This window comes from Nerophis lumbriciformis, linkage group LG32 (assembly GCF_033978685.3).
Source record: "Nerophis lumbriciformis linkage group LG32, RoL_Nlum_v2.1, whole genome shotgun sequence".
NCBI lineage: Eukaryota > Metazoa > Chordata > Actinopteri > Syngnathiformes > Syngnathidae > Nerophis > Nerophis lumbriciformis.
The window spans coordinates 23,461,152-23,533,240 of NC_084579.2; the positions used below are offsets into that span (position 1 = coordinate 23,461,152).

At 40.4% G+C, this 72,089-nt stretch overlaps 1 protein-coding gene across 2 annotated transcripts; it reads right to left on the minus strand.

Annotated features, from left to right (window-relative positions):
* Positions 1 to 13,070: 13,070 nt before the first annotated feature.
* LOC133574661 (sorting nexin-18-like) lies at positions 13,071 to 58,776 on the minus strand. Of its 2 annotated transcripts, XM_061926864.1 has the most exons (5): positions 58,605 to 58,776; positions 49,614 to 50,095; positions 44,880 to 45,173; positions 44,156 to 44,538; positions 13,071 to 17,847 (listed from the first exon to the last, which is right to left on the minus strand). In XM_061926864.1, exons 1-5 carry the CDS (start codon positions 58,641 to 58,643, stop codon positions 17,621 to 17,623), a joined length of 1,425 nt encoding a protein of 474 aa, XP_061782848.1. In that variant the 5' UTR covers positions 58,644 to 58,776; the 3' UTR covers positions 13,071 to 17,620. The 2 variants fall into 2 exon arrangements, with proteins under 2 accessions (XP_061782848.1, XP_061782847.1); XM_061926863.2 differs by lacking the exon at positions 58,605 to 58,776 and having other exon boundaries at positions 49,614 to 51,946.
* Between the last annotated feature and the right edge of the window lie 13,313 nt (positions 58,777 to 72,089).

Below are 72,089 nucleotides of genomic sequence, written 5' to 3' on the forward strand. Positions count from 1 at the left end.
GTTTTTGTTTGAGCTAATTTCATAGTGCTCTGTTTTCTTTTTTTCCTCCTTGGAGCGCTTTAATTTGTAGATTTGTCTGCTCTCTATAGAGTAGTTTCTGTTTGTAGCTTTTTGTCTCTTCCTCTTCGTGACCGATTTTCCTTTTGTGTAGCTTATCATAGATTGTTTTTGTTATTAGATCAGTGTAAATTTTGCTATTGCCTTTTTTCCTCCCTCCTGGAGTGATTTTCTGTTTATTGTTTTACGCCCTGTGCCACGTTTCCTTTTTACTCTCGTGTATCAAGTATAGAGTTTGTAGCCATTTGGTTGACTCTGTCTGAAGAGAGTTCATAGAAAACAGCAGAGTAAAAGCCTGCATCAATCGTTTCCCATCTGCAACTGAGTCATCATTCTTGCCAAGTCCTAACATTTACATTATTTCAGGCATTAGTAGCCATTTTGTATCTTTGGTTTAGGAATTATGTTTAAATTACAAAAGAGCATTTTTCTAGTAAAACTACCAAAGATATGATATTCCAGGCATTTGTAGATATTTGGCATGTTTGGTTTATAGCAGTGACGTGCGGTGAGGTTCATGGCTGGTGAGGCACTGACTTCATCACAGTCAGATTTACAAACATATGAACTCGAAAGAGTATCTTATTCACCATTTGATTGGCAGCAGTTAACGGGTTATGTTTAAAAGCTCATACCAGCATTCTCCCCTGCTTGGCACTCATGAAGGGTTGGAATTGGGGGTTAAATCACCAAAAATGATTCCCGGGTGCAGTGCCGCTGCTGCCCACTGCTCCCCTCACCTCCCAGGGGGTGATCAAGGGGATGGGTCAAATGCAGAGGACAACTTTCACCGCACCTAGTGTGTGTGTGACAATCATTGGTACTTTAACTTAACTTTAACTTTACACATACAAACTGTAGCACACAAAAAAGCACATGTAATAAAAAAAAACGTTATTATGGTCTTACCTTTACTTATAAAGGAAGTCCATGCGCTGCTCCTTTTGAACAAAAGCTGTACAGATGTTAAGTACAATATCACATAGCGTCCAGAGGGGGCGCCGTTGAGTGTGTTGTGGGGATTAACAGTGTGAATTAACAAGCACGAGTAAAGGAAGCTGTGTGAAGTTTACAAGTCTCTGGAGTCTGCTTTTACGGATATAAACACTACTACAACATGGTGTCAGAAGTAAGCGAACCTACTGTGGGTAAAAAGTAGGTGTAGTTGAGAGAAGTGAGGCTGAAGTAGTCCAGCCGATGTCGTCATTGTTTACCTGGCCGGCGACAGGCTAAGCTACGCTAGGCTAAGGTGAGCACGGAGAGCAGCGGATCAGCATCGGAGCCCGGATAAGGACGGGAGATGACAGATCAAATATTCTCCATCGCGCCTCCTGGCAGCTTCAACTTCGAGGAGCCCAGCTCGTGGCCGCAATGGTTGAGACGGTTCGAGAGGTTCAGGATGGCGTCAGGATTGAGCGGAAAAGAGGACGGCTATCAGGTCAACTCCCTACTGTATGTGATGGGTGAAAAGAGTGACGACATTCTCACTACGTTACCACTAAGCGACCAACAGAAGACAGTCTATGCAGAGGTGACAAAAGCCTTTGATGAACATTTTGTGGGTAAGCACAATGTCATTTATGAACGTGCTAAGTTTAATAGCAGACAGCAACAACACGGCGAGTCTGCAGAGAACTTTATCACAGATGTGCATAAGTTGGCTGAACACTGCAAATTTGGTGCCTTAAAGGAGGAAATGATAAGAGACCGCATAGTGGTCGGGATAAGAGACTCCAGGCTGTCAGAGAGACTTCAGTTAGACCCTGACCTGACGCTGGCAAAAACAATAACCCAGGTCAGGCAGCAGGAAGAAATAAAGAAACAACAGCAACTGCTATGAGGGACACACACAGAAATTAAAGGTGCTAATATGGATGCCATAAACACAAATAGAGGGAAACACAATATAGACAAGCTCCCCCACGCAGACCAGAGCAGTTTAATTCCAAGCCAAGCACTGTAAACAAGACATACTATAATGAGAAATGTACAAGGTGCGGCAAAACGCCACAACACCCCTGGAAACTGTGCCCAGCCAAAGAGGCTGAGTGTCGAAAATGCAAAAAAAAGGGACATTTCGCTGCGGTCTGCAGATCATCTCAAAGAGTGGAAGCTATAGTGGACAGCAACACAGAAGAAGACATAGCTTTCATGGGGACAGTTAACACAGAAGGAATTGAAGAGGAATGGTTAGAAGAAATCAGCCTTAACGGAAAGAAGGTAACATTTAAACTGGACTCAGGAGCCTCAGTTACAGCTATTCCATCTGCCATGTACTTGAGAGCACGTGATGGCAGGCTGAAGACACCACCTAAAAAGATTAAAGGTCCAGATAACGGTCCATTGAAGGTTTTGGGCATCATGAAAGCACACATTAAAACAGAAAAAAGAGAAATAAGGAAAGATGTATATGTAGTGACAAACCTGGTGATGCCACTAATGGGACTTCCTGCTTTAATAAAGCTGAACCTGGTTCAACAGGTAGCTTCAGTACAGGAGGAGAAACAAGAAGCAAAGCATCAATACAGAGCTATGTTCCCAAAAGTGTTTTCAGGGCTTGGAAAGCTACAAGGAAACTACAAGATAAAACTGAATAATGAAGCAGTTCCTTATGCTCTCTCGGCCCCGCGCAGAGTTCCATTACCTATGAAAGAACAAGTTAAAGAAGAGTTAGACAGGATGGAAGCAATGGGAGTCATAAGAAAAATTGAGGAGCCAACTGAATGGTGTGCGGGGATGGTAGTGGTCCCCAAGCCAAATAAGAAACCTCGCATTTGTGTGGACCTTACCCGACTTAACGACAGCGTGTGCAGAGAGAGACACATACTGCCTGCAGTTGATGAGACACTGGCGCAACTGGAGGGAGCAAGAGTCTTTTCAAAATTAGATGCAACATCTGGTTTCTGGCAAGTTCCTCTACATGAAAAATCACAGCCTTTAACAACTTTTATTACCCCCTTCGGAAGATATTGCTTTCAGAGGCTCCCCTTCGGCATTTCTTCCGCGCCTGAGCATTTTCAGCTGAGAATCTCACAAATAATCGCAGGGGCAAAGGGCACTCTGTGCCATGCAGATGACATCTTAGTCTATGGAAAAGACAAAAAAGAGCATGATGAAAGGCTGCAGGAAGTACTGAAAAGTGTGAAAAAGCGGGCCTCACCCTCAATGAAAAATGTGAATTTTCAGTGGAAAAAGTGAAATTTCTTGGACCCACATAAGCGCATCAGGAATCGAGGCTGATCCAGACAAAATCAGTGCCATTAAAAACATGCCAGAACCTCGCAATGTGGAGGAGGTCCGCCGGTTCATGGGAATGGTGAATTATGTTGGCAAGTTCTCACCCAGCCTACCAGCTCTCACAAAACCCCTACGTGACCTGCTAAAAAGTGACAGCACATGGACCTGGGACGCACAACAGAAAACAGCCTTTGAAAAAATTAAAAAAGAGCTGAGTTCTCCTCCAGTCCTTGCACAATACAGTCCTAAAAAAGAAACATTGGTATCGGCAGATGCGTCGTCATACGGACTTGGGGCGGTCCTCCAGCAGCAGCAGACAGATGGTAGGTGGAGACCTGTTGTGTACATATCACGGAGCCTGACGCCCACGGAGGTCCAGTACGCGCAAATAGAAAAAGAAGCACTAGCGGAAACATGGGCCTGTGAGCGACTCAGCTCATATCTGCTAGGCTTGGAATTCACAGTGAGAACCGATCACAAACCTTTAATTTCGCTGCTTGGCTCTCGGTCTTTGGATGATCTTCCTCCAAGAATTCTTAGATTTAGGCTAAGACTGTTGAGGTTCAATTATAAAATTATACATGTCCCGGGAAAACAACTCGTCACTGCTGACACTCTCTCTAGAGCTCCCCTGGGAATGGAGGCCAGAGAGGCCAATAGCAGCTTGCAGAAAGAATGCTGTGCATACATTGATCACATTCTACACCACCTCCCCGCCACTGACAGTAAACTAGCTTGCATCAAGGAAGCTCAGAGCACAGACAGTGTTTGCAGGCAGCTGAAAACATTGACGGAAAAAGGCTGGCCCTCTCACAGGAGAAGCATTCCTGAGCATCTTCTGCCATTCTGGTCAGAGAGGAACGACATCAACATGGCAGAGGGCTTGCTTCTTAAGGGAACAAGGATTCTGATCCCTGGATGCATGCAGCAGGAAATGATGGAAAGGTTGCACGAAGGCCATCAGGGTGTGACTAAGTGTGTGGCAAGGGCACAAGGATCCCTATGGTGGCCAGGGATAACAATACAGATTAAAGAGATGGTGGAAAGGTGTGAAATCTGTTGCCAATATTCACAGACAAAGACAGAACCTTTAATGACCACACCCCTACCAGCACGACCATGGTAAAAAGTGGCGGCTGATATCTTTCAGTGGAAGAATGGACATTATATCGTGGTGGTGGACTACTACTCCCGATACATTGAAGTAGCAAACCTCCCGACCCTGACAACATCTACAACTGTGGAGAGACTCAAGGTAATCTTTGCAAGATTTGGAGTGCCTGAAATCTTGGTGACTGACAACGGGCCACAGTTTGCTTCCACAGACTTTGCCACTTTTGCCCAGGACTATGGTTTCAACCACACGACCAGCAGCCCTCGCTATCCCCAGAGCAATGGGGAAGCAGAGAGAGCTGTCCGCACGGTCAAACAGCTGCTCAACAAAAGTCCAGACCCTCAGAAAGCTCTTTCGGCTTACAGAGCTACACCGCTGGCTCACGGGCTGAGTCCAGCGCAGCTGCTGATGGGGAGGAGGATAAGATCAACAGTTCCTACCGCTCCACAAGCATTGAAACCAGCCTGGCCAAACCTCAGAGCTTTCAGGGAAAAAGACAAAGAACTAAAAGTGAAGCAGAGAGAGTCATTCAACCTGAGACACAGGACAAAAGACTTACCAGTTCTGGTTCCAGGACAGAGAGTGTGGATTAAAACAGCGCAGACCACAGCTACTGTCCAGGGACCGGCTTCAACACCAAGGTCGTACAATGTGGAAACAGACCAAGGGAGCTTAAGACGAAACAGGGCTCACCTGACAGTGCTCCCTGAGGAAGGTCTGTCCTGCTCTGATGAGATAGAGACTGTTCAAAGGCAGACAGATTCAGGTGAAACAGTGACCAGGTCCGGAAGAGTTTCCCGCCCTCCAGATAGACTGGATTTATGAACATTCTAATTGACCAGAGAGTTTTCCCTGGTCTTTGGAAAGAATGGTGTAGACCTAACAGTTTGTTGTTCCTAAAAACATGTGTGTTATGTTGGGTACTAATGTTATTGAATGTGAGTTGAACATGCTCAGTTATTAATACCTGGTGATTAAGATAGAAGTAACTATCATTTTGGAATCATTTTATTTTGAAACAGTACAATCTTTAAAATAAAGAAAAGAGGGTTAGAAGCTAAAAGGGGGGATGTACAGATGTTAAGTACAATATCACATAGCGTCCAGAGGGGGCGCCGTTGAGTGTGTTGTGGGGATTAACAGTGTGAATTAACAAGCACGAGTAAAGGAAGCTGTGTGAAGTTTACAAGTCTCTGGAGTCTGCTTTTACGGATATAAACACTACTACAACAAAAGCATCGACAACTTGTTTATAGAAGTCTTCCTTATCTTTCTTCAGTTTTAAAAGTCTCTCTGTCTTGATGGAGATCTTCCTTTAAGTATTGCCTTCTGCTGCGATTGAAAGTCCAGTTTAGAAAACTGTTTTATTTTAGATATGCAATCCTCCATGTTAAAAGTCCAGGCAAGAGGAAAAATAAACGATTGCTGCTAATTGTTGCTGCTTGTTGTCACTTCTTCTGCAGCCGAGTAATCGCAAGAATGATCTCTGGGATCACTAGCGCCCTCTACCACCAGGAGGCGAGATTACTGCGAGCCTCACACAGTGCGTCTTCGCAGCCGTTTTATGATTGCTCAGCACAAGAAATACGTTACACACATACAGTTGTTGACAAAATACACTGTACATTATATACCTCAGCTAACTAAACTATGGAAATGTATAATATAATTCATATAGCAATACGGTCTCACTGCACAGCAGGCCAGCAGTTAGCCGAGTCATTGCGCAATCCATGGTGAGGCTCAACTCAGTGATGTGCCTCAACTGGCTGCTGATCACCGCAAGTCTCTTCTCAGTATTTGAACGGCAAATGTGAAAATTCAGCGATTTTGAATAAAAAATAATCTAAAACTGGTGAAGTTAAATGGAAAATAACGTTATAGTATAATCACTGGATACATAAAACAATTTAATTTTTTTTTTCTTTTTACATTTTTTTTCTTTCCATGATAGCACGTTTTTACTCGATCCTCCCCTGACTGCACGTCATTGGTTTAGAGTTATGTCTGAATATTTTTTATTGCTTTTTTTGCATTATCTCAGGATTCTTAGAGCATTATTGTCATTGATTAAAACACTCATTTTTGTATTCGCAAACATTACAAAATCATGTTTTTAGTAAAACTCACAAATATACATTATTCCAGGCATTTGTAGACATTTTGCATGTTTGGTTTAGGAATTGTTTAAATAACATTGAGTATGACAGTTATACTGTCATATTGAGTAAACAACTAGTTTATGTATTTGCAAGCCTTAAAAAAAGCACATGTTTCGAGTAATATTCAAAAAGATACATTATTTAAGGCATTATTAAGATACATTATTTAAGGCATTATTAGACAGTTTGCATGTTTGGTTTAGGAATTATTTTTTAAATAACTGTCATTTTGAGTATGACAGTTTTACTGTCATATTGAGTAAAAAAACAACTACTTTTTGTCATTGCAAACCTCACAAAATATACTTTTTCTAGTAAAACTAAAAAATATACATTATTCCAGGCATTTGTAGACATTTAGCATGTTTGGTTTAGAGTTTTGTCTGAATATTTTTTATTGCTTTTTTCGCTTTATCTCAGGATTCTAAGAACATTATTGTCATATTGAGTAAAACACTAATTTTTGTATTCGCAAACGTTACAAAATGTCATGTTTTTTGGTAAAACTCAGATACATTAATTCTGGCATTATTAACCATTTTGCATGTTTGTTTTAGGAATTATGTTTAAATAACTGTCATATTGGGTAAACTACTTTTTGTCATTGCAAACCTTACAAAAGATGATTTTTCTAGTAAAACTCGCAAATATACATTATTCCAGACATTTGTAGACATTTTACATGTTTGGTTCAGGATTTATGTTGATTAACTAACATTGAGTATAACAGTTATACTGTCATATTGTGTAAAAAAAATACTCATTTGTGTTTGCAAGCCTTGAAAAAAAAAGCATATTTTTCGAGTGAAATTCACAAAGATATTGAAGCCATTTTGCTTGTTGGGTTTAGGAATTATGTTTAAATAACTGTCATATTGAGTAAAAACACTACTTTACAAAACCTTACAAAATATGATTTTCTAGCAAAACTTACAAAGACACATTATTCCAGGCATTTGTTGACATATTGAGTGTTTGGTTTAGGAATTAGCTTTAAATAACTGTCATATTGAGTATGACAGTTATACTGTCATATGAGTAAACAACTAGTTTGTGTTTGCAAGACTTAAAAAAAGCATATTTTTAGAGTAAAACAACTGATTTTTATTTTTTCAAACCTTACAAAAGATATTTTTTCTAGTAAAACTCACAAAGATACATTATTCCAGGCATTTGTAGACTATTTGCATGTTTGGTTTAATAGTTATGTCTGAATATTTTTTATTGCTTTTTTCGCATTATCTCAGGATTCTAAGAACATTACCGTTATATTGAGTAAAACACACATTTTTGTATTCACAAACATAACAAAATGTAATGTTTAGTAAAACTGATAAAGAACATTTTTTTTCAGGTAAAAAAACGACTTTGTCATAGCAAAACTTACAAAAGAGGATTTTTCTAGTAAGACTCACAAATATACTTTATTCCAGGTATTTGTAGACCAAACATGCAAAATGACTAATAATGCCTGAAATAATGTATCTTTGGGAGTTGTACTAAAAAACATGAGGAACCAAATACAAACATTTGTGTTTTGCTCAATATGACAGTAATGTTCTCAGAATCCTGAGAAGATGCGAAAAAAGCAATACAAAAATATTCAGACGGTTCTTATTCTTAAACCAAACATGCAAAAAGTCTACAAATGCCTGGAATAATGCAGCTTTGTGAATTTTACTAGAACAACGATCTTTTGTAAGGTTTCTAATGACTAAGTAGTTTTCTTTGTTTTACGCAATATGACAGTATAACTGTCATACTCAATGTGACAGTTATTTAAACATAATTCCTAAACCAAACATGCAAAATGGCTACCAATGCCTGAAATAAAGTCTTTTTGAGAGTTTTATTCGAAAAAGATGCTATTTTAAGGCTTGCAAACACATAAAATAGTGTTTTACTCGATATGACTTTATTACGGTCGTATTCAATATGAGAGTATAACTTGTCGTACCCAATATGACAGTTATTTAAACATAATTCCTAAGCCAAACATGCAAAATGGCTAATGCCTGAAATAATGTATCTTTGTGAGTTGTACTAAAAACCAAGAGATTTTGTAATGTTTGCAAATACAAAAATTATTTGTGTTTAACTCAATATGATAGCAATTTCTTAGAATCCTGACAATGCGAAAAAAGCAATAAAAAAATATTCAGACACAACTCTTAAACCAAACATGAAAAATGTTTACAAATGACAGTTATTTAAACATAATTCCTAAACCAAACATGCAAAATAGTTAATAATGCCTTAACTAATGTATCTTTGTGAATTTTACTCGATCCATATGCTTTTTTAAAGGCTTGCAATTACATAAACTATATATATTTATTTGTTTACAAAATATGACAGTATAAATGTTATACTCAATGTTAGTTATTTAAATATAATTCCTAAACAAAACATGCAAAATGTCTATATATGCCTGGAATAATGTATCTTTGAGTTATACGAGAAAAATCATGTTTTGTAAGGTTTGTAATTACTAAAAGTAGTTTTTTTTCTACTCAATTTGACAGTTATTTAAACATATTTCCTAAACCAAACATGCACAATGACTAATAATGAGTTGAGTTGAGTTTGAGTTTATTTCGAACATGCAAGCATACAACATGATACATCACAATTTCCAGTTTCTCTTTTCAACATGTTCGAAAAGGAGTAGGAAGAAGCAGAGCTTATTTAATCCTACCCCTTTTCTTTTACATAACAGTTGCTAAAACTTTTTGTTCACTTCCTGTTCACAATTTATTCACAATATACTCCATAAGTAATCACAATAAAAACAAATAAATAATAATAATTTAATAATATTAATTGGTGAAGTAAGTCATATTTCATATGAAGAGATAAGTAAGATTATTTTGAGAATGAATGAATGGATGGATGAAATAAATTAAGAATGTTTGTCATGGTTCTTGTTCTTTGTACTTTGTAAACACTAAGAGTTTCTTGAAGTGGATCATATTAGTACATTGTTTGATTGCCTTGCTTAATCCATTCCATAATTTAATTCCACATACTGATATACTGAAGGTCTTAAGTGTTGTACGTGCATACAAATGTTTTAAATTACATTTTTCTCTAAGATTATATTTGTCTTTTTTTGAGAAGAATTGTTGTATATTCTTGGGTAGCAGGTTATAGTTTGCTTTGTGTATAATTTTAGCTGTTTGCAAATTCACTATCATGGAATTTCAGTATTTTGATTCAATAAATAAAGGATTTGTATGTTCTCTATATCCAACATTATGTATTATTCTAACTGATCTTTTTTGTAACACCGTTAGTGAATGAAGTGCACTTTTGTAGTTATTTCCCCATATTTCTACACAGTAACTCAGATATGGTAACACGAGCGAGCAGTAGAGAATATGAAGTGATTTTTGGTCTAGAACATATTTTGCTTTATTCATTATTGATGGGTTTCTCGCTACTTTATGTTGTATATTTTTTACATGAGATTTCCAGTTCAATTTATCATCAATTATTATACCTAGAAATTTGGTTTCATTTACCCTTTCAATTTCTACTCTATTTGTTTTTGTGTTTGACTTTCTCTTCTACTGTTACCAAATAGCATTATTTTAGTTTTACTGAGATTCAACGATAGTCTGTTTTTGTCAAACAATCTTTTTAATTTGTTAATTTCTTCTGTTATTATTTGTATTATCTTCTGTGTGTTCTCTCCTGAACAAAACGCTGTTGTATCATCCGCAAATAATACTAACTTTAAATCTTTTGTAACTTTACAAATGTCATTTATATAGAGATTGAATAATTTAAGTCCTAGTATTGATCCCTGAGGTACACCACAGGATATATTTAGCATTGTAGATGTGTGTTCGCCAAGCTTCTTGTATTGTTTCCATTTTGTTAGATAACTTCTTATCCATTTTAAGACTAACCCTCTGATGCCGTATCGTTCTAGTTTTTTGATTAAAATATTGTGATTAATTGTGTCAAATGCTTTGGTTAGATCCATAAACACTGCTGCCGCACATGTTTTACTATCTATTGCATTGGTAATTTCTTCTGTAATTTCAATTAAAGCCATTGAAGTTGAAACATTAGCTCTGTATCCATATTGGTTCTCTTCGGGTATTCTATTTTTGTTTGTGAAACTCTCTAATCTGTTATTGAACAGTTTTTCAATGATTTTGGAAAATTGTGGAAGTAAAGAAATAGGTCTATCATTTGTAAATTGGTGTTTGTCTCCAGTCTTATAAATTGGTGCAACTTTAGCTATTTTCATTGTTTGGAAATGTACCTGTTTGAAATTATCCATCCCATCCATTTTCTACCGCTTATTCCCTTTGGGGTCGCGGGGGGTGCTGGAGCCTATCTCAGCTACAATCGGGCGGAAGAGGTTACTAATATACATTAATGGTCCTGAGATCTCTTCAATAACCTTTTTTATCGTTTCCATATCAATTCCGTTACAATCAGTTGACGTCTTAGATTTACAATTTTTTACAATTGTAACTATTTCCTCCTGTGTCACATTACTGAGAAACATGGAGTTGGGATTTCGCTCTATGGTATCGTTATAGTCCTCAATTGAAACTGGGTCTGGAATCCTTTCTTCCAATTTTGGTCCAATATTCACAAAGTAATGATTAAAGCTTTCAACTACTTCCTTTATGTTGTCATTATTTTTATTTCCGTCTAAAAAGTATTGGGGGTAATCTCTCTTAGTGCCATTTTTAATAATGCTATTGAGGATGCCCCATGTTGCTCTCATGTTATTTTTGTTCCTGTCCAATAAATCACTGTAATATTCGTTTCTACATGATCGTAGTATGTTTTTTAACTTGTTTTTATACATTTTGTACTTAATTTCTGCCTCTGTAGTTCTTTGTGCTATAAATTTTCTATATAGTGTATTCTTCTTCTTACAAGCATTGTTTAATCCTTTTGTCATCCATGGTTGATTAATCTTTCTCTGCTTTCTACTGAGTTGTTTCCATGGACAATGTTTGTCATAAAGTATTATGAACGTGTTTAAGAAATGTTCATATGCTTCATCAACCTCTTTTTCATTGTACACATTGTCCCAATTTTGCTTTTGTAGCTCAATTTTGAAAGCAGTCATCCTCTTCTCTGTGCACAGTCTTCGAAATGTCCTTTTGTCTTCCCTGTTCTTCTTGTAGTTTCCATCATATATTGTAAAATCTGGCAGATGATCACTAACGTCGGGTATAAGTAGTCCACTTGTAGTTTTTTAATCAAAATCATTGGTAAAAATATTATCAATAAGCGTGGCACAGTCTCCTGTAATTCTGCTTGGCTATGTGATTTTAGGATATAAACTGATGCTGTACATTGCATCAATGAAGTCATCAATAGACTTTTGCTTGTTACGGTTCAATAAGTCAATATTAAAGTCACCACATAAGACAATTATTTTTTGACCATTGTCCATGTAATTTGCCTTGATCCATTCTTCAAATGTTTCTATACTTGACTTAGGTGATCTATATATACAACTGATGAATATGTTTTTGCTTTTTTCCTGACATATTTCAATGGTTATACATTCTAAGATATTATCTTTAGCAAATGACATGTTTGAATGTGAGTGTAAATGTTGTCTGTCTATCTGTGTTGGCCCTGCGATGAGGTAGCGACTTGTCCAGGGTGTACCCCGCCTTCCGCCCGATTGTAGCTGAGATAGGCTCCAGCGCCCCCCGCGACCCAAAGGGAATAAGCGGTAGAAAATGGATGGATGGTTTTTTTACCACTTTGTAGTTCAGGTTCTTCATCACGTAGAGAGCTACTCCTCCTCCATTTTTGTTGGTTCTGTTGATGTAGTTTTCTAAAAGGTTGCTTAAACGCACCACAATTTTGTGCTATGAAATGTCTGGCTTTCTCCCACGTACAAAATACATGCACATGGGAATAGGTAGCGGTAGAAAATGGATGAATAGGTGGAGATGCAAAAGTGAAACTTCAGCATAACTTTGTTCAATGCTTCCACAAATATATTTATTATATTTTTACCTTTCTTCTGTCACCTTTTCCGGGTTAACAAATGTTTGCACACTCTGTGTGAATGCAGGGCTGTTAAGCAGTTTATTTGCAACAAATGGTCAACAAGTGAGTGTATATTTGACCTGGTTCTACAGGCTGCTTTGTTTGGTTATGTAAATGTTTCTGAGAAGCAAGATGTTGATTATGAACAGTAAACTGATTAATAATGGATAATTGTTAAAGACAGGAAAAATGAAAGGAAGCAGGTCAGAGGAAGAGGCAGGGCTAAATAATAAAGAGCCTGAAGCTTTTGTCATCTGACCTACTGTGAATGCTGGCATCAGGTATCAGCCACTGGAAACACTGTCAGATATTTACTTTGGAGCATATAGAACACAATGATATGAAAGCTGATATGAAATGATGTGAAATTTGAAAATAAAAAAGCTAGGCATACAGCAAGATAAACAACAGTAAAGTAGATAATGTGTTATATGTGTGTGTATGTATTTATATATACGTGTGTGTGTGTGTGTGTGTGTGTGTGTGTGTGTGTGTGTGCGTACGTGTTTGTGTGTGTGTGTTTTCCTAATGACTAACACAGTTGAACATGTTCTACAGTATATCCATTTATTTGCAGATTGAAATGTTTGGACACTTACTATGTGCATGCTAGGAACAACTACACTTGCCCTTTAAACAAAACATCAATGGGTTTATTCATAGCATTGTGAAAATAACATTCAACAAAACTAAAGTGAGAAGCACCAATAATAATATCAGTTATTTAGAACATACGGAATGTTTTACCGAAACATTGCAATGAAACACTTACACTAGGGGTGTCCAAAGTGGAGTTTTAGTGTCCCTTGGCATATGCTGAAAATTACATTAATTAATTATTCATAATAAATATTAGATATTCACTTAAACCTATTTGCCTTGCCACCTACAACACAAACGCTATGATGTCAATGTTTCCTTCATAGCTACGCTTAGCATATATTGGCTTGGTTTTAGCATCTTTAATGTACAAAATACATATTTCATTTTTCAGTTTGCATTCTTGGCTGGTAGACGTTTGGACACCCCTGGCTTACACCAAATGGATGAGCGTTTGAGACACTCTGTTAAAATGGTTTTTATTCTAACCTATGATGTCCATTAAAGTTGTAGAGCTGCTTCTTAACACAACCTACAAATAACCATAATTTTCGGTTTGTTCTTCCTGCTGGAGTCAACTCCATGTTCAGTTTTTCCACAAGTTCTTAGCAGAGCAGAAGTTGAAATTTTAACAAAAGTTCAAAACAATTTTGAAATTGTTTTTGGTAGTTTTTGCGTCATCCTCCAAACAAACAATTGGTGAGTAAGATGTACAAACCCTGTTTCCATATGAGTTGGGAAATTGTGTTAGATGTAAATATAAACGGAATACAATTATCTGCAAATCTTTTTCAACCCATATTCAATTGAATGCACAGACAAGATATTTGATGTTCAAACTCAAACTTTTTTTTTTTTTCAATAGTAATAATTAACTTAGAATTTCGTGGCTGCAGCACGTGCCAAAGTAGTTGGGAAAGGGCATGTTCACCACTGTGTTACATCACCTTTTCTTTTAACTGAGGAAACTAATTGTTGAAGCTTTGAAAGTGGAATTCTTTCCCATTCTTGTTTCATGTAGAGCTTCAGTCGTTCAACAGTCCGGGGTCTCCGCTGTCGTATTTTACGCTTCATAATGTGCCACACATTTTCAATGGGAGACATATCTGGACTGCAGGCAGGCCAGGAAAGTACCCGCACTCTTATTTTACAAAGCCACGCTGTTGTAACACATGCTGAATGTGGCTTAGCATTGTCTTGCTGAAATAAGCAGGGGCGTCCATGAAAAAGACGGCGCTTAGATGGCAGCATATGTTGTTCTAAAACCTGTATGTACCTTTCAGCATTAATGGTGCCTTCACAGATGTGTAAGTTACCCATGCCTTGGGCACTAACGCACCCCCATACCATCACAGCTGCTGGCTTTTGAACTGTGCGTCGATAACAGTCTGGATGGTTCGCTTCCCCTTTGGTCCAGATGACACGATGTCGAATATTTCCAAAAACAATTTGAAATGTGGACTCGTCAGACCACAGAACACTTTTCCACTTTGCATGAGTCCATTTTAGATGATCTCGGGCGCAGAGAAGCCGGCGGCGTTTCTGGATGTTGTTTTCCATCAGTTTGAGCCGGTGTCCTTTTCTTTTTTAAGTGACACAGTTAGTCATATGAAGCCCTCTGGTTCTCCTGCAGATGCCCTCCCACCTCGCCTGTTTAAGGAGGTACTTGCTACTATTGAATCAAGTGTCCTTAACATTATCAATAGTAGCCTCTCTTCTGGAATAGTTCCAGTAGAGTTTAAACATGCAGTGGTACGACCTCTACTTAAAAAAACAAGCCTCGACCCCTCTCTCCTCTCTAACCTCAGACCTATCTCTAATCTTCCATACATTTCCAAAATATTAGAGAAGGTTGTCTACAGTCAGTTGTTGCCCTTCTTAGAGGATAATGGTATCACTGAGCTGTTCCAGTCCGGTTTTAAAGCCCTCCATAGCACAGAGTCAGCGCTTCTAAAAGTTTTTAACGATATCCTCCTGTCAACTGATTCTGGTAAATATGTTGTCCTGGTGCTTTTAGATCTGTCTGCTGTGTTCGACACCGTCGACCACGCCACCTTAATCACTCGTCTTGAGAACTGTGTGGGCATTAAGGGCGCCGCCCTCAACTGGTTCCGGTCGTACCTAACCGACAGGAGTTTTTGTGTAAAAGTAGACAGATTTATGTCTTCCACAGCTCCTTTACCACATGGGGTCCCCCAGGGTTCAATCCTTGCCCCAATTTTATTTGCGCTTTACCTTCTCCCCCTCGGTTCTATTTTTAGGAAGTACAGTATTGCATTTCATTTTTATGCCGATGATTGCCAGATTTATTTTCCCATGGCACAAAATAACACGGTTCAACGTCTTATTGACTGCCTGCACGACATCAAAGTCTGGCTTTCAGCTAACTTCCTGAGCCTAAATGAAGACAAAACAGAAGTTATGTTGTTCAGTCCAAGTCGCTCTCCCTCCTCCAACGTTGACCTCGGCACTCTGACCCCGTATCTCAGCGACTGTGTCACAAACCTGGGTGTAAAGTTCGACTCAGATTTTAAATTCAAAAAACAAATCAGCAGCGTCGTTCAAAAAAGCTTTTATCAATTACGCCAAATAGCGAAAGTGAAACCGCTTCTATCAGGACATGATCTTGAGAAATTAATCCACGCCTTTATCTCGACTCGTCTTGACTACTGTAATGCCCTGTATGTTGGCATTAGCCAGGCCTCCCTCGCCCGCCTGCAGCTCGTGCAGAACTCTGCTGCTCGTCTGCTAACACAGACCCGCAGACGTGAGCACATCACCCCTATATTAGCGTCCCTTCACTGGCTCCCTGTGCGTTATCGAATCAATTTTAAACTCCTTTTATTTGTTTTTAAATGTCTAAACAACCTCGCCCCAACCTATCTCTCCGACCTCCTTCAGCCTTACTGCCCCACCTGATCCTTAAAATCAGCTGATCAGCTGCTGTTGACGGTCCCTGACACAAGACTGAAGCTTAGAGGTGACAGAGCTTTCGCCGTTGCTGCTCCCAAGCTCTGGAACGACCTACCTCTGAGTATTAGACAAGCCTCCTCTCTTCCTGTTTTTAAATCTCTCTTAAAAACATACTTTTATTCCATGGCTTTTAACACTGAGTGATATCTATCCTGCAATGGCGTCCCATAATACACCTGCTGTGAACCTGTTTTTATGTTTTTATTTATTCTATTTTATTTATTTATTTTTTATCGTGTTCTGTTTGTGTTGTGTTGTATTTGCTCGGTACTCGTATTATCTTTTAACCTGCCCATTGTACAGCACTTTGGCTACCCCTGTGGTAAATTTTAAATGTGCTTTATAAATAAAGTTGATTTGATTTGATTTGATAAATGGCTTTCGCTTTGCATAGTAGAGTTTTAACTTGCACTTACAGATGTAGCGACGAACTGTATTTAGTGACAGTGGTTTTCTGAAGTGTTCCTGAGCCCATGTGGTGATATCCTTTAGAGATTGATGTCGGTTTTTGATACAGTGTCGTCTGAGGGATCGAAGGTCACGGTCATTCAATGTTGGTTTCCGGCCATGCCGCTTACGTGGAGTGATTTCTCCAGATTCTCTGAACCTTTTGATGATATTATGGACCGTAGATGTTGAAATCCCTAAATTTCTTGCAATTACACTTTGAGAAACGTTGTTCTTAAACTGTTTGACTATTTGCTCACGCAGTTGTGGACAAAGGGGTGTACCTCGCCCCATCCTTTCTTGTGAAAGACTGAGCATTTTTTGGGAAGCTGTTTTTATACCCAATCATGGCACCCACCTGTTCCCAATTAGCCTGCACACCTCGGGGATGTTCCAAATAAGTGTTTGATGAGAATTCCTCAACTTTATCAGTATTTATTGCCACCTTTCCAACTTCTTTGTCACGTGTTGCTGGCATCAAATTCTAAAGTTAATGATTATTTGCAAAAAAAAATTTTTTGATCATTTTGAACATCAAATATGTTGTCTTTGTAGCATATTCAACTGAATATGGGTTGAAAATGATTTGCAAATCATTGTATTCCGTTTATATTTACATCTAACACAATTTCCCAACTCATATGGAAACGGGGTTTGTAGAATGAACACTTATTCAGTCTTTAAATTGATGAATGCTTAATGAATGCAATTTAAAGGCTGCATCAAGAGAGCCCCACCCATCATATTAATTTCTAGTCTTGCTGAGTTGTGTGATGCACTGAGAGCATTAAGAAAATTACATTTGTTCTAATGATTCCACATGTCCACGCCTTATTTAATAATGTTTGTCCGTTAAAGTCCATGTCAAAAGTCCCTACGTGCGGTCAATGATGCTCCATTTCTGCAGGATGAGCTCATCTGTCACCCCATCTGCTCTCCAGTCTATTCCAAATTTCTTTTTTTTTTTACGATTTCCACCGCTCTCATCTTACTGCTCGCTGCCATACCTCTGGAGCGCATCCTCCAGCTTGGCAGTGATTTTCTGGAAGAATCCGATCTGCTGTTGTAGGTGGTGCTGCATCTGCCCTCTGAAATCTCTGATGCGCGTGCGGTGGAAATGCTGGATCTCGGCCAACGTGGCGCATGAGATGATGTTGCAGCGGTCGTGGAGCTCGCCCTCCAGCGTGGGACAGTCTCTCACCTTGGTCAGCGCACCTTGGACAGGAAGGAGAATGGTGTTATTTTCATCCGGAGGGCAAAACACCACTTTTTGATTTGGACAGTACATTAAAATTGGTACAACTTGGGATGCATGTATGAGAGAATTCAAATCGTGTGTTTGGCTGTGTTAGAAGGGAGGGACAAAAAATGTATTTTCATGAAAAAACTCATAATACTGGTATTAGCAACAAAACTGGAAACACATGACTGAATTGTTGACAACATCATAGAAAGAATGTTGACAAGTACAATCCACACTGTTGTTTATCACTCTCTTTACCCTCTGTTCTTATACTCTGTCTCTCTAATTTAAGCTCACATGTTTTCTTTAACGGGGACCTATCATACAAAACCAACTTTTCTTACCTATTGGTACCTGTTTTTGTGTATTTGGGATCTATATAAATCCCAAAAATCTGAAATCAAACCATGGAGGCATAGCGGAGATATTTATAAAACAATGTTGCCCTCCTTCATACTTCCTCCAAATAAGCACCATTTGTAACGTCAGCGGATATCTCCATATACCTGTATGGTAAAGAGCTTTGCCCGAGTCTGCCATTGTATTCCGACATTGTCGTCAATAAGTTCCTTCTTTTTCTCTATCCTCTTGTTGTGGAGCAGACACGCTCATACATGCACATGCATCCTCAGCTGTTGCTATTTCTAATACAAAGTAGCGTATAGTTGTAACTTATATCTATCAGTAGAAGCAATATGAAAGTGCTAAAAACTACAACATGGCTGACTAGGAGCAGATGCAATCGATGTGGAGGCACATAAATAAGACCGCCCACAAAACACCGCATTTTGAAAACATAATATATGCAAAATTACTATTACTATTACATGTTATTTAGACCACAAGTAAGTGTTTTAAATGTGGGGGAAATCATATTATCACCCCTTTAAGGGGCTATCCATCCATCCATCTTCTTCCGCTTATCCGAGGTCGGGTCGCGGGGGAAGCAGCCTAAGCAGGGAAGCCCAGACTTCCCTCTCCCCAGCCACTTTGTGCAGCTCTTCCCGGGGGATCCCGAGGCGTTCCCAGACCAGCCGGGAGACATAGTATTCCCAATGTGTCCTGGGTCTTCCCCGTGGCCTCCTACCGGTCTGACGTGCCCTAAACACCTCCCTAGGGAGGCGTTCGGGTGGAATCCTGACCAGATGGCCGAACCACCTCATCTGGCTTAAACTTTGATGGCAGAGCTTCTCACCCTTTCTCTAAGGGAGTGCCCCACCCGGCGGAGGAAACTAATTTCGGCCGCTTATACCCATGATCTTGTCTTTTCAGTCATAACCCAAAGCTCATGACCATAGGTGAGGATGGAAACGCAGATCGACCGGTAAATTGAGAGCTTTGCCTTCCGGCTCAGCTCCTTCTTCACCACAACGGATCGATACAGCGTCTGCATTACTGAAGACGCCGCACAGATCTGCCTGTCGATCTCACGATCCATTCTTGCCTCACTCGTGAACAAGACTCCTCCACTTGGGACAGGGTCTCCTCCCTAACCCGGAAATGGCACTCCACCCTTTTCCGGGAGAGAACTATGGACTCGGACATGGAGGTGCTGATTCTCATCCCAGTCGCTTCACACTCGGCTGCGAACCGATCCAGTGAGAGCTGAAGATCCTGGCCAGATGAAGCCATCAGGACCACATCATCTGCAAAAAGCAGAGACCTAATCCTGTAGCCACCAAACCGGATCCCCTCAACGCCCTGACTTTGCCTAGAAATTCTGTCCATAAAAGTAATGAACAGAATCTGTGACAAAGAGTAGCCCTGTCGGAGTCCAACCCTCACTGGAAACGTGTCCGATTAACTGCCGGCAATGCGGATCAAGCTCTGACACTGATCGTACAGGGAGCGGACCGCCACAATCAGACAGTCCGATACCCCATATTTTCTGAGCACTTCCCAAAGAACTTCTCGAGGGACACGGTGGAATGCCTTCTCCAAGTCCACAAAGCACATGTAGACTGGTTGGGCAAACTCCCATGCACCCTTAAGGACCCTGCCGAGAGTATAGAGCTGGTCCATAGTTCCACGACCAGGACGAAAACCGCACTGTTCCTCCTGAATCCGAGGTTGGACTATCCGCCGTAGCCTCCTCTCTAGTACACCTGAATAGACATTACCGGGAAGGCTGAGGTGTGTGATCCCACGATAGCTGGCACACACCCTCTGGTTCCCCTTCTTAAAGAGAAGAACCACCACCCCGGTCTGTCAATACAGAGGTACCGCCCCCGATTTGCACGCGATGTTGCAGAGTCTTGTCAACCAAGACAGCCCCAGAGCATCCAGAGCCTTAAGGAACTCCGGGCGGATCTCATACACCCGGAGTTTTTAACTACCTCAGCAACCTCAGCCCCAGAAATAGGAGAGCCCACCACAGATTCCCCAGGAACTGCTTCCTCATAGAAGACGTCTTGGTGGGATTAAGGAGGTCTTCTAAGTATTCCCTCCACCGATCCACAACATCCGCAGTCGAGGTCAGCAGAACACCATCCTCACTATACACAGTGTTGACATTGCACTGCTTCCACTTCCTGAGGCGGCGGATGGTGGTCCAGAATCGATTTGAAGGCGTCCGGAAGTTGTTTTCCATTAGTCCCTGAACTCCTCTCATGTCCGAGTTTTTGCCTCTGCGACCGCTGAAGCCGCACACCGCTTGGCCTGTCGGTACCTGTCCGCTGCCTCCGGAGCACTATGAGCCAAAAGAACCCGATAGGCATCCCTCACCGCTGGTGTCCACCAGCAGGTTCTAGAATCACCGCCACGACAGGCACCAACTACCTTGCGGCCACAGCTCCAATCAGCCGCCTCGACAATAGAGGTGCGGAACATGGTCCACACGGACTCAATGTCCAACACCTCCCACGTGACATGTTCAAAGTTCTTCCGGAGGTGGGAATCGAAACTCTCTCTGACAATAGACTCTGCTAGACGTTCCCAGCAGACCCTCACAATGCGTTTGGGCCTGCCAGGTCTGTCCGGCATCCTCCCCCGCCATCGCAGCCAACTCACCACCAGGTGGTGATCGGTAGAAAGCTCCGCACTTCCTGTTGGGTGGGGTCCGTGCCCGTGTGGCCCGACCTTGCGCTGTGGGGTCTCTGTTGGTGACTTGATGTGGTGGCGGCGCAGCCCCCGTGTCTGGTCTGGATGCTGTGTCTCGGTTGTTTGGGCGGTGGTGTGTTTGTGCGGGTTTGGGTTGGGGTGGGGGGCCTTTTGGTTGGGGGGGGGTGTTGGTGTCTCTTGTTTGCGTGTTGGCGTTCGGGCTTACTGGCGGGCTGGCGCCGGCTGGTCTCCGTGGTCCTGGTGGCGTGTGGTTGCTGGTGGCAGTTTTTTTTTGATCACTTTGATTTGATTGGCTGGTGCTGGCTGTCTGGGGTTATTGCGGCTGCTGTTTCTGCTGCCGTTTGTTTGTGGTGTGGGCGCCCGTGGCTGCTGGGTCTGGTGCAGGGGTGTGGCTGATGTTGTGACTGGTGGCAGCGCGCGCGCGTGATGGCTGTCGGGGCTGACGAACTGTGTATATGTATGTATATGTGTGTGTATGTATGTATGTATATATATGTGTATGTGTACATATGTGTATGTATATGTGTGGGTATGTATACATGTATGTGTGTATGTGTATGTATATATGTATGTATGTATGTATATTTCTGGGGGTACGCTCTGGGCCTGCCTGTCAGACGGGGGTCGACGCCTCAGGCTACTGCATCCGAACTGCGTGTCTGGAGCTCCTGGGTCCCGCTGTCCATCCCTTCCGGGTGCCCGTCTTGGTTGGGGCCTGTTGGGCCTAGTCCCTGCGTCTGTTGTGGTAGCTTGGTGCTACAAGGTATTCCGAGGTGCTGCGAGTCGGCCAGTTGCTGGGGTAGTGACCTTGTTTGTCAGCATGTCTGTGATCTTCTTTTAATTCTTTTTTTTTTAATTAATTAATTAATTAATTTATTTTTTAATATATTTTATTAATATAATTTTTTTTAATTTTTCCCCTCCCTCAGGGGGGGGGGGGGCTCGGCGGGGTGGTTGCTGGTTGTTCCATCTCCATCGTTGGGGTCCCTGCGGGTGGGGTGGGTGGTTCCCGTGGCCCTGTGCCTGGGTGGTCCTGCGGCGGCCGATTTGGGTGGGGTGGCCGGGGGGCTGGCCTCGCCGCGCTCTCCGGGGGTGGGGGGTGGGCTCGTGGGGGCCCGGTTGCCGGTGGGGAGGGGGCGGTCTTCCCGTCCGGTTGCGGGGAGTCTCTGGGTCCCTCGGGCGGGGCGTCTCGCCTTTCTGCCCGTGTGGGGTGTGGTCTCTCGCTGGCTTGGGGTCTGGCTGTGCCCTGCTTTTCTCGTGCCCTGTCCTCTGCCGGGTGCGTCTGTCTGCGGCCTGCTGCTGGCCCTTGTGGGCGGTACGGTGGGTCGGGCTCTGGGGTTCCTGTCGCTGGCCGGCTTGGCTGCGTGGGGGCGGTGGTCCCTGGTTCCCTGGGCACCACGCCTCCTGTTTGTGGGTTGGGCTCTCGGGGGTGATGGGGCCGTGCTCTGGCTCCCACGCACTCTGGGAGTCGAATGTATTGTACATGCAAATTCACATATGCTCACATACGTACATAGGTACCTACGCTCCCACATACATACACAAATACAGTACATATTTACCTACCTAATGTTCGTACATCCACACGCACATTCAATATACAAACATACACATACACATACTGTACATTTACATTCACTGTACAAACACATATACACATTCTGTACATATACATTCATTGTACAAACACATATACACATTCTGTACATATACAAGTACATATGCATACTTACACTCATGCACATAATCACGTTTCATCAAACATATATTAACGTTGTTGCCCTAGGGTAAACTGGGTGTAACACATGGCACACTGACAAAGCTTAACCTATTGTGACTATAACAATCTACAAGGTTAATGTAGGTTGCTTCTCTTTCTCCCCCTCCATTTTTCTGCATTCTTTCGTATCTCAAGTTATCATTACGTATATGTATTGTTGCATTTAAACAACTGTATTGTTGATAATAAAGGTAAATTATTGGTATTGTTCATTATCAATAGCGCTATTTCTATTGGTATTTGTATTGATCCATTTGTAGTGTAATAATGCTCATTGTCATTTCTGTATTATTTTTTATTTTTCGCTAACTGCTTATTTGCTATTACTTTTACCATCATATTTGTACATGTCATATTTGCTGATGTTGCTCTATTGTTGTTGTTGTTGTTGTTTGCTGTTGTTGTTTTTGTCTCTCTGTCTAATCCCCCTCTTGTCCCCACAATTTCCCCCTCTGTCTTCTTTTTTTTTTCTCTTTCTATCCCCTCCTGCTCCGGCCCGGCTGCACTAAATGATAATATAAATACATTTAATAAAGTCAAATACAAATAAGGCAACAAGAGAAGTATCCTACACTTCTCTTTTGTAAAGTAAATCTGAACAGCCGACATGGGCATCTACATCAACTATATGATATGCCTGAGAAGCTGGACAGGACACAAAAAAAGGAAAAAAAAAAAAAGAAAAAAAAAAAGAAAGCTCCGCCCTTCTCTTCACCCTAGTGTCCAAAACATGAGGCCGCAAATCCTATGACACAACTACAAAGTCGATCATGGAACTGCGGCCTAGGGTGTCCTGGTGCCAAGTGCACATATGGACACCCTTATGTTTGAACATGGTGTTCGTTATGGACAATCTGTGATGAGCACAAAAGTCCAATAACAAAACACCACTCGGGTTCAGATCCGGGCGGTCCTTCTTCCCAATCATGCCTCTGCAGGTTTCACTGTCGTTGCCAACATGAGCGTTGAAGTCCCGCAGTAGAACAAGGGTATCACTCGGGGGAGCACTTTCCAGTACTCCCAAAAAGGGTGGGTACTCTGAACTGCTGTTTGGTGCGTAAACACAAACAACAGTCAGGAACCGGCACAAGAATTGCTACTCCAGCCCGTCGCCTCTCACTGTGTGCAACGCCAGTGTGGAAGAGAGTCCAGCCCCTCCCGAGAGAACTGGTTCCAGAGCCCTTGCTGTGCGTCGAAGTGAGTCCGACTATATCCAGCCGGAACTTCTCCACTTCGCGCATTAGCTCAGGCTCCTTCCCCCCCTGCGAGGTGACATTCTACGTCCCAAGAGCTAGCTTATGTAGCCGAGGATCGGACTGCCAAGTGCCCTGCCTTCGGCTGCCGCCCAGTGCACATTGCACCCGACCTCTATGGTCCCTCCCATGAGTGGTGAGCCCATTGGAGGGGGGACCCACGTTGCCTCTTCGGGCTGTGCCATGGGGACAGGCCCGGCCACCAGGCGCTCGCCATCGTGCCCCAACTCCGGGCCTGGCTCCAGAGGGGCCCGCGTCCGGGCAAGGGAAAACTGAGTCTCGGTTGTTGTATTTCCTTTAAACAAAATAAATTGATGTGTTTTGGTGTCCGCGTTTTTTTAATGATGTTTTTTTTTTTATATACCTATATTCAATCCAATCCACTTTATTTTGATAGCACAATTTTAAAAAAACAATAGAAGTTTCACAAAGTGCTGCACAGAAGTTGAGACATACAGTACAGGCCAAAAGTTTGGACACACCTTCTCATTCAATGTGTTTTCTTTATTTTCATGACTATTTACAATGTAGATTGTCACTGAAGGCATCAAAACTATGAATGAACACATGTGTATATGTGAAATAACTGAAAACTTGCTTTATATTGTAGTTTCTTCAAAATAGCCACTCTTTGCTCTGATTACTGGAGGGGGGGACTCACATTGCCTCTTCGCCACAGCTCCCGGCCCCAACTCTTGGCATTCTCTCAATGAACTTCAAGAGGTAGTCACCTGAAATAGTTTTCACTTCACAGGTGTCATCGTTTTGATGCCTTCAGTGACAATCTACAATGTAAATAGTCATGAAAAAAAAGAAAACACATTGAAATGAGAAGATGTGTCCAAACTTTTGGCCTCTACTGTACACACACAGATTCGGTGCTATGAAAGGCTTTAAAACCGGACTGAAAAACATCAAGAATAGCGTGCAAATCAAGATAAGACTAATTGTAGAAGCACAGCTCTCTCTAAAATATTTTAAATAAACGGAAGCTTTGACATGGGTCTAAAATTTGATAAAATAGAGGGATCTAAATGTGGCTTCTTTAGCAGAGGTTCCACAACCGCTTGCTTAAAATAATTTGGGACAGTCACTGAAGCATTGCTGTTAATTATTTATTGGACATGGGGGCGATGACATCCCAGACGTCTTTGAACAGACGACGTAGCATTAACTCCGTGGAACATGCTGCAGGTTTGAGCTGTGATACAATTTTGTTGAGCGAGGACAGGGACAGCGGATCAAACTGTTGGAAGGAGAATGGACATTTGACAACAATAGAGGAGCAAAAAATGGGAGAGAAATGTTTGTTAACCTTATCAATAAAATAGTCAATACATTTCCACAGGCCTCTGGCGAAGCTTCCTAGCATGTGGATTGGGGAACATTTAAATAGGATCAATTGGTTTATATAAAACACATGGGTTGTTAAAATTATTTATAATTGTGTCAGAAAAGTGCTTGTTCTTTTCTACCCTCAGAATGCTCTGATAGTCTTTCCATGAGTCTTTCATGATGGCATAGGAAACATGAAGCTTATCCTTCTTCCATTTACGATGTTCCTGTCTGCACTGACGCCTGGCCTCTCTTGTGACGTCAATTAACCATGGCTCACCTTTAGCCTTAGCGTGCATGGATTTAAAAGGAGCTATGGAATCAAAAACTAGATTGAACAAGTTTGAAAGCGGGACATCACATTGTGTTTAAAGAGAGCGAGGGCAGGGTGTCCAGGGCGGAATAAAAGGCAGAGGAGAACTCCGCAGCAGTAGATGCTTTAACTACGCATCTCAGATTTTCCACAAGACAGGGCAAGTAGAATTAAAACAACACGGGCATATGGTCAGAGAAGATAGAATCACGTACTTGAAGTTAGTGCCCGTAACGTCCATGAACAGGTGCAGGTAGATCACATTACACAACTGCCTCTAAAATGCCCATAAAAAGTGGTACATACTGTAGTAGTTGGCTGGATGCTTTAAAACATAGCAAATAGCCAAGGGTTATTGTTTCACACAAATTGAGCTCCGTTCTCATCATGCAAAGCTTGTGTAAAAGATTCCACCACAGTAAGCTGCTTTTTAGTTGGAGTTTGTTTGTTGTTGCAGTTTTGCTGGCCTCGTAAAAAGTTGCATTTCCTGTACTTGACTGTAGGCTTCAGTTGCCACAAAACCAAACTTTTGACAACACTTTTTTTTCTTTGGAATAAACGTCTCAATCTCGTTAGCATTAGCCATTTTTTCTAGGGGTGTGAATCTACGCTACGGAAATAAGTAGGAGGATGGAAGCTACAGAAGCTCTAAAAGGCCTGGGCGATAACCATGAGTGTCGCCATGGTTAAAGTTGCGTAGTAAATGTATAGTACATGTACATGCTTTTTTATAATTTGCACAGACTGTTGAGCACTTGGTATTTGAGATCTTAGTAGATCAGGCCTATAGTGTTTACAAAATACAAGGAAGAAGAATCCTGATAAATCTTGAACCTTTTAGATAAAAATATATATTTTTCATTTCATTAAATATATAAGTCACAACTTACAAACAACTATTATTTAATTACATTTTTTGTGATTATTTATTTATTTAACTATTGACGTACTTAATTTTTATGTTAAAGGTTGAGCACAGGAAGGGAACAAACAAAGGTGTTGGCTCTGTAGCTCTGCTACTTCTTACTCTTTTTCGGACATGTTGTCATGCGAAACTGGAAATATGTGATGTGCCATATGCAGGCCTCAAATTTTTACATTTTAGGTCAAGGCAAGTGTTGCTTTAAAGGAGTGCTCATATTTTAGGGCACCAAGGCAAGTTAGAAGGGCACCAAGGCAAACATTATTTTCTTTCGAGGCAGGGGCTCTAAAGCATGCATATATATATATATATATATATATATATATATATATATATATATATATATATATATATATACAAACCCCGTTTCCATATGAGTTGGGAAATTGTGTTAGATGTAAATATAAACGGAATGCAATGATTTGCAAATCATTTTCAACCCATATTCAGTTGAATATGCTACAAAGACAACATATTTGATGTTCAAACTGATAAACATTTTTTTTTGTGCAAATAATCATTAACTTTAGAATTTGATGCCAGCAACACGTGACAAAGAAGTTGGGAAAGGTGGCAATAAATACTGATAAAGTTGAGGAATGCACATCAAACACTTATTTGGAACATCCTACAGGTGTGCAGGCTAATTGGGTACATGTGGGTGCCATGATTGGGTATAAAAACAGCTTCCCAAAAAATGCTCAGTCTTTCACAAGAAAGGATGGGGCGAGGTACAACCCTTTGTCCACAACTGCGTGAGCAAATGGTCAAACAGTTTAAGAACAACGTTTCTCAAAGTGCAATTGCAAGAAATTTAGGGATTTCAACATTTACGGTCCATATTATCATCAAAAGGTTCAGAGAATCTGGAGAAATCACTCCACGTGATGGCCGGAAACCAACATTGAATGACCGTGATCTTCGATCCCTCAGACGGCAATGTATCAAAAACCGACATCAATCTCTAAAGGATATCACCACATGTGCTCAGGAACACTTCAGAAAACCACTGTCACTAAATACAGTTTGTCTCTACATCTGTAAGTTCAAGTTAAATCTCTACTATGCAAAGCGAACGCCATTTATCAACAACATCCAGAAACGCCGCTGGCTTCTCTGGGCCCGATATCATCTAAAATGGACTCATGCAAAGTGGAAAACTGTTCTGTGGTCTGACCAGTCCACATTTCAAATTGTTTTTAGAAATATTCAACATCGTGTCAACCAAAGGGGAAGCGAACCATCCAGACTGTTATCGACGCAAAGTTCAAAAGCCAGCATCTGTGATGGTATGAGGGTGCATTAGTGCCCAAGGCATGGGTAACTTACACATCTGTGAAGGCACCATTAATGCTGAAAGGTACATACAGGTTTTGGAACAACATATGCTGCCATCTAAGTGCCGTCTTTTTCATGGACGCCCCTGCTTATTTCAGCAAGACAATGCCAAGCCACATTCAGCACATGTTACAACAGCGTGGCTTCGTAAAAAAAAAGAGTGCGGGTACTTTCCTGGCCCGTCTGCAATCCAGACCTGTCTCCCATCGAAAATGTGTGGCGCATTATGAAGCGTAAAATACGACAGCGGAGACCCCGACTGTTGAACGACTGAAGCTCTACATAAAACAAGAATGGTAAAGAATTCCACTTTCAAAGCTTCAACAATTAGTTTCCTCAGTTCCCAATCGTTTATTGAGTGTTGTTAAAAGAAAAGGTGATGTAACACAGTGGTGAACATGCCCTTTCCCAACTACTGTACTTTGGCATGTGTTGCAGCCATGAAATTCTAAGTTAATTATTATTTGCAAAAAAAAAATAAAGTTTATGAGTTTGAACATCAAATATCTTGTCTTTGTAGTGCATTCAATTGAATATGGTTTGAAAAGGATTTGCAAATCATTGTATTCCGTTTATATTTACATCTAACACAATTTCCCAACTCATATGGAAACGGGGTTTGTATATATATATATATATATATATATATATATATATATATATATATATATATATATATATACATATATATATAGATACATACCAGTGACGTGCGGTGAGGTTCATGGCTGGTGAGGCACTGACTTCATCACATCATATGTGATGATCACATCATATGTGATGAAGTCAGTGCCTCACATCATATGTGATGTGAGGCACTGACTTGAATAAGATACTCTTTAGGGTTCAGATTTACAAACATATGAACCCTAAAGAGTATCTTACTCACCATTTGATTGGCAGCAGTTAACGGGTTATGTTTAAAAGCTCATACCAGCATTCTTCCCTGCTTGGCACTCATCAAGGGTTGGAATTGGGGGTTAAATCACCAAAAATGATTCCCGGGCGTGGCGCCGCTGCTGCCCACTGCTCCCCTCACCTCCCAGGTGGTGATCAAGGGGATGGGTCAAATGCAGAGGACACATTTCACCACACCTAGTGTGTGTGACAATCATTGGTACTTTAACTTAACTTTTAACTTTACACATACAAACTGTAGCACACAAAAAAGCACATTTAATAAAAAAAAAAAAACATTATTATGGTCTTACCTTTACTTATAAATGAGTCCATGCGCCGCTCCTTCTGAACAAAAGCATCGATAACTTGTTTATAGAAGTCTTCCTTATCTTTCTTCAGTTTTAAAAGTCTCTCTGTCTCGATGGAGATCTTCCTTTAATTATTACCTCCTGCTTCGATTGAAAGTCCAGTTTAGAAAACGGTTTTATTTTAGATATGTAATCCTCCATGTTAAAAGTCCAGGCGAGAGGAAAAAATAAACGATCGCTAACTGTTGCTGCTTGTTGTCATTTATTCTGCAGCCGAGTAGTCGCAAAAATGATCCCTGGGATCAATGTTCCTTCTAATTTTTCATGTGTGTGAGCAAACGCACAAACTCCCTGAGCATTCAGTGGAGCACATGTGAGCATCATCAGACGTGCACACTGTGGCCACACCAGCGTCACACCTGTCCCAAACCTGACATCATAACCATTTAAATGTTTTATTAAAATAATTTTCTGATATAAGTGATTTTGCCCTCTTACAATGACAATAACAAAAAAACATGTTTTTCATTACCTATGTGCTAGTATTGTACGTCTGGCTGCGAGTCCTGCCTTTAAAAGAAATGTTACCCCTTTCAGAGATTACATTTAGTTCCTGTAACTTTCTGTCTGTAAAATACATCTTTTTATTAGCATTTATGAAATCTAGTGACAATATTTCATGAATAATATCCTTAGATTAACATTCTTAATAAATGGCAGTAAAACAAGCACACATCTGATTGTGGAGTCAGAGTGTTACAACCTGGCATTTACACATTGTGTGGCGTTGGGATTGTCCGACTTTTTGTGTGGCCATAAACGCAGCACTGGCTAAGTGCCATGAGTGCGTGTGTTGATGCAGGTGAGAGAGCGAGCAGCTTCTGTTGAAACGACGGATGATAACGTTGGTTTAAGCCTGGTTTGTATGGCAGAAAATTACCAGTTTTTATAGATAAAAGTTTTTTTTACTCATGTTTTTGGTGTGGTTACAAACAATTTTGCTCAATAAAGTGACTGATGGAATTCCTGTCCGTAAAGTGTCTCGACAGACAATAATTGAACTGTGTTGACAAAGATTGTTTTATTCATTGGGGCCACTCTTGTTGTCACCTGTCACTCACAGAGTTGCATTGCAAAATCATACAGAATAAATTGTGATGTGTTTATTTTGTTTAAAGTTCAGATGGGATTTTGGATTTCCTGCTCGGCATTAATTTGCTGTGTGCAGAGGACGCGTGAGCGGTGCGCAATTGCGCAGGCGCACACCTTAGAGGGAACGTTGCCTGGGATCACTAGCGCTCTCTACCACCATGAGGCGGGATTACTGCGAGCCTCAGCCAGTGCGTCTTCGCAGCCATTTTATGATTGCTCAGCACAAGAAATACGTTACACACAAACAGTTGTTGACAAAATATACTGTACATTATATACCTCAGCTAACTAAACTATGGAAATGTATAATATAATTCATATAGCAATACGGTCTCACTGCACAGCAGGCCAGCAGTTAGCCGAGTCATTGCGCAATCCATGGTGAGGCTCAACTGGCTGCTGATCACCGCAAGTCTCTTCTCAGTATTTGAACGGCAAATGTGAAAATTCAGCGAATTTGAATAAAAATAATCTAAAACTGGTGGAGTTAAATGGAAAATAACTTTATAGTATAATCACTGGATACATATAACAATTTAATTTTTTTTTTTGCTTTTTACATTTTTTTCTTTCCATGATGGCACGTGAGGCCCCGCCACACCTGCCTCCCCTGACTGCACGTCACTGATACATACATACAACATTTTAAAACTACATTACACTATATATATATATTAATATATATATATATATATATATATATATATATATATATATATATATATATATATATATATATATATATATATATATATATATATATAAAAGAATGTTGAAAGATGGCACCTGATGGCCATAAGACGTAACTGCACTTTTTGTCCAACCAACATCTGTTTTCACTTATGGATAGTTAGTTTTATAGTTTTATAGATACAAATAGTGTTCATGTATGAGATCTAGGGCTGACAATTATGGCCAAAATAATAATTAAGTTTATTGTTATCAATATTGAAATCATGATTACTGATTGTTAGGTAAAGCAGTGGTGGGGTGTGAACGTAATACCATCTTGTCATTTGTAAAGTCTAATAAAAAGGCTATAGATAAACATTATCCATATATCTAAACACAAATATTAGTTTTTCTTTCATTCTTTAATAATATCAACTTGTCAGCTGTTTGTCATTACATAAAGCCTTTATCGCTATTTTTACATTTTGATAGAGGGAGATTTTTTTAATTATTTATTTGTTATGTGTACATTTATATGTACATGTAGATGCTGTATCGGGACAGATCCATTAAGAGTCTGAGCAGAAATATGTCGTATAGGAATTAACTCCACACAATAAAACATTAACAACACGCTGTTTCACATGAATGTTTTTGAAGTAATACCTTTGTGACATGAAAAAGAAACACAAGAAATGTAAAAAAAAAAAACCTGGTGTTTACTTTTTTATATCAAAATAAAAAACAAAGCAGTTTGGCTAATGAAGATAAAGTCAAATAAACAAGCTTTGTTCTTCTCCAACGCCTCCTATCAGTACAACAGTTTAGCCAACAAAAATAAAGAGTGATACCTCACACATCAAATACACAAGCCTTCGTTCAATTCGATGAAATGACAAAACATTTTAGCTAGTATTGATGTAATTTGAACACTGATACAGTTTGCAGTTAAATAAAGGACGAGTGATCATCCCAGTCAACAAACTAAAGACTTTATAAACAGGTTGTGACAACGTTCACGACACATCACCTGCTGCATGTTTCGTCACCTCATTAACTTTGTCACAGCAGCTGATGGACGCTGCATTGAAAAAATAAAATAACATCAAATAGTTTTTCTCCTTCGCTGTATACTTTTAGTGTGGGGACAAGTGCGTCTGTCTCCAATATTGTCCAAACCTGTCTCCATCTAAACACACCAGTGCGCTCTTAAACGCACGCCGGTAAGCGAATGAAAATTACGTTAAACCAAGCGCTTCGCTCCGTCTACTCCGAGGGAAAATTTCCGGAGCAAAGTCCATGTAGCTTGTCCGCCATGATTATTAAGCCAAATGACCCTAGTGCGCATGCGCCTGACTTCATGTTGCCTAAAATGCATTAATAAATGACGGTTTTTCGGTAATAAAAAATGTTTACTTACTGTTTAACTTTACTGTTACATCCCTCGTCCATTAACAAGTAAAAAGTCAAGGGCGGTCATGGCATGTTCTTGTCACAGATGTTGGTCAATTTTTAGGGCATGACGGCAAATGACATGATAATGTAATTTGCCATTGTCATTGTCAAGGCAATGACAATGTCGCGGCAGTTGCTGCGGTTAAATTTGAGCCCTGCATAAACTAATATCATCATAAATGACTGTTCTGTAAAAGAAAACTTAACGGGTTTGAATGCAAAACAAATATTTTTTTAAAAAATATTTCTACTCTTCTATCTCTGTCACATCTTAGAAATATGTTTTAAGACTGCTGAGAGTCTGTGTTAAACAAAGCTACCCACAAAGAAGCTCCCTTCGACAAATAATTACCTACTTTCTGCCTACTAAACAGGAACTGACTATGAAACAACAAAACTATTTGGGAGCATAACATGGATATTTCCAGCCCTCATGCTAATTTAGCAACAGATTAAACAGATCTGTAATTAGAAAAAAACCCTGCCAAAAGTTACATAAACAGAAGCTTTGACAAAGAATGGAAATGCATTCCAAGTACAAATATATCTACTTATCACAAGGGCATTAAGAAGCTCTGTTACAGAAAGGAATACCTCGCCAAATGCTTGTTAAGCTAGCTAAACAGATGTGCCCATGAAACTTCTCTGTCTCTTCAAAGAAATGAGGACCAGACTTCCTTCCTTACCCACTGCTGAGTAATGTCAATGTCTGGTGACTTAAATTTTGAGGGAAGTAGAACATTTGGAGCGAAGATGAAGAATGGAAAATTAACAGGAACTACATTGAAGTTCTGAGAGAAACAAGTGAGGTATATTTTTCTCATGCTAATACACACGCACACAAACACACACACGCACGCACGCACACACACAAACCATGTCTACACAAAATAATGAAATAAACTTGGACTTTGCATCTCTGGCTGCCAAGGCGATTAGCGGCCCGTAATCTGAACTGCGTTCTTTGTACTATTGGCTGGTGGGAAACGTCGCTATCTCTTCTCTACAAACTCGAGTACCAGCAGGAAGGAGAGAAAGAGGTATAGGGGGAAAAAGGAGGAGGGGAAAACTAATCCAGATACTGTTCTATTTTGCATTCCTGCTGTCCCAGGGAAACATAGGACTAAAGGGCCTGGAATCTGGGCTCATTCAAATCAGATGTTAGTCTTTGGACGTGAGGGATGATACTGTACAGCTACATTTATGTCAGCAGGGTTTTACACTGGCCCTTTTTGCAATATTGCGCTGCATGGAAAAAAACTGCCAAATACAAACAATTCATGTTACTTTTTGTCATGACTACACCACCCATTATCAGTTGTAGTTGCAGATGCTGCATTTTGCTGATGAGCTCATCAGTGCTACTGTAACACCAAATATCATCAAGCAAAACTTGATAATATTTGTAGAAGTTTCTCTTTGTAGCTCAATCAAAAACATGTTTGGGCCTGAGATAATCAGTTTTCATATCTGCTATGGAGGGTTTAGCAAAAGGTGTCGGGGAAGAGAGACAATATGCTGGATATTTAGCAGCATAACTGAAAAACTGCGAAACTGATTTCTGTGAAACATTGTATCAGGTTCTTATGCTGGCCAAGTAATTGTTTGAAATAGTGGACTCGAGTGGATTTAATAATCATTCGCAGAGTCACGGTGCTGAGGATCTACCCCATGTGAACTATAGAGATGTGCTTAAAGGTCTAGTTTACGAGAGAGTTCCTGGCTGGTACTCAATTTGTAATGCTAGGTGGTTACCTATTAGCTTTACAAACGTCACAGCTTTTAACAGAATTTCAAGGTCCTTGGGGAAAATTGCCAAATGTCAAGTTACTCAAAACTCGATTTTTGCGTTTTAAAAATGAAAACCGCTTTGTGCAGCTAAAATGGACTGAATTAAAAAAATATGAATGACAATAAAAACAAGAAAAGAAGCCACACAATTGTGTGCAGCATTCGAAGGATTGTTGACAGCCTTTGCGTGTTATTACTACATCATCAACTTTCAAATGTAACTTCCCAGAATGCAATTCCTGAATTTGGAGATGAAAAGTTTGATCCACACAAAACAGCTAATGAGCTTCTTCTCCCTTAGCGGGGATTACCGCTACCCACAACTTCTGACCATTCAAATTGACCTCAGACCTCTCAAATATACAAACAGTGGTACTTCCCTATTACTTGTCTTAAGTTTAGTAATATGTTAGCCACTAAGCTAGATGCAAATAATTAATCTGTTGCTGCTGTTAATTAGGTCTGCATGCATGTACAAAATCCAAAACCAGTGAAGTTGGCACGTTGTGTAAATCATAAATAAAAACAGAATACAATGATTTCCAAACTTACTTATTTCAACTTAATTGAATACATTGCACAGTCAAGATATTTAATGATTGAAATGAGAAACTGAATTTATTTTGCAAATACTCACTAACTTAGAATTTAATGGCAGCAACACATTGCAAAAAAGTTGGCACAGGGACATTTTTACCACTGTGTTGCATCTTTACTTTTAACAACACTCAGTAAACGTTTGGGAACTGACGAGACCAATTTTTGAAGCTTTTCAGGTGGAATTCTTTCTCATTCTTGCTTGATGTACAGCAGGGGTGTCAAACTCAAATACAGAGTGGGCCAAAATTTAAAACTAAACAAAGCCGCGGGCCAAGGTTGAACAAATTAACCTTTTAATAGCGACCCAAACAAGTTTTGCATTGAATATTGAACAAGCAAGGCTTATATAACTTTATAGTGACATGCAAAATCGAGTTTCAAATAATAATAATAATAATTCAAAAATATCAATGGCATATCAAATAAAAATTGAATGCCTCTTTTCTATTTGCAGCCTTCTGAGGTAAATATCAAAATTAACTTTTTCCACAGGCTAATAATAAATTTGAAAATAAAATAATGAATGAATGAATCAAACATTCAAGCCTTGAAGTAGCAAGAGAAAGTGCATGAATAAAACATTAATTATTGCTCAGTTTGCTACATTGATTTGATTTAACACTGAATATGGAACAAGCAACACTTATATAACTTAATACTGCAAAATCAACTTTCGAAAAACAAACGAAAAAACATCAATGGTATATTAAATAAAATTTAAATAAATAATTGAATGCCTCTTTTCTATGGGCAGCCTTCTGAGGTAAATATCAACATTAACTTTTTCCACAGGCTAATAAATTTGAAAATAAAATAACAATGAATAAATCAACCATTCAGGCCTTTTTACTGCTCAGTTTGCGACACACTGATCTAATCTGATGTGCCCAAGCCAGACACCTGGCATCTTTTCTGGGATGCTAGTTCATTAATGTCAGGGTTCAGGTGGGCGGGGTTGGGGGGCGGGGTTTGGTGGTAGCGGGGGGTGTACATTGTAGCGTCCCGGAATAGTTAGTGCTGCAAGGGGTTCTGGGTATTTGTTCTGTTGTGTTTATGTTGTGTTACGGTGCGGATGTTCTCCCGAAATGTGTTTGTCATTCTTGTTTGGTGTGGTTTCACAGTGTGGCGCATATTTGTAACAGTGTTAAAGTTGTTTATGCGGCCACCCTCAGTGTGACCTGTATGGCTGTTGATCAAGTATGCCTTGCATTCACTTATGTGTGTGTAGAAGCCGCATATATCATGTGACAGGGGCCGGGACGCTGTTTGTATGTAGGAAAAGCAGACGTGACGGTTGTAGAGGACGCTAAAGGCAGTGCCTTTAAGGCACGCCCCCAATATTGTTGTCCGGGTGGAAATCGGGAGCAATTCGGGAGAATGGTTGCCCCGGGAGACTTTCAAGATGGGCACTGAAAATCGGGAGGGTTGGCAAGTATGAGTATTAGCGGTGAATGCGATGTTACAGCGGCACCGCAGCTGTATAATACCGGCGGACCAGCTCTAATGTTAATTTGATATTGCCTCAAGGGCCAAATGAAATTACACGGCGGGCCATATTTGGCCCCCGGGCCAGAGTTTGACACCCATGATTAACACAATGTGCCAATTTCACTGGTTTTTTGGTTTTGTAGATGGAATGTTGTTTTGACGTGGTTGTTCATTTTAATAAGTCTAAACAGTGTTGTTGAAGTTGGATGAAATACCTCCCTGGGTCAGATGTGGCCAAAGGATCTACATCTTCTTTTTCACCATCTGGGTTTTCTTTTTAGTTTTTCCTTGCCCGAATGTGGGTTTAGATGAGGGGATGTAATTGTGAGTTTATTAATACATTTGAAGCCCTCATGATTAAGGGCTATATGCAATAGATAAAATTTGATTGATTGATTGATCGATTGATTGACAAAGCGGTAGTCTTAGGTTGAGCAGCACAAACTATCCAAAGACTGAAGGAATAACAGACTACATTCCTGTACTTAAATGAGGTCAACATCTGTGGTACTGTGTAATACAAATTGTTACTTCCCATGTCTAATATTTTCTGGAATAATGTAAAAGAAAACTCTACTGAGAAAGTAGGTGAAGAGTTTTTCATCACATAGACTATGGAGTATTCAGGCTGCAATTGTATCTAGTGAGCAAAGCTCGGTGGACTATAGAAACAGTGCCCCGAGGTTTGGCAAACGTAAGGACTTTGCGCGCCAGGAGAGGCTCCCTCCTCCCATACTGCAGGAAACCAGCAAGCTAGCTCTTCTGTTTGTTGTGTTTGTAATGTGTTTTTTCGAGTGACTCACTTCAGATTCTCCCAGTAGTGTATATAATACATTTTGGGTATCAGTCTTCTTCTCAAACTGACTTTGCAATTCCATAAGTGAAAACAGATGTTGGTTGGGGTAGCAGGGTTTGTGTGTGTTGTCTGCTTGTAAATTGTTACATAGACGAATAAAGAAGGCTACAAGTCAAATGGTGTTTTACAATACCATCCAAACCTCTTAGGTCAAAGTTAATTACTACAGACTGGTAGGTTGAAAAAAGATTCTGAGTCTGTAACAATATTTTAAACTAACCCTTTTAGATCTCTCTAGATCGACTTAAGCGTCAAAACGTGCCAATCTTGTTTTATATTACTACTCATTTGTTGGTTTAAAATATTGTAGACAAGACTACAGAGTCACAAACCATCTTACTTCAAGATAATCATTAAACTTCTATGTGATAAAGAGCAGTTATTTTTTTCAGTTCTGCATCTGGAAAGCATGTTTGCGTTTTTGGGTTCACAAAAAGTTCAAACTCCGGGTGACCACAAGAAGGCAGCAAGGACATTTACAAATAATTTGCATTATTCCTTTCGGCAAAAAAGCAGTAATACTGAGACTAATACTGCACAATAAGTTAGATTGCGATTTTGTATATTTTTATGCACACACACACTGGGTATGTAACTTTTAACGGTATTGACAAATCACAATAAAACTCCCAACGATTAGTATTTCCATTTTGACATTAAATGTTTTTCGTTAAACAGTGATTGATAACTTTGCATTGGTAAACTTATGACCGGTGAGTCACGGTGACACTGCTAAATTCATAAAGAAGCAAACTAGTGCTAACTTGCTAGCTAGCTGAAATGGTAAAATAAATACAGGAGACATCTTTCCACATTAAGAAATGATTTACTCCAATATGAACTTTTATAAACACATTGTTGTCTGAGCAACTAAAATATTAAACTGTGCATATTGAACCTACAAACTGTGCTCTCTAAGCAGACAGTGATCAATCTAACCTGGAGCAATATAACCCGTGTGACATCACCTAGACCAGAAGTGCAACACTTGTTTATCATTATAAAACCACTAAAATCTATACAAATTAAAAAGTAAGAAGAGGGGCTTAAGCGGTAGAAAATGGATGGATGGAAGAAAAACACTCAAATAAAAATATGGCTCTTCCCCCTCCAATGTTGCCATTTCTAAAAAAAATGTAGCCTATATTTCTAAATTATAACTGTCAGTAGACTTGCTATGTAAGCGCTAAAAACTGCAACATGGCTGATGTAGGGCAGACAGTTGAAGGGGGCTTGGCCTGGAGGAGGGCTTCAGCAGGTAAGACTGCTAACAAAATGGCGCATTCTGAGGAAACAGTCAGAAAACAGCTTGAAAATGGTCTGTAAAACAATTATATGCAAAATTTGGACCAAAGAACTACCCCTACATTTTATGTAGACCAGAACAGGGTTTTTAAAGTCTTAAATCCAACAAGTTGAATATAAGGCCTTAAAACGGCTAACATTCTCCTAAAATCTCATAAAAGGTCTTAAAACAATTTTGAAAGGTCTTGAAATTCTGTTAATGTTACGTTGATTTAAAACATGCATAAACTTCAGTCATGCTTTTAAATGTTTTGATTTGTAAAAAACGCTATAACGTAACTACAAAACGGAACTAAACCTGTGCTGCCCAGTCCAAATGTATCAAGCACCACCAGCTAGTGTGCTGTGCACGCAGAGTTGTGTTGTTACAGCTTAGCAAAGCAGCGGAGAAAACTTAACAAAAGTCCACAGCAAAGGAATTACTTGCATGAGATGGGTAAGTGCAAGTTCAACGATTTATGGCTCCAGAATGATCAATTTAATGCATGTTTGAAGCCGGTGGATGGAAACGTATAAAATGTTAAGGACCCAGATGTGGCGCCATCGAGGAGGGAAGCATTTGTAAACATTGCGGTGGAAGTGAATGGAATGATAATGTTAAAGTCAAAAATCTGGGATAAGTCCTTGTCAAAAGAAGCCACAAACACTTGCACAACTATACAAGGATCAACTTAACCCCCCAAAGGAGTGTTACGTGGGTAAGACGGCGGGAAATCCTACTACTACAGTCAGGGCTGTCGTATAGGGGGGAAAGGTGATGACAATTCTAAGGGCCCACAGCCCACGAGGGTCCACACACTGCCCCCAGTAGAATCCACGACAAAATGATAATGCATACACTAAACTAATATATATGAATTTGAATTAAAAAAAAACAAAGCCACAAGTCATACAATATTTTAATTCAATAAATTCAATAACCCCCTTGGCCCCTTCCTAAAATATGGTTTGGTCTACACCACGTTCGTTCTTCCTGCCATGGTGCTTCCTCTTCGCAATTAAGCGAGCACGAGCGAACTCCAGCACGGTTAGGATTAGGATGCCCCCCAAAAAGCACAAGTCCGAACATCAGAAACGAGTTGGGAAGGAGACCAGGAGTAGGAGCAACACAGCAGGGGCCCAGGTCAGACATTAAAAACGTTCTTACTAAAGGTGAGCAACTTACACGTCCTCTGCGCACAGCACAAAATCCAATCCAATCTGAACTTTGGACAAAATAAACTAATATAATTTTTTTCTGTAGGACTTTGCAATGCGACTATGTGAGTGACAGTCTTTGACGACAAGCAGCCACAACAGATAAAACAATGTTCGTCAACACTGTTCAATTATTGTAACGTCTGTCGAGACGCTTTAAGTAGGACAGGAATTCCAATGATCACTTTACTGAGCAAAATTGTTTATATTCGGCTGTAACCACACAAAAACATAAGTAAAAAACGTATATCTAGCAAAACTGGTCATTTTCTGCCGTACAAATCAAGCCAAAACCAACTCTTTGTCATCTGTCATATGCCGCTTGCACTTAGCCAATTTCAGTGATGCGTTTATGGCCACAAAAAAGTCGGACACCTCCAACAATATGACTCCCCAATCGATGTTCTGTCATTTATTAAAAATGGTAATTTATGGATATTAATAATGAAATGCGGTTACTAACTACTAATAATGAGCATCTGACAAAGGTCAGTTACGTTATCATGATATGTTCTATGTAGTCCAGTAAAATGTGCTATTAGTGGGACATTCGAAGAGCCTAAATACAAAAAAGTAAACTATTCAAAGATCTGTTGTTTGTTTTCATAGCAATATAAAATAAAAGAAAGCATGCTGACAACAACAAAGTAAAAAATACTATTTAGAATTTGGGACAGTTTTACACTAACTATTTTATCATAACATTACCTGTGACTGTTGCAGGTGAAGAAAGGGTGTTTAGCAAACTGAAACGAGTTAAGAACTATTTCACATCCAATTCAAGCCAAGAGAGGCTAAATAGCCTTCCAAGACTTACAATTGAAAGTCAGCTAAGCTGACAGTTGGACTTGAAAGACCTCATCGGCAAATTTGCTTTTGGATGAGACTTACAGTGAAGAAACAAGCCAATTTAAACTTGAATTGAGATTAGATGAAGCTTATCATTGTTTCTGATATTTGTTTTATAACAAATAAAACAGCAGTCCATGTGCTATATACTTGTGCACTAATGTTAAAAGCTACATATTTACCTGTGGACTATTTTGAACCAGGACACTTAGTTGTTTTTTTTGCATATTAGTGCCTGATTGTTAAATACAATAAAATACCCACTACCTGTTTGTTAAGTGGTTAATTGAAAATGTATTTGCAATCAGAGGTGTAAGAACATGTTTTAAATTAATGAAATGAGAATAAGACAACTAATAACCCATCATCTACATAATAATACTCTGACTTCTTAAGGCGTTAATCGCAAAAAAGGAAACAAATTGGATGTGTTTCACCACGCACCATCACTGAAAAACAACAAAATTGAAGGTGACAACAAATGGAGTTGTTGGGCCCACAACAGTATCTTTTCAGGGGCCCAGAATTCCTAGCAATGGCAGACGCTAATTTATCTGTGGTAGTAGTGTATTCACAGCAGTAAAACTATTAAAAAAAACAATTGTCTTATAATATTTCTATTATTTATTCCAATAATTTCAGGTCAGCTTCTCATGCCGAATCTTTTCTCCACGTTTTTATACAGCAACTGGCATTATAGAGGTGACGTTCTGGTTGTTTTGCAAGAAAACACTTCTATGGCAAATCTGAAAAATGGCTGTTATCATTTTTGCTCTTTTTTTTCAATTATTTTACAATAGAGAGGCTTCTGATGTATTTAGTTGGTTTAACCATTTTGTTTTCAAATGTGAAAGAGCAGTAAATAAATTCCTATACTTACAATTAATTCTGGCCCTCAAATTTTCCTTTATACTTTGTACTTTTTTCTACGTATGAATAGGAAATGTTTTTTTCTTTAAAAAAGTCTTAACAAGTCTTAAATTTGACTTGTGAAAACCTGCAGAGACCCTGCACAAGGATGTGTTTTAAATGTAAAAAAAAATAATGTGACCACTTTAATGTTTTTCTGCCACAAAAGTACTTTGTGTCTATTTATTTTATCAAATGTTTTTAATAAAACTTTTTTTTTTTAAATTTTGGCGTGTAAGTATCTTTTGAACACATTCAACAATACCGTGATAATAATAATGATAGCCAAGATAATTTTGGTCCCAATAACCGTGATGTGAAATTTTCATATCATTAAATCCCTAAAACAAAGCCAAGTGCTTACATTTCAAATAAATAATGCTAGGTTTTTATAATTAAAATGATCATTACTGTTAGACCCCTCAATTTCTTGTTTTGCTTAAATTAGGTTACACTGTGATTTTTTTCTTACATTTTAAACACTTCCTTCTGGTCTACATAACACGTAATGATGGATCTTTGGTCAAAATTTTGCAGAGATTATGTTTTACAGACCGTCTTCAAGCCGCTTTCTGACCGTGTCTTCAGGATCCGCCGTTTTGTGGGCGGTCTTATTTACGTGCCTCCATTTTGACTGCGTCTTCTCCCCGTCATCTTTGTTGTACTTTTTAGCGCTTACCTGCTCAGTGGTGGTTAGAGTGTCCGCCCTAAGATCGGTAGGTCGTGAGTTCAAACCCCGGCCGAGTCATACCAAAGACTAAGACTATAAAACAAATGGGACCCATTACCTCCCTGATTGACACTCAACATCAAGGGTTGGAATTGGGGGCTAAATCACCAAAAATTATTCCCGGGTGCGGCCACCACTGCTGCTCACTGCTCCCCTCACCTCCCAGGGGGTGATCAAGGGTGATGGGTCAAATGCAGAGAATAATTTCGCCACACCTAGTGTGTGTGTGACAATCATTGGTACTTTAACTTTAACTTTTTCTTAATATAAGTAAGAAATATATGCTACTTTGTATTACAAATAGCAAGAGCGGCGTATGCATGTATATGTACGAGCCAGCCTGCCCCACAACATGAGGATAGAGAAAAAAAAAGAACTTAATGACTGCAGCGTCAGACTAGGGTTGGGCGGTGTACCGGTATTACAATTAATACCAGTATATTTTGTAAAGAAATATATATTTGAGACAATACCGCCAAACCGGTATCTTTTGAATTGCCTTTGTTATGACTTGTCCAGGGTGTACCCCGCCTTCCGCCCGATTGTAGCTGAGATAGGCTCCAGCGCCCCCGCGACCCCGAAGGGAATAAGCGGTAGAAAATGGATGGATGGATGGCTGGTTGCATCCGGTGCGGGGCGCCCAGCAGGCACCGTAACTGAGGAAGGGTCCGGCGCGGGTCTGGAGTTGCTACGACGCATTCCCAACACTGACCTCCCAGCCACATACGCCTTTGCGCACTGCCGACGTGCCCGCACCGGCGGCTGGAAGGGGCGCCCATGCCAGCCCATGCTGCCACTCCTCTAGAGGTAACACAAGCCAGTGAAAAGATTCAACTGAACAGCCGTCAGAGCAGACAAACTGCAGCTGCTAACTGCTAAAGCTAACAAACACAGTTCAGGCTAAAACCCTCGCTGACGTCACACGTCGCATTGCAACAGACATTGTTGCACACACTACTGTCATAAACTTCTCTTAACTGCATGACATATGACATATAATTAAAGTTGTTCTTAAGTAACATATTAATTACTTTTCCTAGTAATTACATTTATTAAATAATAATTCCTTTAGTAATTAAGTTGCTTTTTTGGTTAACTAACAAGTTACTACAATGAATTACTTTATAAAAATAATTTTCAGAACACTGGTAGTAACAGTATTGTGGTATTGAGTTTAAATTAAATACTGCACATTTTGTTTAAAATACAGAAATATATCGAATATCGCAATTCGGCCTAAAAATACCAGGATATCAGATTTTGTCTATTTCGCCCAGCCCTACATCAGACTACAATGGCAGACTCTCGCAAAGCTATCGGGTAAATGTCTACCATATATGAACTGCTGACGTCACACTTGGGAAAAACATCGCAAATTGGGCAGATTCCAAATGACTCTTTTGGAGGAAGTATGAAGGAAGGCAAGATTGTTTAATAAATATCTCATGCCTCCATGGTTTGATTGTAAATATTCAGGACTCATGCAGATCCCAAATACACTAAAACAGGTACCATTAGGTAAGAATATTTGGTTTTGCAAAATATGTCCTCTTTAAAGTTACTTTCAGGAGGTTCCGAAAAGACAGTTGACAGTGGACTTTTTTTGATAGAAATTAATTGAAAGACTGAAAACAATCCACAAGGTCAAAAACACGGCACGCTCGTTTATTCAACTGTTCATTCGTGTACGTACTCGAACAAAGACAAGTCAAAAGAAGAGTTATTTAATTAATGCCACGGGAAGTGAGGAGTGTCGCCCCTCATGTTAACGAAAATGCAGCTTGAGTCTTGATTAAAATGTTAGCGTTTCCATGTGATGCAGTTCATTACACAAAAAAAGTTATGAATGTTGGTGTAAATCTAAATATATGTATTTTTGTGCAACTTTATCAAATGCCTCCTTTTACCTAGCTGCATGATTTGGTCCAGTTCGGTACACATTTTGGCATTTTGGAGGTACAGCCTAAATCTTTCTGTATACAACTACACTGTGGTGAACCAAACTAAACAGAACCCTTTGGTAGAAATAAAATATATTATTCAGACATTAAACATTCAATTCCTGACCTTTCTGCACATGGATGATGTCAGGAAAGTTGGCCAGATGTCCTCTGTAGAGATCCAGCAGATCAGAAATGGGATCCAGGTCGTGACGTGGTTGGTCTGCAAAATACTCTCCTATGGCCTCATAGGCATCACCAGTATACGCGATGGCCTTGTTCAGACCTGCTGAGAAGACCTGCTGATCCATCTCAAACGCCTGTGAGAGGAGTTTGAAGGATTGTCCCACTTTCTGGTACTCTTTCTTGAATCCTGACATCTGCTTGCGTGCAAAGTCATTGATGGTGGTGTTGACGAGCACAATGTTCTCGTCCATCTTCTTAGTGAAGGTCTTGAAGCCTTCGATCTTGCTCTCCACTTCCTGAAGGTCAAGTGGAACAGCCGGCGTGCTTGATGGAGGACAGACATTCTTAAAGAAGGGAGCATATTCTTGCTACCAACAGATGCCTTGCAGCCTTATTTGGCAAATACTTCAAACATTACATCATCTTGACTCCACAAACATGCTTTTCTCGCTCACATTGGCCTGTGACAAAAAACACAGTGACTTGAACAAATTTACAATTACTTTGCTATAAGGGCAATACCCGACCACTAAAACTCTTACTGTTTAAAAAGTAAATGTATAAATTAACTTGAACATCTGACAAAAAACCATGAGGTGTTTTGTTTGTGCATTTGGACACAATTTTTGACTCAATAATCTGTAGCATTCATAAGATGTTCATACCTGATCGTGAGGAAGAAATTTGCCCCGACCAACTCATCCCTCTCTGCTTTCCTCTTGCCCTGTTTCCAGGCCTTCTCATCCGCCCCACATGTGAGGAAATGCTGAAAGACGTCGCAGCGGGCCAGCACAGGGTGGCTGGTCATGTGGTTCATCCACCAGATGAGGCCTTTCCTTCGCTTGGATATAAAGTCCTCCTCAAAACGCCCAGTGGCCTGTTTCTCCGGCAGATGTGGCACTGAGATGACGGGAAAACGCTCCACCAGCCGAGCGTAGAGCCAGTCAAAATGTTTGTACCTGCATCGGACGAGGAAACGGCGGTAAGATGAATCATGGGTGTATATAGTAAGCATATGGGGGATTAAATGGAGACGTGGGAACAAGAGAAAAAGAGCACCTACGTCTACTAAGGTTTATGCTGTCTAAAACCTAATTCTTACAGATTTAAATACTATATTTTAGCTAATATGTTTCAGTCCGAGTTACCTGAGATACTAAGTATGTCATTATTGTGACTTAGTAAGTCAAAATAATGACAAAATAATGACTTACTAAGTCAAATTAATGAAATTAAAGCGTTTACAATAAGCGTTTGAAAAAAAGAGTTAAAAGTGGGGCCACATGCTGACATGTTCAACTCATAATGCTTAATTTATTACAGCATTTGGGAAGCCTGTAGTTGATGTTTATTATGTAAATGTGATATTTTTATCAACATGTGATAGCAGGGACCCTGCCATTCAAAACTAGGTTGCTACATTACTAATGATTAATGTAACTATAGCTGAAAACATAGTACAATAGCAATATGAGAGACTATTCAACCCTGAACACCATGGAGTTCATGTAGGCTTTATGATGCAGTTACATTATTATATCAACTATCAGAGACAGCTTCAGGAAACTCTTCATTTAACATAATGTCCTTTTTTGCTGCTTCAACACAGCTCAATGAACACAGAAAAGGTAAAGTGAAATAACTTAGTTGTTAACTGTAGGTCAATAATGCTTGTCTTTCTCTCAGACAGACATGGCTTTGCTGTCCGTACACACACACGCACACACACCGCACAATGAGCTAACGTTACGCTAAAAGATAATTAGCCTTCACCTCAAGCACTGCGAGCGAGTTGAGCTGCTGCTTATGTTTCTTTCGTCAACAGGCTCATAGTGATGTTACTAGTAGTTGACTGGGAGGTGTTTATTATAATTTGGGGAGAGTCCGCTGCCTTACCTGCTAAACACCTATCTGCTCACTCCACCGCAGGAGCACTGACTCCATGCGCTCTGAATACGCAATGCTTATTGGCTGTTACATGCGCTCTGAATACGCACTGCTGATTGGCTTTTACATGCATAGACATCTTATAAGTAGACGCAGCATCGACCGCTACTGCCTACTGGCGCTGACGAGACGCAGGGCCACCATCTTGGAGTGGTGATCCGCGCCACTCAGTGCAATTCATTTGGCAGGAGCAAAGATTTAATTAATCTTACCTCACTGAGTACCACTGATTTTCACGCGTTTTTTTGTCATATGTGTAGCTATGATAAAGGACACATGTTTTGGCGTGTTTTATTTTTCATAGTTTACTTAACAGTAATATAATTTTCTTATATGCTATAAGTGACCAGACGTCCGAGATCAAAACTGGGAATATAATCCCAGAGAAGGGGAAAAAAAACGGTCAGCTATTTTTTAATCGATATAGGCGTGTTATATAGGGGGACGGCGTGGCGAAGTTGGAAGAGTGGCCGTGCCAGCAATCTGAGGGTTGCTGGTTCAATCCCCACCTTCTACCATCCTAATCACGTCCGTTGTGTCCTTGAGCAAGACACTTCACCCTTGCTCCTGATGGGCCCGGTTAGCGCCGTGCATGGCAGCTCCCGCCATCAGTGTGTGAATGTGTGTGTGTGTGAATGGGTGAATGTGGAAAATAGTGTCAAAGCGCTTTGAGTTCCTTAAAAAAAAAGGTAGAAAAGCGCTATACAAGTACGACCCATTTACCATTTACCATTTACCATATATATACATGTGTATATCCTACATAAACAATGAATGAATACATTAGATATCTATATATCTTAGGGACCTATAGACTGTATCTCTGTTGCTGCAGCAGCAGAGAGTTTATTCTGTCTTGACACTTTGTATTGATATTTTGTATTACATTCTTCCCTTAAATGACAATGTTTACAGTGATTGTTTTATATGTATTTTTTATGTATGTCGTTTTGGATAAAAGCGTCTGCCAAATACTTAAACATAAACATATATTTACACCTGAAAGTCTTTATATCAGCACCCACAATCTGGACTGTGGTCCTAACTTTTACCCCTGTTGGCTTTGACAATCTTTATCTTCCTCATTTATTTCAACTTTATGTTATTCAAGTATGAGATTTTTAAATGTAATTAATTTCATTGACAAGCAATTCTATCATAGTCATACTCTTGTTTGCTCGCGGCTACGATTTCAGTACTATTGAAGATCTTTGCTCCTTCTCAACTCTGTGGTAATATTCTTTTCACAAAATACGACCAATAGTACGTTAATGTTAAATCTTACTTGTGAAAAGTAATCCCCTGATTCCTATTTTCGACAGTCCGCTCTTTTGAGCAGGAAAACGCTGAACACCAGCCTGTCAACTGTCAGTTTAGGCTGCTCGCCGGCTCCTCATCACCACTTCAAGATGGCAGACGAATTTCTCGTGTCACAGCAGCCAATGCTGCGTCTACTTAAAGTATAAGATGTCTATGGTTACATGCGCTCTGAATACGCACTGCTGATTGGCTGTTACATGCGCTCTGAATACGCGCTGCTGATTGGCTGTTACATGTGCTCTGAATACGCTCTGCTGATTGGCTGTTACCGCTCTGTGTGTAACAATCAGGTGGTTCTGTGGGTGGGACAATGCTGGGTGCTGCAGAGACGTACTGACAGAGGCAGAACTAAGCGAAGCAGCTTGTTAAGACTTTAGTTTAGGCAGTGGCTCTTTGTTGTTAAGGCGGCAGCGGCACCTCAATTTAGGAGTGCTATTTCTCGGCTAATTTTTATGCTTTAAGTTGCATGAAAAAATGTGAGTTACAAGAATCCCCTCTGAGCAAATGTCACGGTAAACCCTGTTATATCTGCCTAAAATGTCTGGTATTTCTTGTGAGCATTAGCTTATAGTTAGCTTATATCTTTGTATATAAGCTTCCTACCTGTTGACATAACTTTATCTTTCAAACATGGGAAGGAAGAAACTGAGTGTGAAGGACTGACATGTATCCGTGAAAGTATGGAAAAGCTGTTGATGGTGTGTTTGACGGAGAAGCAGCTTTCAGGAAATACCGTAGAAGTCCACTCTCCAAAATAAATCCTGAACATTGTTATTACATTACTTCCTAAAACTACTTTAGTTGTTAGTAGTGCATATTTTATTTTATCTATCATTGTTTTTATACAATATTTATGATCTAAAAGTCTGTTTTTCTTTTTAAATGTGAGGTACATGTTAACATTGGATATAAAATGCCAAATTGTTGTGCATCCACTTAAAAAAATGAAGCTGAAAATCTTCAATTAAATCATATCTTGAGGGCTCCAACAATTAATAGACTAATTCAATGAGAAAAAAAGTTTTGATTTATATTTTGTTGCTTAAATCAATCGTCTAATTACAAAATAAACATTGCAATAGAGTGCACATGAGGGCCGTGGTGCGTGAGTGCCTTGATGTGTGTGGCGGAAAACAACGGAGAGTGTTTTATTTATTTATTTTTTAATTGATAGACACATGTCAAAAGTGCAATTTTATTAGATTAAAGAATGCAGAGAAATTGTTCTTTATTCCAGTAATATTCCCTGAAATCTGCTTAAAAGTATGTTTATGATTATTAAATGTATCGAACAAACTAATCATTAAGATTACTCAATAACTAAAATAATGGACAGCTGCAGCCCTAATCTTGACTGTTGTCCAAATAAATATTGCATGTTGTGTAAAAATAAGAGTGCTACCGTTTTTTGGTTATTGTTTTTTTCAATTACAGTAATGCACTGTAAAAACATTGAACGTAGCCTTTATTTTTAAAAATGGAAAGCTCAGTTGCAAGAATTTTACAGTACAAAAAACTGTTTTTTAAGTTGTTCGGTGTCAAAACCCCTGTAATAGCTGCAATAAATTTACGTTTTGTTTTGTAGAATCTACAGATTTTTTACACTGTAGACAAGGGTATTTCCCCCACCCCAAAGAATTTGTAACTCTGGCAAATAAAGTACACCCAAAATCAAATATCCACTGTAGAGGACACTCGTTCCCAGGAATGTACAAAATAAGACAAATAGTGAAGGGAGCAGTCATTATGCCCCCTCCCTCAACTTCCTGTCCTTAGCTTTCTGCAAATGTGGCCCCCAAAACAATTTAGTGGAATTTCCCTGCTACACATAGTCCATAAAGCCAACAACACTTTTATTCGTGACCTTTTTTACAGTACTTAGAGAGGTAATAGTTGGTAATAACAGGGGCAGGAGAGGATAGATATAAGAGAAACTAGTGTACAGCAACATGTTGATCTAAGGACTAAACACAATGAAACAATGAGAAAGGAAACACGGGATTCCTGAGAGCAAAAGGCCACACTTAGTTCTGCTTTTGCAATTTGGTGCAAACAGTGGGAACATGGGAACAGGCCACAAGCCACACCACCATTTAGTTAAAGGGTATGAGGAAAGTCAAGAAGCTTCCTACCTGCGGTTGACTTGAACGTTGGTGTGTGTCGGGGTCAGGCCATAGGACATGTAGCTCTTCATGCCTTTGAACTTAGTCTGCTTGGTGGGGTCGTCAATCGTGCAGGTGAAGGGGTATGGGTCCTCCTGCCACTCGGGTCCGTGCTTGCCCATTGCCACACAGATCTTGTCCCCATCTCTAACAAAAGCGGCCGCCTCCCCGAGCAAGAAGGCCTCACCTCCAGACTTGACAAAGGTGGAGAACCTGTTTAGGTTCCTTCCCACCGTGGCCGAGCTCTTGGCCTGAGGTTGCTGCGAGCTGCTGCGTCTGCCCGGAAGGGAGGTGGTCACAGGGTACAAGGAAGGCGGTGAGGTACCCAGACCCCTGGGGGTGTCCGTCGCTGGAGAAGTGTCATCCCATTCGTCGTCCCAGTCGTCATCGCTCCCCTGGCTGGTGTGGAAGCTGCCTCCCCCGCTGCCAACACTTCCTGCTTCGGGTCCTTTCTGAGAATAGGTGACATGGGTGGGGGTGACAACTTTAGGAGAGGAGAAACCATTGTTGTTGTTGGAGGTGATGTGATCCCTAATGATCTCCACATAGGACGCTGGGAAGAGGCCAACATCCCCCCTGCTGTTCTCCCCCTCCAACCAGCCCTGTAGTTCTTCCTCACTAAACAGGGTGACCATCTCGTTCTCACTAATGGAGATCTCCCCTTGGTTCTCCGAGCTGAAGTCGTACAACACCCTGGCCTTTAGCGCCATTCTCAAGATGAGTTCTCTCTTTCTTTGCTCAAGAACCTTCTTTGATTCCCAACATAAAGATCCTGAGGAAGTTGCAACTTTTCCACACTTTTGTCAAAAACCTGTTTGCTTAATCCGCGCGCAAAAGAAAAAATAGCAAACTACAAATCCTATCAGATATCCGGCAATCACCTCCTCTTCTCTCTCTCAACTTCAAATACGTATTTCATCGAACAAAAATCATGACGTCTTATAAAAAACAAGTTGACAGACCTTCGATGGGTCGATGTTGGCGTTAATGGCGGATAATGAAAAGGGCTGAGGTCCCTTTTTTCTCCGTCTTCTACCCGAGATGCTTGTAAGTTAAGGATACCAGCCCGAACACGTAGTAGGACCGAAAGGGGCGGAGCCTAATGCAAGTTTGGTCAAGCCACGCAATTCACATGAAGGGGAAAAATGTGTGTATTCTATTCATATCCCTTAGAATTATGTGATGTAGAAGTTATGCAGCTTCTATATGTTAGCTTTGTGCCACATCGTGCACAGCGGCTTCTCAACAACGGTGATATTGTGCAGTGTTTTTTTAGGTAATTTTTTGGCAAGTTTCAGACAGTGTGCATTGAGGACATTTTGTGGCAGTGGGTAAAATTACAACCATTTATATTGCACCGCCGCCTCCACACCTCAGATACATAATCATATTGCAATCGATACCGAACGTGATATGTCTAACAATATGCATTTGGTTCTGATAATTACTGAATATCAATGCAATTACATTTACAAATGTTTATTTATTGACATTTAAATGGTCCTGGGATGTCATATAGTATGTGTAATGTCAAGCTTCTGTCGCTAGAGGCCAGTGCGACACCACATATTAATGTTAAGAGAAAGCTGCAATAGGAATCAACCCAGGGTTTCAAATATATACTGTGGACCAACGTGCATCTAAAAAATCAGAATATTGTGCAAAAGTTATTTGATTGAATGAGTTAAATTCAGAATAAGATTTTTTTTAATTACTATATCTAACTTTTTGACAATTTTTGAGATAGGTTTTTGTTTTCTTTTTAATTAGGATTTTAAAGATAATAAAAAACTCTTGGAAGATGTGGTTAATTAGAATAAACTTCAAAACCCTCCATTAACGTTTTGTATACAAACTGTGTGGCAAAAGTGGAAAAAAGTGCAGTTCCCCTTTAAAGGGGAAATACACTTTTTTTTTTTTTAATTCTGAGGTCATAGAAAAATCTTGCAAGATGGAGTCCTCTATTATGCCTTCTATTGACCAAGCAAATGTTTTCTCAAATGAAAGTAGTTACCTTGTAGCAACAAAAAAAAAGTCACGGCTAATTAGTCATTATGTGTCGTGTGTCAGTCGACGTCAATTCCGTGTTTGCAGCACCACCCCTGACGCCACCGCGTGTAACATGCAGGTATAGTCAATACCATGCAAAGTTTCCCCAACAGTGATCTGTAGAAATCTCTTCTGCATATGAACAAGGCCTAGATGCTTTTGTGAATTTTCTATATGCATTCATTACAAATATATATTTCAAATGTATATTTATTTTAAATTGTTGTAATTGTAAAAAAAAATAATAATGAAAATCCCAAATTCAGTATATCAGGAAATTATAATATTATTATGACAAGTAAAAAAAAAAGGATTATAGCATACTTGCCAACCTTGAGACCTCCGATTTCGGGGGGTGGGGGTGGGGGTGGGGGGCGTGGTTAAGATATATATATATAAAAAATACTTGACTTTCAGTGAATTCTAGCTATATATATATACATTTTTTATTACATATATATATATATATATATATATATATATATATATATATATATATATATATATATATAATAAATTATTATTTATGTATATATATATATATATACATAAATTAAAGAAATACTTGAATTTCAGTGTTCATTTATTTACATGTCATTCGGGGGGAGCTCAAAGTAAAGCCGCTGCTCCTCCACATCGAGAGGAGCCAGATGAGGTGGTTCGGGCATCTGGTCAGGATGCCACCCGAACGCCTCCCTAGGAAGGTGTTTCGGGCACGTCCGACCGGTAGGAGGCCACGGGGAAGAACCAGGACACGCTGGGAAGACTATGTCTCCCGGCTGGCCTGGGAACGCCTCGGGATCCCCCGGGAGGAGCTGGACGAAGTGGCTGGGGAGAGGGAAGTCTGGGCTTCCCTGCTTAAGCTGCTGCCCCCACGACCCAACCTCGGATAAGCGGAGGAAGATGGATGGATGGATGGATGGATTTATTTACACATTTACACACACATAACACTCATCTACTAATTGTTGAGTTAAGGGTTGAATTGTCCATCCTTGTTCTATTCTCTGTCACTATTTCAGAACACACACATTATACAAATATACATTATAAAATCAATAAGAAAACGGGAGCTCTAATTTGGAGTCTGAATTAGGATCAGAAGTTCCTATATAAACATTGCGTACTCAAGTCGCCATTTTGTATTGATTACTGTAGCTGTGCACTGGATTCATTCACAAATACAAACTACTACTCACAAACACTTCAGAGTTAGGCTCCACCATCAGAATGTGTACTTAAACTTATAAAGATCACATGGATATTATTCAGTGAGTTGATTCACCAAAACTAACCTGTTATACAGGAGGAAAAAGCACACAGGATGTTTCAATTGTTCACAGACTGGTCGCGCTCATCAGAATGACAAGACACTTCCGGTCTGCAGGTGATAGCATTCAATTGGGAAGAAACGCCCTACTGCCCCCTACTGACCAATGTGAATACTGATAAATGTGGAATGACAGCTCCAAAAACGAATTCAAACCACAAAATAAAAAAAATAAATCAACACAAAAATGTGACACATTATGGGTGGGTCACATATGCATGTACAGCAGATGGCAGTATTGTCCTGTTTAAAAGTGTCACAACATTGCTGTTTACGGCAGACGAACTGCTTTACGGTAGACGAAATGCTGTTGTTGTGTGTTGTTACCGCGCTGGGAGGACGTTAATGAAACTGCCGTACAATAAACCCACATAAGAAACCAAGAACTCGCCCTCGATCATTAGCTGTTTAAATTGTGGGAAAGCGGACGTGTGAACAGGTTGTCAACACGTCACTCAGGTCCGCATGGAGCTGGAGGGGGCGTGGCCTCCAGCTCCACCTGAATTTCGGGAGATTTTCGGGAGAAAATTTGTCCCGGGAGGTTTTCGGGAGAGACGCTGAATTTCGGGAGTCTCCTGGAAAATCCGGGAGGGTTGGCAAGTATGGATTATAGAAATGTTAGCCACCTGAAAAGTATAACCATGAAAAGTATGAACATTTACAGACTTGGTCGGGTCTCCTTTTGCCAGAATTACTGCAGCAATAGGGTGTGGCATCAGTCTCTGGCACTCCTCAGATGTTATGAGAATGGCCTTCAGCTCTTCTGCATTGTTGGGTCTGGCGTATCGCATTTTCCTTCTTGACAATACCCTACCCCATATAGATTTTCTATAATCTATGGGGTTGACAAGGTCAGGCGAGTTTGCCGGCCAATTAAGGACAAGGATACCATGGGCTTTAAAACACGTACTGGTAGTTTTGGTACCATGTCATCTGCTGGTGTTGGTTCACTGTGTTTTCTGATGTCCACGGTCACTGTAGCCATCTAATAGGTAGTTTTAGACCACTCTCTATACACTCAACTTTATCGAGATACAGATTTTTTTTTCCAACAGGACGTGGTACCTGCACACAGTGCTACAACTACCAATACTAGGTTTATGGACCATGGTACCCCTGTCCTTAATTGGCCAGCAAACTCGCCAAAATCTATGGGGTATTGTCAAGAGAAAAATCTGATAAGTCAAACCCAACAATGCACTATCAGAGCAACCTGGGCTCTCATAACACCTGTGGAGTGCAACTGACTGACATGCAAATTTATTCAAAAGAAGCCCCAACCAATTATTGAGTGTACATGTACAGCACATACAGACGTAGATTTAGTTATGGGAGCCTGAGTGTGTGAATAAAAGGCACAGCCAACAAATATGCAGTTCAAGTAAGTTAATACTGTAATTAGATAATAAGAAATAATGTATTGTTAATATTTTACAAATATTGTAATGATTTGTATTTTCTATGGAACAAAAAGAATACATTGGCAACTGCGATTCAGTTCAATCCAATAAGTTAAATAGCAGAGGTGGGACCAAGTCATTGCTTTGCAAGTCACAAGTAAGTCTCAAGTCTTTACCCTCAAGTCTCGAGTCAAGTCCCGAGTCAAGACAGGGCAAGTCCGAGTCAAGTCCAAAGTCAAGACTGGAAAGTCTCAAGTCAAGTCCCAAGTCCTGCATTTTGAGTTTCGAGTCCTTTCAAGTCATTTAACCACAGACTAATATATTTACACAGATTGTGTATGCTTTTAAAACGCTGTATTTATTTATTAAAACAAGTGCATTTGAAATTGCAGGGAAAAAGATAGTGCTGACATTACACTTCAAAATAGCACTATTAACCAGTCATTTTAAACATGTAACTCATTCCTTTACAGAATAAACACATTTGAAAAAAACAAGTGCAACTGTACTTATTTGCACAAAAGTGTTAACATTGTATTTCCATGGCATATTGCATTGTAACTAGTTCCACAGCAGTTTCTATCCTGTTCTTACCTTATCTCATTGATCTCATCTCATACTGTATGTGTGTTTATGTGTGCGTACACATGAAAAACATAACAAATATATGAACATAACAATGAACAGAGTTGTACTTTTTAGATGTCAGGACCCTATGCAATATGTACACATATTCTTAATATAGTATACATTTTAACTGACCTTTATTTGACTATGTTTGTCTTTTTGTAGGTGGCTAAAATACGCGGTGCTGCTGACTGCCGTCTAACGTTACGTTACTGTGTGTGATACATTGACTAACGTTACGTTACTGTGTGTGATACATTGACTAACGTAATGTTACTGTGCGTGATACATTGACTAACGTAATGTTACTGTGTGTGATACATTGACTAACGTTACGTTACTGTGTGTGATACATTGACTAACGTAACGTTATGTATAGGTACCTCATGAAACCCTGCTTAAAAAAAATCACTTGACAAAAAGTATGAATAAGGTAGCAAACTGCAGTGGACGCAACAGATTGCCGTGTTTGCAATGACGTTATAACCATAGACATCTTATAAGTAGACGCAACATTGGTTGCTGTGACGTGAGCAATTTGGCCGCCATCTTGAAGTGCTGATGAGGAGCCGGCGAGCAGCCTAAACTGACAGTTGAAAGGTAGAAAACAAAGATGCCGGGCTGGTGTTCAGCGTTTTCCTGCTCAAATGAGCGGACTGTTGAAAATAGGAATCGGGGGATTACTTTTCACAAGTGAGATTTAACATTAACGTACTATTGGTTGTATTTTATGAAAATAATATTACCACAGAGTTGAGAAGAATCAAAGATCTTCAATATTTGTATGTGAAAATCACAAAGAAATATTCTGGGGGAGGATGACCCCCCTACAGGGGTTTGGTTTACAAACTTTCAGCCCCACCTAAAACAAAATTCACCAGCCACTACTGATTATGATGCATTCTCATTTTAGGCAAAGTATAAGACAATACTTTCTTAACAGTATAATTGTAACCAGGAATCAGTCTTCAAGTAACCAATATTCAAATACTAACATTGTTGGGTTAAACAGAATTTGGTTTTATTCTGAATCCAGTGAAACAGATTGGTGGTTTTAGCTGATATGAAGACTTTCAGGTGTTTATATATGTTTAAGTATTTGGCAGACGCTTTTATCCAAAGCGACTTACATAAAATAATACATATAAAACAATCACTGAAAACATTATCATTTAAGGGAAGAATGTAATAGAAAATATCAATACAAAGTGTCAAGACAGAATAAACTCTCTGCTGCTGCAGCAACAGAGATACAGTCTATAGGTCCCTAAGATATATAGATATCTAATGTATTCATACATTGTTTATGTAGGATACACGCATATGTATATATAACCTAATCATATTGTTTCTTCAATTTAAAAATAGTTTACCGTTTTTTTCCCCCTTCTCTGGGATTATATTCCCAGTTTTGATCTCGGACGTCTGGTCACTTAAGCGTATAAGAATATTATATTACTGTTAAGCAAACTATGAATAATAAAACACGCCAAAATATGTGTCTGTTATCATAGCTACACGTATGACAAAAAAGGGGGTGAAAATCAGTGGTATTCAGTGAGGTAAAATGAATTAAATGCGCTGATAGTTCATTGCTCCTGCCAAATTAATTGCACTGAGTGGAGCGGACCACCACTCCAAGATGGCGGCCACGCGCCTCGTCTGCGCCAGTAGGCAGTAGCGCTCTATGCTGCGTCTACTTATAAGATGTCTATGGTTATAACGTTAGCAGTGAGTTTGCAGCCTCACTGATTTAACTACACAGCAAATAAAAGTCACGTTACTTAGCCAATAAACGTTATCTTACATTCAAAACTTACCCTTCTTTGTGCAACTTCAAATGTCGAACGAAGTTGGAAGTTGTTGCGTCTCCGTCTGTAATATTCGAACTGCGTGATTTGCATACGGCAATTCGTTTTTTGTTGACCAAGTCGTAGTTTTTATACCCGAACGAAACCAACTTTAACATAATTGTTTATCACTGGCACGTTCTTGGACAACTCTTGTTCATTGGTTGTCCTGCAATTTGATTGGATGAATGCTGTGTGATGAAAACAACGTAAATCTAATTTGATTGGCTGTTGTACTGACAGCACACCAGCTGACAGGAATAACACGCTGATAGACAGACGAAGAAAATGAAAAATACGGAGCGCTCCCAAATAACTTTTTAAGCTTTGGATTTTGGAGAAAGTGGCAAGTCATGTCAAGTCAAAAGGCTCAAGTCCAAGTGAAGTCACAATTGTGACTTAAGTCATTGATGTTAAAGTCTAAGTCCAGTTGCAAGTCTCTTTACATTTTGTCAAGTCGAGTCTAAAGTCATCAAATTCATGACTCGAGTCCAAGTCATGTGACTCGAGTCCACACCTCTGTTAAATAGTCATGTGTTTACATTCCAGATAATGTCCAAAGTTCATATTAAAAGATAAAAACATACATACATTGATAGATCCAAAGGGAAAGAAACGTGTTCGATATATGGCCTACCACAGGGAAGTCAATTCAAAACTGCTATGCCATGACAGCATTAAATGAAAAAGTAAACATAAACACATGGGCAAAAACAATGAATAACCCATTTAAAAAACAAATATTCTTTCGAAATTATATATTTATTTATTTAGCAGTGAGGTGTTATTTACTAATTGACAAAGCTATAATTCCAACTTTGATGTCAAATACCGATTGACATAAAACATTTGCAAAATCAATTAGTTGTTACAGTCTGTCTCTTATAACATCAGAAAACTATTATTGAAGACCGTGTTAATGACGTGTGCACCGATTGAACGAAGACGAGAAAAAAACAAGTTGCCGTATATAATATAAGCAATACGAAAGCTGAAATGGCTCTTTCAAAAATAAAAGCAAAAACACTACACATAAGCTCTTGTTAGAATACATGATACGTGATCACACAATTTGACGTTTACTTATTTGTCAGAGAACAAGTTGTGCCAAAAAGAAGAGAAACTTTGACAACTTTTATATAGATACCGTATTAAGTCAAACATTTGTTTTAAAATATAGTATATTTCAAGACAAAGACAAATAACAAGCACTTTAGAAAAATACTACACTATTTTATTTTAAACGTACGTGTTCCTGCTTGACAGAGACAAAGTTGGCACTGCTCTTTCTGATGTTTCGTTTGCAAATAAACAAAAGGAAACTAAAACGTGTTGTCCAAATGTGTGTTTTCTAGTTTATGACCGAGTGAATTATATTAACATAGATTGGTTTTTGTCACATTAAAAGCTCACTGTTGTGTTCCGATGCCTGAGGCAGGAAAATTGCGGAAGTAGTGAAGAGCGTTCAACGTCAATTTAAAAATCCGAGGGCATTTGAACGCACCAGTCAACAACCACTGGTACAGCTGAGTACTTACAGATACCTCGGAGAAAATAGTGGCCGTAATTTGACACGTAGGACAACGTGTCTTCAAACAACGACTTTTAAACTGCGTACACGGTAAAACTGGACTTAATTTGACAAAGTTTCGACTTGCTAATTCGGCCTATTAGAACTTTGTCCCATCCTGACAGGCGGAATCACCTGGCCGAGAGCGTTTACAGTTTCCTTCCGCCGCTGCATTATGTCAAAACTACTGGGCAGCACAGGTGTGTCGATGCTGGGGGACAAGACGCTGGACTTTTACCGGAACCCGGTTAGCTTCTGCCAGGATAAGATGGAGAAATACGGCAGCAGAGTTTTTCAGAGCCGCCTAATGAACAGACCTACCACCTTCGTGTGCTCGGCTCAAGGCATGAGAGAGCTGCTGTGCGGTATGTGGACGCATGTGCGTTTTCGCATGTGTGTGAGTGTGTGCACCTGCCCTGTACATGTACAACTGTAAAACACCTCAAATGGAACACGATATTATCATACTATATGACGTATATTACTTATATAAGAGCTTTGCGAAACCCTCAACTGGGGATGACTGATGTGTGTAAAGTGACCTTGTGGCGTTCATCACTATGACGTGTCGTGTCTTTATATTCTCAGGTGGTCATTAATATACTATTAATAGTATTTTTTCATGGCGCCGAGTGCAGTGTGTGTGATTCATCATGGGACAGCCTTGTGATGGTGCTGCAGGGGCGCAGGGGATGTTCTACTCAGACTTCACCTCCAAATCCATAAACTAAACAATCTATTGTACTGTATTTGAAATGTATCACAACTGAAATAATATTAAATATTGCATTATATGGCATGATACAATTATATAATTCTGATGACATTATCATTTACTAAAGGTGCTAAATCATACAATAGAACCTACAATATTCCAGCCTTGACTACTAAATTACTCACTTTTAAAACACACCCATTAGAAATATTGTTGAAAAAAACTTGCCCCAATACAGGCAATTTCTTCAATAACATTTCACTGTCTTAAAAAGTTAATCACTCTAATATGCATATGTTTAAACAACCAAACCCATTATAAACACTCTTTTCACGACTGATCCCATATGAAAATGGTGCAATAAAAGTTGGGCATCAGTTTTTTTCAACAGTTACCAGTACTTACATGTAAGTGTAATAAGAAATTAACCACTAAAATTTAAACAATAAAATACTCTCATAACTTTAATTGACAAATGAACACAAAGTTATAAAAGTTACAGATTATTCACTTTTTAACAGTAACTTTCGTAGAAGTCTAATTAGAGGTCAACCACTAACATGTTAAAACAACAAAATACTCTCTTAACTTTATTGACAAATAAACACAGAGTAATAAAAGTTGCAGATTTGTTCACTTTTTAACTGTAACGTTCATACAAGTGTAATAAGAAGTTAACCACGTAAATAATAATTAGGGATGTGCCGATCGATTGCCCATGGATCTTCGTAAAAAAGTATGTGATTGCTATTGCCGATTGATGCATTTTAAGGTCGATCACAAACGCAGATCCCCTCTGGCTGACACTGTACAGTATTTTATATTTAGTCCCCTGGCTGACAAGCGGCTAGCAGCTAATGGTGTGTCTCCATACACTGTGTGGAATTACTCCCTTAAGTTAATAATAATCACCTCCATTACGGTAAATAACCTGCATTTTTTTAGTATCTTAAATATCATTTACTTCATAGGAGCTGTCTGAGATTGACTTTTTTCACTGATTTCACTCATGGATGATCAGTATCAGAATCGGCTGCATAAAAACTCTGATCATAACAGACCCTAATATTATTATGTTAACTACAAAATTATCTTTAAACACTAAAACTTTAAATGGCCAATAGAAAACATGTATTTAAGGTTGCAGATGTGTCTTATCCATCTACTTTTTACTAGTGACTTTCAAATAAGTATAACAATTATTTAACACCTGCAAAACATAAAAACAATAAAACACAATTTTAACATTGATAAGAAGTGATCTTCTTAATGTAGAACATTATAAAAAAGTGACACCATTGTGCATTGTTAGGATTGGATCGTGTTGTGCATGTGTACCTAATATTATGTCCGGTGAGTGTATGTTTCTGTAACCGAGCTACAGCTCAGGCCATTAAAAGGTCATGATGACTCAGGTCATTTAAAATCTTTGAACTTTGGTCAGGGTCAAATCTAGCAAAGTGGGAACTCTCCACCACACACGCATGATGCTTCCTTTTGATTTGTTTCAGAGAAGTCCAATGTGTTTCTGAAGGATCCGTCTGATTTGATGACCAATATGTACGGTGACACCCTTGTTACCACTAACGGTAAACACACACGCAAGCAAGCAAACACACACACCAACATCACGTAACAGGACTCCTGAGATGCTTACCAGTCCCTTAGGAACTGTGTGTACTTCATAATGTATTTCTTTGTGACCGTAGCTGAACAAAAGTAATGTGATGAAGTCATTTGATATACTGTAAACATAAACCCATGCACATCTTTCAGGTGAGGAGGCATGTCTTCTCCGTCTCTCTCTCACCACACTGTTTACGGGAAATTCTTTAGAATCGTCGCGTGATTACATCAACAGGTAGGTAAAATAGTTTAACAAGAGAAAAGCAGCAGTTCTGTGCTGCTAATGTGGATTTGTAATGTGTCCAAGTTCAGCTTGTCTGGATATTTGTGATGAAACTGCACTTTTGTGATCCATCTATGTCAAACGTTCATTGGGGTAAAAGCGACTGCTTGTTAACACACGAGGACAGTAAAAGCAAGTACTGTAAAACAGTGTGATTTACACAGCATTTGACTTACAGTGAAAATGGGAACTTCAATGTAAAAAAGTGCTGCATCATGCATGCTGACAGTTTTTCAGACACGCATTTTCACTTTCTTTTCTTTACAGTGTATGCAAGTGCTGTCTGAAGGATCTCGCCCTCAGGTAATCACTGAAAACAAAAACCTTTGCTCATTATACAGAAGTTGATACAAATATTTGTAATTTAGCACACATTACACCTCCAAAATGATCACTAACATATGTACTGTGTTTATATTTGATTGTAGCACACACAATGAGGTTTATCGGCTTCATTATTCTGCTTTATAACCTATTATACAAAGCTTATACATCTTAAAATACAGTATGTATTATAAGTATTTATTATATTATATATACCTACATTGGTTTGGTTTTAGCAGCTTTAATGCACAAAAGGTCTACTAAAGGCTTACTAAAGGTTTGCGTGAACTAAAACATGCGCAAACTTGATAGCACACACAAAATTTTAGGCACAATGTCTATTCGGCAACATCCTTTTATAATGTCATAGCTGCTGGATGACTTAAGGGGCTGATTAAAACAAATTCAATAAATTCATTTTGGCGTCATTTAATATTTTTTTGATGACATGTTTTTTTTCACATAGAACATGTATTAGTAACATATATCCTATATCAATTGTCACCAACCTTTTTGAGCCCAAGATCCCTAAATCAAGATCTAACCCTGCGTCAACTGTTTTATTTATATATATATATCAGGGTTTCCCACAGCGCTTTGTTGTTAAGGCGGCCGCCTTAACAACAAAGAGCCATCGCCTAAACTAAAGTCTTAACAAGCTGCTCTGCTTAGTTCTGCCTCTGCCTCTGTCAGTACATCTCTGCAGCACCCAGCATTGTCCCACCCACAGAACCATCTGAATGGTTACACGCAGAGCGGTAACAGAGCGTATTCAGAGCGCATGTAACAGCCAATCAGCAGTGCGTATTGAGAGCGCATGTAACAGCCAATCAGCAGTGCGTATTCGGGCGGCAACTAACGATTAATTTGATAATCGATTAATCTGTCGATTATTACTTCGATTAATCGATTAATAATAGGATAAAAGAGACAAACTACATTTCTATCCTTTCCAGTATTTTATTGGGGGGAAAAAACAGCATACTGGCACCATGTTCTGGACATTGGGGATGCAGCATACACCAATAATAACACAGAAATGTAACTCATCAGATCAGAACTGAATCAGATATTGTACACGTTTCTGCTGTGAATAATAAAGGATTGATTTTAGGCTGCCTCTGAATACTAGCATTAAATATTCCAGCACCTTCATAACATTTAGTTATACTAAAGCGTCACTCAAATCTAAATAGATTTATATAGCTTTATCGAGCCCGGCTACATTGATCCATTATGAAACCAACCTGAGATATTTCTGTCCGTTACGTTTATTTCGAAATTGGTAACAGTGCGTTTTCTCTCTCAAAACGGAGTCAAATGTGCCGGAGACACATTATCAGCCCCGCGTTGCAACAAAGGCATAACGTTAACGTTACTCACAAAAAAGCTGAACTCATGAATGCCACTATTGTTGCCACTATGGACTTAAAAAGTTACGTACTGTGAGTTCCCTTCATCAATGGCTCCAACATGTTTCATCTTCAGGTGCTCCTGAAGCAATGTTGTACTTCTGTGCCATTTTGCAGGAAACGGTCTTCTTTGAAGTCTTTAAAGTAAAGTGTTCCCACACTTTTGACGACTTAGGTCGTACACTTTTCTCCATTGAAGCAATAACCTCAAGATGTTTCTCTGCTAAACTATCCGTACTGTTTTCCTGCGCCATTTTTCGAATGTTTCCGCAAAGGAGACGACGTCGTCACGTGAGCTGCACACATCATTGGCTAGCTTACCTCCACCTCATGAGACGTAGTCTCAGTGCCGCCCTGGCGCTGTTTTGTACTGTTTTTGTACTTATTTTGATTATTGTTTCTCAGCTGTTTGTAAATGTTGCAGTTTATAAATAAAGGTTTATAAAACAAAAAAACAAAAACAAAAAAAAAGCCTCCACGCATGCGCATAGCATAGTTCCAACGAATCGATGACTAAATTAATCGCCAACTATTTTGATAATCGATTTTAATCGATTTAATCGATTAGTTGTTGCAGCCCTAATTCAGAGTGCATGTAACAGCCAATCAGCAGTGCGTATTCAGAGCGCATGTAACCATAGCCATCTTATAAGTAGACGCAGCATTCAACCGCCATCTTGAAGTGGTGATGAGGAGCCGGCGAGCAGCCTAAACTGACAGTTGACAGATAGAAAACAAAGATGCCGTGCTGGTGTTCAGCGTTTTCCTGCTCAAATGAGCGGACTGTTGAAAATAGGAATCAGGGGATTACTTTTCACAAGTAAGATTTAACATTAACGTACTATTGGTTGTATTTTGTGAAAAGAATATTACCACAGAGTTGAGAAGGAGCAAAGATCTTCAATAGTACTAAAATCATAGCCGCTAGCAAACAAGAGTATGACCATAATAGAATTGCTTGTCAATGAAATTAATTACATTTAAAAATGTCATATTTAAATAACATAAAGTTGAAATAAATGATGAAGATAAAGACCGTAAAAGCCAACAGGGGTAAAAGTTAGGACCACAGTCCAGATTGTGTGCTGATATAAAGACTTTCAGGTGTTTATATATGTTTATGTTTAAGTATTTGGCAGATGCTTTTATTCAAAGCGACATACATATAAAACAATCACTGTAAACTACGGGTGTAACGGTACGTGTATTTGTATCGAACCGTTTCGGTACGGGGGTTTCGGTTCGGTGCGGAGGTGTACCGAACAACTTTCCACACGGACATATTAAGTAACGTACTGCACGTTGTGTAAACAATACTCAAAATGCCGGACATTTGAGGCATTTAAGAAACTCCGCCCGGACAGCTCCGCAAAAGAGGACATGTCCGGTGAAAAGAGGACGTATGGTTAGTCTAATTTAAGGGAAGAATGTAATACAAAATATCAATACAAAGTGTCAAGACAGAATCAACTCTCTGCTGCTGCAGCAACAGAGATACAGTCTATAGGTCCCTAAGATATATAGATATCTAATGTATTCTTACATTGTTTATGTAGGATATATGCATGTGTGTATATCAACTTAAAAATAGCTGACCGTTTTTTTCCCCCTACTCTGGGATTATATTCCCAGTTTTGATCTTGGACGTCTGGTCACTTATAGCATATAAGAAAATTCTATTACTGTTAAGCAAACTATGAATAATAAAACACGCCAAAACATGTGTCCTTTATCATAAGCTACACGTATGACAAAAAAACGCGTGAAAATCAGTGGTATACAGTGAGGTAAAATTAATTAAATGCAGTTCATTGCTCCTGCCAAATGAATTGCACTGAGTGGCGTGGATCACCACTCCAAGATGGTGGCCCCGCATCTCGTCAGCGACAGTAGGCAGTAGCGGTCGATGCTGCGTCTACTTATAAGATTTCTATGCTTGTAAGAGCCAATCAGCAGTGCGTATTCAGAGCGCATGTAACAGCCAATCAGCATTGCATATTCAGAGCGCATGGTGTCAGTGCTCCTGCGGTGGAGTGAGCAGATAGGTGTTTTAGCAGGTAAGGCAGTGGACTCTCCCCAAATGAGCCCGCTGACGTTCTAGAAACATAAGCGGCAGCTCAGCTCGCTTGCAGTGCTTAAGGTGAAGGCTAATTATCTTTTAGCGTAACGTTAGCTCACTGTGCGATGTGTGTGTGTGTGCGTGTGTGTGTTACGGACAGCAAAGCCATGTCTGTCTGAGAGAAAGACAAGCATTATTGACCTATAGTTAACAACTAAGTTATTTTACTTTACCTTTTTCTGTGTTGATTGAGCTGTGTTGAAGCAGCAAAAAAGGACATTATGTTAAATGAAGAGTTTCCTGAAGCTGTCTCTGATAGTTGATATAATAATGTAACTGCATCATAAAGCCTACATGAACTCCATGGTGTTCAGGGATGAATATACTCTCCTATTGCTATTGTACTATGTTTTCAGCTATAGTTACATTAATCATTAGTAATGTAGCAGCCTAGTTTTGAATGGCAGGGTCAACATGCTATCCCATGTTGATAAAAAAAATATAACATTTACATAATAAAAAATCAACTACAGGCTTCCCAAATGCTGTAATAAATTAAGCATGATGAGTTGAACATATGTCAGCATGTGGCCCCACGTTTAACTCTTTTTTTCAAACGCTTATTGCAAACGCTTACTTACAGTAAGTCATTAATTTGACTTAGTAAGTCATTATTTTGTCATTATTTCGACTTACTAAGTCATAATAATGACATACTCTTAAAAGATACATCTCCTGGATGCACTGGGACACATCATCAGTGATCTATCCTGGATTCATCGGGTGTTTCGGGTCTCGCAACATCAGACACCCTCGTCCAGGCGACCCAGCCGGGGTGATCAAGTCCCTGCTTGTGTCCCAGCAGCAACCCACGGATCTGCCCATTTCAGCCACAACCACCTCGTGGCTTTCTCTGCCGCTTCATTTGCGGATTGAATGGTCCTCCTTTTTGCGGCCCCTGTGACTCCCAATCGGCCAAGGACTTTGTGGAGGGAGCGTCCTGCAAAGCCATGGCAGCCAACTTCTATTGGCTCTTAGAAAGTCCTCCAGCCCCTGCCCCTGCACTCCTCCACCAGTTCCTAATACTTGGCACGTTTCCTTTCGTTGGCTTCTTCAATCCGCTCCCCCCAAGGCACTGTTAGTTCCAGCATGATCAGGTGTTTTGAAGCCTCTGAGATGGTAATCATGTCTGGCCGGAGAGATGTTGTTACAATGTGCTGGGGGAACCTCAGTTGTTTTCCCTGGTCAACGTGTAGCTGCCAATCAGGGGCTGTGTGAAGGAGTCCTGTTGTTGTCGGTGGATGTGCACGTGGTCTCTCTCCAGCTTTGATGAATGAGATTGCCTTCTTTGGCGCATGATGTTGCTTGCTGGTGCTGATGACTGAGGCTATGCTCTCAGCAACTGCTTCGAGTACCTGGTCATGGCGCCAGCGATAGCGACCATCAGCCAGGGATTTTGGGCAACTGCTGAGGAGATGTTCCAAGGAGCCTCTTCCGGAGCAAAGGGAGCAGGAGGGTGTCTCGCTCTTCCCCCACACATGGAGGTTTGCTGGGCTCGGAAGGGAATCGTAGACTGCTGCCACGAGGAACCGGACGCGGTGGAGGTCTGCCTGCATGATGTTTGACCAGGCGACTTTGCGCTGCAACGTGCCCTCCCATCTTGTCCATGCCCCCTGACTCCGGGTCCCACTACCCTGCCCACTCGCTCTTCCTCCAAGCCTGCTCGGACCTCCTCCTGGAGTAGATGTCGTCTGTCTTTGCCCCGGGCCTGGCTGACTTGGGTCTTTGGGAAGTAGCCCAAGCCTGCTCTCCCTGTTGCCACGGCCCCAACTAGTGCCTTTTGCCTAAGGCGGGACTCAGTTACCTCCACTGCCTTTTCTGCCTTCCACTTCCTTCCTGTCCTCACTTCAATCCCGGCTGATGACACCTTTCAGTCCCTGGAGTCTCAGTACTGTAGGGATTCTCTTGTGCGTGCCACCTTAAATTCTTCAGTGAGCCCACTGAAGGGTAGCTACAGGATGTTGCTTGTCCCGTACAGGGCAGCGCTGTTGAGGCTGCGGGGGAGACCCAGCCATCTCCGCAGAAAGCTGCTGATCTTCCTTTCAAAGGATTCCACTGTTGTTACTGGACTGCATATACAAGGAGAGGCCACAGGACTCTGGGAAGGATGGAATGCTGGTAGATCCAGGCTTTAAATCTACCAGGTAGGCCAGACTTGTCTACTTTTGTGAGCCACCCTCGAAGCTCTTCAGTAGATTTATGGATAGCAGCAGAGTCATTCAGGCTGGAGTCAAAGAGCTTTCCCAAGCTCTTGACTGGTTGCTCCGTGATGGATGGAATGACCGTTCCTGAGATTGAGAACCGGAATCTGTCGACCACCTTCCCCCTCTTCAGCACCATGGACCTTGACTTTGCGGGCTTGAAACTCATCCTGGCCTATCCAATGAGCCTCTCCAATCCCTGCAAGATCCACCTGCTCCCTGGGACTGATGTTGTTGTGATAGTAAGTTCATCCATATAGGCTCTAATAGGGGGCTGTCGAACACCTGATCTGGATAGAGGCCCTCTGCATTCCACCTCAGCAGACTTTACCAGCATATTAATCGCCAGTGCAAAAAAGACAACGGAGATGGTGGATCCTGTTATTATTCCCTTCTCAAGGCGATGCTAGTCAGAGGTTATTGACCCAGAAGTGACCCGGAGCCTGAAGTTATTGTAATAATCTAGGATCAAGTCCTTGATCTTGCTGGGAACATGGTGGCGGTGCAGCGCAAGCTCAACTAGCTTGTGTGGGATGGACCCATAGGCGTTAGTCAGGTCCAACCACAACACAGTAAGTTCCCCTCTTACATGGGCCTCTCTGATGAGCTGTGTGACGACATTGTTGTGTTCTAGACAGCCGGGAACTCCAGGAATCCCCCCCTTCTGCACTGAAGTGTCGATGTAGTTTTTCTTGAGGAGAAACTCGGTCAGTCTTCGGGAGACCATGCTGAAGAACACCTTCCCTTCCACACTCAGAAGTGAGATAGTCCGAAACTGGTTGATGTTTCTCGAGTCCTCCTCCTTGGGGATACAAACTCCCTCTGCACACCTCCACTGGTCGGCCACTCTCCCCCTTCGCCAGATCACCTTCAGGGTCTTCCACAGATGTTTCAGAAGCCCTGGACAGCGCTTGTAGACGAGGTAAGGTACACCACTGGGGCCCAGGGAAGATGCTGAGCGGGCTGCCTTGATGACTTCTTCAACCTCCTTCAAACTGGGCTCTGTCTACTGGAACTCTGCCGTTGGTGGCGCAGGGCTGATGAGCGCTCTATTGGGTCCTAGATCTTGTCCCCTGAGTGGGTCACTCATGGTATTCTGGAGGAAATGATTCACTTCCTCTCTTGGGCACTCAAGCCGGCCACTGCGCTTGTACCCGAGCAGCTGTTTAGCAAACCGGAAGGGATTGGCAATGAAGGCTGCTCGCTTCCTAGCTCTCTCTCTTCCACGCCTCCTGTGCCACTCTGCTCTGCGGAGAGTTGTCAACTCCTTCCGCAGGGTGTTGTGCAGCTCTTCTAAAGGTTGTTTGTCCTCCTCAGCAGCTCTCTTGAACTGTTTCCTGAGGGTTCGAAGCTCTTGGCGCAGTTGGTGTATCTTAGTGGCCCTGCGGTTCATGGTGTAGGGAGTGGCCTCAGTGTTGCCCTTCTCCATCCGTCCAAATCTTTCTGAGCCATTGCTGACGATGATAGTACTTATTGCCTGGAGCCTGCTGTTGACATCTCCTTTGACTGTGGCTTGGATGATGTTGGACACATCCTCATCAAACTGCAGCCACTCGCTCCGTCTGTTTGCTTGGGGCCATTTAATCCGCTGCTGTGGAACTACTCTGCTGGGATTGAGAGACTCCGGTGCGTGGAGGGACTGGGATCTGTGGGGTGTCTCCTGTCCCGGCTCCTCCTGCGTCTCACCAGGTCCAGGACCTGTGCGTTGAACCTCGCTCTCCCACTCCAAACATTTCATTCTGGCCTGATGGATTCTTAAACCACGTTGATTTTTGCACAGCTTGCCGCAGATACATGTTATACTCGTAGTCAGTTCGTTTGCGGGGGTCGTTAACCTTGGGTCCGTCCAATTGGAGATCTTATCCTCCCCCCTTTCGGGATCTCCTGGGGGTTTTTCTCTGTAGGGCTTTCCGTAGCTTATTTTGGGTTCTTTCTCACGAAAGATACAGGCTGGGTTGCTAACCCATACTGTCCCGGGTACCGTCTTTCCGAGCTGCCAACTAACTGTCTCTCCAGTAGTCGACCAAACTGTTTTTGGTTGCCACCCAGTCTTTCCTAGGAGTCACTGGCTAAACCAGACTGAAACTTAAAAGATACATCTCCTGGATGGACTGGGACACATCATCAGTGATGTATCCTTAGTACAGATACTTAGTATCTGAGGTAACTAGGACTGTTTTGTTTTTACTTTACGGAAAAAATATCGAGATATATATCGTATATTGCCATTCAGCAAATGGAGTGGAAAACACAACCAAAAATTGTAAGCTTTTTCACGCGACGAAGCCGGCCTACTTCACCACAGTCTGTAGTATATTGCCCCCCAGGCTGTGGTGGCAGTGACGAGGTGGAGACGTGATGGCGACAGGCCGAGTTACACCGATCCTTACACCCACTCACCTCCTTCCCTGGTCTATCCGCCGGAGAGACACCACCTTAACTAACACATTTTCTGGGGGAAACACTGTGTATATATATATATATATATATATATATATATATATATATATATATATATATATATATATATACATACATCCATCCATCCATTTTCTACCGCTTATTCCCTTTGGGGTCGCGGGGGGCGCTGGAGCCTATCTCAGCTACAATCGGGCGGAAGGCGGGGTACACCCTAGACAAGTCGCCACCTCATCGCAGGGCCAACACAGATAGACAGACAACATGCACACTCACATCCACACACTAGGGCCAATTTAGTGTTGCCAATCAACTTATCCCCAGGTGCATGTCTTTGGAGGTGGGAGGAAGCCGGAGTACCCGGAGGGAACCCACGCAGTCACGGGGAGGACATGCAAACTCCACACAGAAAGATCCCGAGCCATATACATTTATATATATGTATATATGTTTGGGTTTTACTAATAAAGTGCCGCAATTTTCATGAATTCAAAACGATACTATTCTGCCTTTAAAAAATACAGGTAACTTTTTTTATCCGCATGCTGCGTGTGGCGGTGACGTACAGAGCAGAGGAGCACGTTGAGGTGTGAGGGGCGGGTTGGGGAGGCGGGGTTTGGTGGTAGCGGGGTGTATATTGTAGCCCGGAAGAGTTAGGGTTGCAAGGGATTCTGGGTATTTGTTCTGTTGTGTTTATGTTGTGTTATGGTGCGTGCAGATGTTCTCCCAAAATGCGTTTGTCATTCTTGTTTGGTGTGGGTTCACAGTGTTGCGTATATTTGTAACAGTGTTAAAGTTGTTTATACAGCCACCCTCAGTGTGACCTGTATGTCTGTTGATCAAGTATGTCTTTCAGTCACTTTTGTGTGTATGCAGAAGACGCATACAACATGTGAGTGGGCCGGCACGCTGTTTGTATGGTGAAAAAGCGGACGCGTCGACAGGTTGTATAGGAGGCTAAAGGCAATGCCATCACGGCACGCCCTTAATATTGTTGTCCGGGTGAAAATCGGGAGAAATTCGGGAGAATGGTTTCTCCGGGAGATTTTCGGGAGGGGCACTGAAATTCAGGAGTCTCCCGGAAAAATCGGGAGGGTTGGCAAGTATGTCAGATATTTGACGCGAGTCAGCTTACGTCAGTGCCAGAAGTAATAAAATCAGCTGTTCACCTGGCGGGTTTTTCCTGTGTGATAAAGAGGGGATAAACGGGGAAGTCCTTCTTTAACTGCCGCCTTATTTAATCACATATTACTGCCTTTGCACATGTCAATGTTGACTTTTGTAAACATAAATCAACACAAAAGCCGTACTTTGGAGCATTGTTCACGGACTCTAGTATTTGGCCCGTTAGCTTCCTGTCGCAGGCGAGCGATGATGGTCGTGGTTGAGGGAAGAGTTGTTTGATGTTGGATGCTAGAAAATGCCCGATGCGTTGCAGCTTTGTTGCAGTTTTGTTGCAGCTCAATGATTTTTGTGCACGTTTGGGAAACAAGCGGGTGAAATGTGCGGCTGCGCTCAGGGGGTGCGGTCGCAGTGTCGAGAGCGGCTGGATGTGAGGCTGAAGAAAGACAAGGCGTGCGGGCGTGTTCAGGTGTCAAAATGTGTGCCTGTTGACAGGTCTGTTGGTCACTCTGTGGGTGGAAGTGTCACTAATGTCATTTTTTTTTTTTCCTAACATTTTCGCAATCCCGAAGATTGACTGGTGGATCGCGATCGACGGGTTGGTGAACCCTGACTTAAATAATACAAAGTATTAAAGTATGCATTTTTTGCGTCTTGAGCACAGTACTGCAGCCTCTCTCCCATGCAGAAAATAAAATAAAAAGTGGTGTCAATGCACGACTGTTTCTAAAATGGCCAAATAAAGTAGTACATGTCTCCTACTCATTTACTGCACATGGCTGTCCAGTAAATGAGAGTGTCTCCGTGGTGAGGCCCTGTATAGTAGACGCAAAATCCTCATTTATAAAAAGCGGTCTGTGCCACTTTTCAATTTCACACGCAGTCGTAGTAGATCACACGCAACACACCCACTAATAGTACATGCTTTTTTATAGATTGCACACGCTGTTTAGTGCGAGGTATTTGGATCTTAGTAAATCAGGCCAAAAATGTATGAAATTAGCCCCCACATTATGTTTTGCATTTCTTTCCCGTACTGTGCCGGAAATCAACCGAAACTATGTTTCTATGTTTCCTTGATGTATTTGTACTTCATTGTCAGTATGGAAAATGGGTCCTAAATTGTATTCATTAAGGTCCTAAAAATCTTAAATTTGACTTGTTGAAACCTGACTACAAAATAAATATTATTATCGGCCAATACTTAAGGCTTGAGTTTCGATATCATATTGGAGGTGAAGAAGTTGTATCGGGAAACCCCTAGTTTTATTATAGCTTCTGTACGCCGTTAACTTAATGCTCGGGCTGTGACTGATTATAAACATTTTAATCATATTTAATCACAGGGTTTCTGTGGATTGATTTGAATTAATTAATTAATTACAAGCAAGTACAAATAA

What these genes read in the sequence shown, in the direction of transcription:
- LOC133574661 (XM_061926863.2), bottom strand. Translation starts at nt 50,353, where the DNA reads ATGGCGCTAAAGGCCAGGGTGTTGTACGACTTCAGCTCGGAGAACCAA. An exon ending in AATTTCTTCCTCACGATCAG is followed by an intron (nt 44,539 to 44,879) that starts GTATGAACATCT and finishes TCCTCCATCAAG; the next exon opens with CACGCCGGCTGTTCCACTTG. An exon ending in CATCATCCATGTGCAGAAAG is followed by an intron (nt 17,848 to 44,155) that starts GTCAGGAATTGA and finishes TTCCTGTCCAAG; the next exon opens with GTGCGCTGACCAAGGTGAGA.